The 72,089-nt window shown below is 44.4% G+C and overlaps 1 protein-coding gene across 4 annotated transcripts; it reads left to right on the forward strand.

Annotated features, from left to right (window-relative positions):
- Window positions 1-1,808: 1,808 nt before the first annotated feature.
- LOC147613322 (DNA polymerase delta subunit 1) lies at window positions 1,809-58,829 on the forward strand. 4 transcript variants are annotated; one of them, XM_086782615.1, is made up of 30 exons: window positions 1,809-2,374; window positions 3,944-4,054; window positions 4,144-4,250; window positions 4,425-4,584; window positions 5,587-5,782; window positions 6,077-6,212; window positions 6,398-6,535; window positions 6,647-6,724; window positions 6,830-6,921; window positions 26,594-26,660; window positions 26,765-26,836; window positions 26,969-27,055; window positions 40,355-40,474; window positions 40,554-40,652; window positions 41,880-41,987; window positions 42,125-42,220; window positions 42,375-42,440; window positions 42,555-42,611; window positions 48,278-48,365; window positions 48,443-48,522; window positions 48,608-48,721; window positions 49,074-49,188; window positions 50,774-50,946; window positions 51,149-51,220; window positions 51,424-51,498; window positions 51,742-51,831; window positions 57,379-57,539; window positions 57,753-57,826; window positions 57,927-58,014; window positions 58,100-58,829. In XM_086782615.1, the coding sequence occupies exons 1-30, from the start codon at window positions 2,113-2,115 to the stop codon at window positions 58,185-58,187; spliced, it is 3,270 nt and encodes a 1,089-aa protein (XP_086638741.1). In that variant the 5' UTR covers window positions 1,809-2,112; the 3' UTR covers window positions 58,188-58,829. The 4 variants fall into 4 exon arrangements, with proteins under 4 accessions (XP_086638741.1, XP_086638740.1, XP_086638742.1 ...); XM_086782616.1 differs by having other exon boundaries at window positions 2,041-2,374; window positions 3,944-4,007; window positions 4,116-4,250; XM_086782614.1 differs by having other exon boundaries at window positions 1,827-2,374; window positions 6,398-6,724.
- The last annotated feature ends 13,260 nt before the right edge of the window (window positions 58,830-72,089 follow it).

Below are 72,089 nucleotides of genomic sequence, written 5' to 3' on the forward strand. Positions count from 1 at the left end.
CTTCAGCCTGCACAGAAAGAAGCATGTTGTCCCATTTCTGCCTTTCCAATGATAGCATTGAGATCTTGAAGTGGTGTTATGAGGGGAATTATTAAAATCTCCACAGATGAATGCATTGGATCTCCATGGATATCTGCATAAAGAATCCCATAATGAAGCCCTCATGGCAGAGGTTTGGGAAGCATAGACTGATGCAAACTCAAGAATATCACCATTGACATTACATTGTATGACCATCCATCTGCCCCACTGCTGTCATTGAAGGCTAACTGAGGCTCCAGCTCATGTCTAACCAGTATGCATACACCTGAGTAGGTAGTGGTACCAGCATAATATATATCATAACCGCCAAAATAAACATGATGACCAACCATGGAGTGTTGATTATGCTCTTGCAAACAAACAATATCTGGCTGCATTTTATGTACATAATTCCATAAAAGCCTCCACTTTGAGACATTGCAGAGGCTCTGTACATTGTAGTAAAGCACTTAAGTGTTTGAGGCATGAAAGAGGTATATACAGCAAAGTATCAGATAAAAAAACAAGACATCAGAGAGACAAAGCCTCTGCCTGCATGGGCTGCATTCCATCATGACCCATGAAAGACATAGCATTATCCCCTTCTTCTGAATCACATATGGGGATGCCCTTCTTCAAAACCCCCACCCAATTTTGAAAGACAGGAGTTGAAGTAGAAGCCTGTCCTGGTAAGGGAGAAGAAGCATCCCATTGATGAGATTGAAGGGGGCGTTGCTTCAATACAACCACCTTCTTAGGTTGTTGAAAACCATCCTGATCAATCCCCGCAGATTCCTTCATCTTCTCTTTTCCTTTATCTTTTCCTTTTCTAGCAAGTGACTGCACCTGATTGATTGGTTTGGCATTCTTTGCTCCATTTCTATTTGCTGTCTTAGCTTGCAAATTCTCATTCTTTTCCTGTGTCTGGGGCGGCAAGGCATTGGGAGGGGGCTGATGCAGAACCATTGGGGTGGGCATTCAGAGGCTAGATGCCCAAACTTGTGGCAGGCAAAACAAGCTCCTGCAAACACACCCCACTTCAATTCAAAATACTTTTTTCCCAATTGCACTCCCTCAACTTCCACTGCAATAGAAGGAGGGGTAGGTGTATCAGTGTCCCAGAGAATGCAGAACATGTTACGGTTTTCCATGGGGCGTGGAGGACAAATGACCTGTCCCAAAGAAGCAGCCAGGCCAGGCAACTCTTCACGCATATAGTCCGGGAAGTTAACAACCTCAACCCATACAGGACAGTGATGTCGTATAAGACTTTGATAATCCTTGTTTGGGGACCAGGGCATAGCATGTACCATCTGCTTCCCGTAAAACAGGGGAGAGAATTCAAGAAGCCTCTGCTTGCACGAAGCATCTGATAAATGCACCTCATAAAAGCCTCTGGAAGCAAAATACACTCCCTCTACAAAGCATCCTCCAAGGATGGACTTAATCCACTGCGCGACATCACTGGCCGCCCGCTGGGATTCTTCCTGGAAAGAAAATTATAACTGCAGTTTGAGACAACTTCCTGAGAGGATTCACGAGGGACAGCAATTTCAATTTGTACGTGATCTCTGGAACCGGTTTGCCCCATTCCTGTCGTGGACTGCTGAAAGTCATCCTTAAGGGTGTCAAAGACGTACTGAGCTTCCATAGTAAGTTCATCATCTTGTGATGCAGGCTCTGATAGGCGGCTCTTAGCATCTGCAGGTCTTTCTTTTTGAGCATATGTACAAAAGTCCAAACCTGAAGCCATGATTGAAATACGACTCTCTCTCTCTCACACACACACAAACACAGAGTCACACACACACACTCTCACACACACACACGCACCCAAGAAGATGACAAAAACGAGGAGCAAGAGAGGGAGCAGGTGACAAACGGTAGGCACGCAAGAACTGCAAAGACAACAACTGGCGGGAGGAAGTAGGACACACAACGCGCACACATGCACATACATAGATGCATACACACACGCACGCTTTGTACATATGCATAGCAGCCGTAAATAAAGCCCTCATAGGGGAGTTTGGCGGGAAAAAGGGCAAAGGTTACTGGTTCCTGTGCTGAGTGTTAGTAGCAAGCCAAGCCATGGATTCGAAGCGCAAGAACGGGGTCCCGTCGAGCTCGCTACCGCCGTCCAAGCGCGTTCAGGGTAACCTGCAGCCCTCATCCCTGCCATCGGAACCGTTGGACGAAGAAGACTGCGATGTGGATGTGTTCATGGAGGAGCTCCTCCTGCGTGACGAAGAGCTTCGTGACTCCAGCATCGAAGGCCTCGCCTCCCGGCTCTCCAAGTGGAGGCGTCCATCCCTCCTCGAGGCTCAGCTCGACCCCAAAAAGCAGCACATCGGTAAGCCCCCCTCCCTCTCCCTCTCCCTCCCTCTCCCCTTCCCTCCGCTCCACTCCCCTAGCTCTTTCTGTCTTTACCCCACTTAAGAATGGCCGCCGTCATGCCTGTTTACTGAAAATTTTGCTCCCAGCCTCCATTCATTGTGGTTGCATATAGACTCCTCTTGTCCTAGATGCCCAGCTCCATCCAAGACAGTGTATCATTGCTTATAGGAGCACAGAGGCTCTGGGTATCTATAGCTTGGGGAGATTGAGGAGTGATCCTATCTATATTACTTGGGGTGCTATTGCATGGTTGACTTAGTCTTGCCCATAGCTCCTTTTTGAAGGGAGGGGAGCAGATCCTATAATACTTGTCCATAGGGGCATATCTCAAAGATGTTTGCTTCAGTATATCCCCCAGTTACGATACACACTCCACTGAGTATTAACACCACCTGGGAGATTATTGCTAGTATCATGGCGCAGCATATTTGGAAGACCAGATGCTCAGAGGCCTTCAAGGGTATTCATGTTTATGACACCCAGAGCACTGGCAAGTGTATTTGCAGTACATGGAGTGACATCGTTCACACTCTTTTGGCAACCTGGGCCTGCATATAGGGATCTTCTAGAGCCGTGCAAACAAAATGTAGCAGATTTACGAGAGTGGAACCATCGTATTTCCTTTTCTCCACTCTTACGAGGCTTTTATGGCAGCATAGTGCCATAAAAGGTCGTATTTTCTTCTTCTCCGCTCTTACAAGGCTTTTATGGCAGCATAGTGCCCCCAAAAAGGTTGAGATCCCCCTTTGTATGAAATTATTTTACTTAATAGAAGTCTGTTTTCTGAAAAAAATAAAATAAAAATTAGAATAGGTCCCCATTGTTTCAAACTCACAGAAACTGTCCTTTCTTCAGATATTAATTTTTTTGTCTACAATCCTCCCTCATCTTCATTGATCATGGTCATATACATCAGACAAGGTTCTCATTGTCTGAAAACTCTCAGGATGGCAAAAATGTCCCTGATGTCCATTGTTCTGCTGAAACTCACCAGAAATCTCTCTGAGTCATAGTACTCTTCATCGTGAATTGTCACTGATGCCTGGCATCCTATTGAGACTAGCCAAAATTATATATATTTTTCATCTGGCTTTTAAAATTAGAGGGCATTGGTTGTTCAGCCAAGCAACCAACTGTGACCTCAACATCCTCTTGTGATAACTCTCGGCAATCATTGTTCAATATGCTCTATAACCAGCTTATTTTCGATTGTGCATGAATGAAGGGTTTTATTTAAATTTTATAGTGAAGATGTATTTTTATTAATAATAAGAAAAGAGTACATATAAACTGTGGGATAGTCTTCTCAAACAATCAAGAGAAGAACTACCCACAGAAACTGCTCAATCCAAAATCCTTTTAGTGAGTAGTTTCATTGCATTTGACTCCGGTCTGTTTATACTCACCAGACTAGCAATGTTAGCTTTCACTAAACAAATAACTTTCTTAGGATCTTCTAAGCTTACGGAAAGGTGAAGGGTTTTATTTTTCTGTTCATGGGCCTTTTTTTCTTGCATTTTGCCAGTTTTTCAACAGCTTGACATTGATTACATAATTGGGGAGAGTAACAAGCAACTTACACCTCAGAGGTCTGGTCCAGTTGCAATATTGCGTATGTTTGGGGTTACTGCAGAAGGTAGGCATGGCCATCTCTGAATTTGATTGTTACTCAGATTGCTAATCTTGTTTTTTTGCAGCTTCATTTGCACATGCTACTGTGTGCAGGCCACAGCATTTGCTGTCACGTCTATGGTTTCCAGCCTTACTTTTACATCAGCTGTTTGGATGGTATGGGTCCAGATGACATACCGAAATTCAAACAGACTTTAGAGGTTTGACAACCCCTGCTTCCCCCCTTCCAATTGTCTCACTTGAACTTGTGAATTTCAGTCTATTCAGTGTGTCTTCTGCCGGTGTGCTTCCTAGGCAGTTGCTATCATCTGCTTGCATTTGTGAGGGCAAAATAGTCTTGCAGTTCATTTACAGGTGCCTTTGCTATGTTGCAGGCAAAAATGAGGGAGTCCAGTAGAAATGTCAAATCGTCAGTTTTTGTTATCAATGTAGAAGTTGTTCAAAAGAGGAGTATTATGCACTTTCAGCATAAAAAATCACGCCCTTTCTTCAAGATAACGGTGGCCCTTCCCACAATGGTATCGACGTGCAGAGGTTAGCACAGTTAGTAAAAAGCACATTTAGTTTGCAAAAGTTGTATTCTCAATGTCATGTTTGCATGGAAGCAGCACAGCAGTTCAATAACAATGGGTGAGTGCCCATTGCAGCAGCATCTGCTCTAATGATATGCTCACATAGTGTACTGTCTAAAAAATGAAACCGATGTAATCTTTCATAGAGGGTGTTTGAGAAAGGGTGTCGTAGTGATTTGGTGGAAGATTAGAGTGCCTCATAGCATATTGGAGGTATTAGTATTATAATTTTAGCATTAGAACTTTGGTAAGAGTTAGTTGAGAAGGTGACTGCATCTGGTTGGAGATCAGCAAGTCAATCGTTGACTGAAAGTTTGTGGTAGGGAGAGGCTGCAGCCTGCATATCATTGAGAATCAGACTGTCTTGCAACTAAGGACAATTACAACTCAAGAGGGGGAGAGTGTGACTCATTACTAGGCTGAATGGTCGTGAAGATGCTTGGAGGAGGAACACAGTCCAGACAGAGTGAGGACCTTGGAGGCAAAGAGAACTTTCAAAGTGAGGAAAGGTGTCAGAAAGGGGCACTGAGTTGAGGCAAAGGACCTTGGAGGCAATGAGAACTTTCAAAGTGAGGAAAGGTGCCAGAAATGGGCACTGAGTTGAGCCTTCATGTTGGAAGCTTGATGGCCAAGGATTCAGGTAACTAGAAAAATTTGGATCTAAGGTAGCACTTTGGGCAATGCCTTATCATGCCCATTATATGACTATCCTCTCACCCTTTTCACAAGCTTAGATTGTATAGCAATATCAAATTTAATTCAGAAGCTTTTGTACGTTAGGCTATACGGCCTTGCATTGCCACACTAATGGCTTGTAATCACATCTGTCACATTCTGTAGTGTACATCTAGACCCCACAAGTTCACTTTATTAATGTACTTGCTTTTCTGATGTTGAAGCTTTTTCTTTAAATTTTAGCACTTGACTGTGCTTCGTGAGTGTAAAGTTGTTATGTTTTGGCCAGGCATTTTGGAGAGGGGTATCCCGATTGAAGGCTTAGGTCAAAAGTGTTTTTTGACGTATGAAAGTAACGTTCTCTTTGCGTTACGGTTTATGATTGACTGTGATATTGTTGGTGGAAACTGGATTGAACTGAAGGCTGGAACCTACTATGAGACAGCAAGGAAAATGTCATACTGTCAGCTGGAAGTTGATGTTTTGTATCCTTTCAATGGTGCCTTTGCTGCACCATAGGTGTGCTGTGAAGTTGGCTACCTTAGAGTTCTACTCCAGGAATGTGCCATCAATGGAAGTTCTGTTCAGCTTTCTGGGAAATTTGAACTGGGTTGTGACTTTGAGCAATGCCAAAAGGTTCTTTGTTTGGGTTGTGTTGCAGGTTGTTAGTTTGCTGTTTCTTTGTAGAGGTTACTTTGCTTCTGCATCCACCATGTGCAAAAATTATGCGTGTTAAAGATTTAGAAAGCTTTGATGTCCTTGACGGCAGATGGCTATAGATACAGCAATCTGATCAGTCAAAGCCCTGTTGGCCAATACTCCAAAATGGCACCGTTTCGGATCTTGAGCTTTGACATTGAGTGTGCTGGCAGAAAGGGTCATTTTCCTGAGCCAGAACACGATCCAGTTATCCAGGTGCTTGCCATTCTTTGAATGTCAAAATCTTATTCTCTTTGGAAAGTGTCTGTTAGAAAACTGCATGTTGTTCTCTCTCGACCTTGTTCCTTGAGAATAAAGTTTGCAGAAGTCTCTTACTGAGTTTCTTAAGTTATCAAATGCTTACTCAATTCTGGAGGTATTTTCTCTTTGTTTCATTTCAGATAGCTAATCTAGTGACGATTCAAGGTGAAGATCGTCCCAAAGTTCGGAATGTTATGACATTGAAATCTTGCTCACCCATTGTAGGTGTGGATGTTATGTCATTTGACTCTGAAAGGGAGGTATTACTTGCATGGAGGGTACGGTCTTCAATGCTGAGGTTCATTGCCTTGTTTTGTTGTGGTCATGATCATCTCATGTCCTGTGATGTAGTGGGCCATGTTTTAAAGCTCGTATGTAAGTGTGTGCAGGACCTAGTTCGCGAGGTAGACCCGGATATCATCATCGGTTACAACATCTGCAAGTTTGATTTACCATACCTTATGGAGGTAGTCATTTTGCCTTGTATCACATTTGTTCATGCTGCTTTCCATCAATTTGTGGGACTTGCTGTTCGGTGAACATTGTTCAGCTTTTTTTATTTACCTTTTTAGAGAGCAGAGGCCTTAAAAATTGTGGAGTTTCCCATACTTGGTCGAATCAGAAACAGTCGCGTTCGTGTCAAGGACACTTCATTTTCATCAAGGTAGAATTGCTGCTTGTTTGAAACTATCTAGCTTGTGACAAACATCAGAAGTTGGAGCCTAGTCGATAAGGAACAAGATATTTATATGAGATGCACAGGGTATTTTTTTCCTTAAAAACTGTACTTTTTATATGTTACCAAAAGGTCTTTCAAAGACATTACAAGATATTGGCCAGTTAGCCTAAATGTTACCACTACATTAACACTCCTGACAGGGAGCATGAAGCATATCCCTGCCAGTGTTGCAATGCCTTTGAGTGCAAACCTAGATAGAGAGTTATTAGTAGATATCCTTTGAACCAAGTTATTGGCCCAGGCTTGGATGTTCACCCTTTTTTCAGAGCTGAGCTCCAACAGAAAATACTTGGGCTATGGTCCATTGTCGAGTCACCACCCAATGAGTATCTATTTCTGCTGCAATTTGGTCACTTATTTCTTTCATATAGTACTAGTCAACCTCAAAGCTCTGATTATTAGCATACAAGTCTTCTGCCATAGTTGGAATGAGAGAGTGGTACTGCTGAGCCGTTTCCCCAGACCTTCCCAAGGTATTTTTAATTATTCTTTCATAAATGGCTTTCGCCTCCAGCAGCTTGTTTGCAATTATCATGCATAATTGACGTCCTTTATGTTCCCAAGAAGCTGCATCCCATCCTACAGCAGGTCCTAGACTAGCTAGAAATCTTGAAGTAGAGTGGCTTCTTCTGACCTAAGGCATTTCCAGACCTGGAAAGCATGGCAATTTCCAACCATTAAAAAAAACCCGCATTTCTCGTGGCATTATTAAGCATTGCTTCTAATTTCGTGTGTTTCTAGCTCTCTAGGGACTGCAGATTCAAGGTTTAAATATCCAACAAACAATGCACAAGGAATTTCTACATTTTTTAAATTGAAGAACTGTCAAATCCCCATAGGATCTCCTCGTAGAACGCTCCTGGTACAAGACTCGAAACCTGCATACAAACCAAACAAACGTGAAGGGGTGCTAGTCTGACTGACCTCCCAACCTTGACAGTCGTGGGCAAGCCCACAAGTCTTGGTTGTCCCCACCGAGCCACTAGCTGAACTTGATGAATGTACCGACCAATCTCTACCTCGTGACGTCCCGTACCGCCACGAAGCTACCCTCGCGGGCCTCAAGATTGCTGCCGGCCTCGATTGCGTAAAGCAGTGCACGTCTGCATTAGATCCAGGTTCCTGACCATAGAGCTCTCACAAAGACACGCGAGACTCTATCCACTAATGACTAACCTTGGCCACCCTTTTATAGGCTCTTGGCCGGTCATCGGGCGTCCACACTTGGGTGCCCGCTCGTTAGTCTATCCCTAACTCAGTTCGCCAATCAGCCTGCCTCGCTCCAAGCTTCCCCAACCTCAAAGCTAGTCTTGTGTGCGTGTAGCACACGGTAGATACACACTGTGCACATGACATACTCCCCTTTCTCTAAGAGCTCACTCTTGAGCTCACTAAAAAGCCAGGGTAATCTCTCTGAAGAGTAGTCAATGTCTCCTATGTAGCGTCGTCCTCAACACGATCCTTCCACTTGATCTTGTATTCCGTGATAACCGTATTATACAATCGTCTTTCACGAAATCCAAGAATCTTTTCAGGTTCGTGTGGAACAAATGTCATGTCCTCGACATCTATGATTTCTTGAGGAGTAACTAACTGGTCTATTTCACCTAGTACTTCCTTAAGTCTACTGACATGAAATACAGGATGAACTTTCACATGAGGAGGCAAATCCAATTCATATGCTACTGAACCAATCCGTCGTGTAATACGAAATGGTCTACAATATCTAGGGAATAATTTCGGAGATTGACCTGTCCGTAAAGTCTAGGAATCTTTCGGAACTCGCAAATACACCATCGTTCCTTCAGAGAACTCTCTAGGTGAACGATGTCTGTTAGAATAAAACCTGTCTTGGTCTTGAGTACTTTTAATAGATTCCTTGGCAACTTGTAACATTTCTTGCATATCATGCAAAAAATTACGTGTTGCATCATGTCGAAGTCATGAGAATCCCACTGTAACAGGTGATCTACGTTAAAAACTATACATAAGCATGAAAGAACTGAAACTTGTACTCGTATGCTTAGTATTGTTACATGCAAATTCTAACATAGGAAGATAATCCTCCCATGAACTTTGCCTTTTGGATACATATGCTTGAAGCATATCCTCCAAAATTTGATTAACTATTTCAGTCTGGCCATCAGATTGAGGATGATCTGAGGAACTCAAATTCAAAGTTGTTTTCAACTTCTCAAAAATAAGTTTTCAAAAATCACTCGTAAACTTAGAGTCTCTATCACTGACTATGTCTTGCGGTAACCCGTACAGTCTAAACAATTGCTCGATAAACTGCCTTGCTAATTGCATAGCTGTAATGGTCTTCCGGGTCGATAAAAATCTAGCCATTTTTGTCAAGCGATCTACCACAATCCAAATAGAATCGTGGCCTTGATATGTTCTTGGCAATCCGGTAATAAAATCCATGGAAATACTTTCCCATTTATTACCTAGGATTTGCAAAGGATGCAACAACCCAGCTTGTCTAAAGCGTTCAGTTTTATTTGCATGACAAACTTGACACTTGAGAACATAATGTTCTACATACCCTTTCATCTTTGGCCAATAAAAAATGTGTTTCACTAACGATAATGTCTTGTGTACCCCAGGGTGTCCAGCAGAAGGAGCGTCGTGACACTTCTTAAGAATCGTGGACCTAATGTCTTGGATCTGTGGTACACAAATTTTGTCATTACGGAATAGTAAACCATTCTGAATCATCCACTGGCCTCCTGTAGCTTTAATGGTAGGTTGCTCAGTCATTGAGTCTTGGTCAATCAATGAGCTCCCGTTCTGGATCTTCTGCCAAAATGGACCAAAATAACTATCAGTCCTGCAAAGCTCTCTCAATGATTGAAATAAGTTAGTAGAAATCTTGGTGAACGACAAAGTATTCATCTCTCTAATTCGACTAAGTGCATCTGCGACACTATTCATGGATCCTTTTTTATAACGAATTTTAAAATCAAAATCTTGCATTAATTCAGCCCATCGAGCTTTTCTTTCTCTCAAATCATCGGCATCACACACATACTTGATTGACTGATGATCAGTCAATACCACAAACTTGGAGCCATATAAATAATGTCTCCAAACCTTGAGAGCGTGAATCACAACATAAAGCTCTTTCTCAAGGGTTGGCCAATGAAATTGAGTGTCGTCTAGCTTTTTACTTTCAAAAGCAACAGGTCTACCATCTTGAAATAGAGCAGCCTCGATGGCATAGTCACTAGCGTGAGTTTCAAGAACATAAGGCAGACTAGGATCGGATAATGCTAAGATAGGTGCTTCCTTGACTTTATCTTTTAAAAGTCTGAAGGCCATATCCAGATCGTTATTTCAAGTGATAGGTTGATTTGACTTACGTCCACGACCTTTCAACAAGTCGGTCATCGGTAGTGTGAGTTGAGGGTACTCGCACAGATTTTTGAAGAAAAACAACAAAACTGAGAAAAGAACGAAGTTGTTTCACTATTCGCGGTATGGGTCAGGCCAGAACCTTCGGAAAGTGGCTGGAGCATTGGTTAACCCGAAAGGTAATACGAGAAACTCGTAATGGCTATACGTAGTCCAAAAGGCGGTTCTTTTGACATGCCTTTTATGAATACGTATCTGGTGATAGCCAATACGTAAATCTATCTTCGTGAAATATTTCGCTCCCGCTAATCGGTCAATCAAGTCATCTGATCCACGGAGAGGATAACGGTTCTTAATTGTCATCTTGTTCAATCTCTTGTAATCTATACACATTCTCTAGGTGCTGTCCTTCTTTCTCTTAAGCAATACAGATGCATCCCAAGGTGATTTACTTGGATGGATCTGGCCCATCCTCAAATAATCTTCGAGTTGGTTGGCCAATTCATCTTTCTCAGCTTGGCTCATCCTGTAAGGTGGAATACTAACAGGGTGAGCACCAGGGATCAGGTCAATACGATGATCTACTGCTCTTTCGGGTGGTAAGCCCGATGGCAGTTCCTTAGGAAATACATCTTGAAACGAATCAAGTATCTTCTTTAATGCTTTCAAATACACTTAATTCATTGACATCCATAGAAGGTATAAGAAATGAAGAAAGTGGAATCAAGACACAATGGAAAGTAATATACAAAGAAGAATCCATTATATTACCAAAATCAACTGTATTTACAAGAGGTTCCTGAGAGGGATGTATACAATCACCTAAGATACTATACTGGGTGTTCCTATGTTCTAAAGAAAAAATATGACGAGACCAATCTATCTGGACTTGAAGAGTCTTAAACCACTCAATCCCTAATAACAAGTCTACATGTTCTAGGTGCATAATATAGCATTCCAGAGTATCTTTGTAGTCCTGCATCCGGATCGATAGCGTCTCCACCTTTCGATCCTATACTTGCTGACCCACAGGTAGGCGTATCTCATAGGTATGATCGCTGGGTGTTGTGTCAAGACTCAATTTCTGCACAATTTTGTAATTAACAAAGTTGTGTGAACTGCCAGGGTTTAGAAGAATGTGAATTCTATGGCCATTTACTTCTCCATAAACTTGGAGAAGATCATGCACGTCAAAAACTTTAGAGTTGAACAGACAATCAGAACATGAACTAGGGCGAGAAAGTACAGTAATTGATGTTCCTGTCAAAGACATAAGGTTGGTTATCTTTGGCTTGGGTCTTGCATTGGTCTTTTTTTGCTTCGGGTACTCGTGAGTTGTTACTCATATGTACTTTTTTTTCGCAGATGAAGCAACGGCCCTCCTCCTTGAGCTTCAAAGCCTTGAGGAGACGTTTTTTCTTCGTTGGTGTCGGAGTTGAATTCTTTGAAGGTTCGTCCGAAGACCTTCGTTCTGTCGTGCTAGCCATCGGTGCGGAGAACTTCCTTTTGTGCTTGTTCCCTTGCTCGATAACGAGTTTAGACTTGGAAGAGACCATTGTATTATCATAGATACGAGCAGAATGAATGGCGTTGTCCAAAGTTTTGCATTTATTGTTTTTAACTCGTAAACGGTATGAGTCGGGTAAAGTGGTTACGAAGAAACCAAAAGAGTTGTGGAATCCATCTTCGTAGCTTTCATCAGCAAGTCCCTAAATTTCTGAAGATAGACCTCATAGTGAGGTTCTGCGAGATCATGGTCAAAGTCGCAAACCGGGCAACAACATCATAGTCATCCTCTTTCTTGAGGAATTCTTTCTTGAAGACTTCTTCGAACTGTGTCCAAGTCGTTGGTTTAGGGTTGAGTTCTTTCCACTAAAGCAAAGCTTTGCCTGAGAGAAAACTTGCTGCTAATTGGATCTTTTTTCCATCGTCATATGGATGAAACTGAAAATGCACTTGCCACTTATGTAGCCAAGTGTCCACTATCTCCTTGGTACGCTGCTTTTGCTCGCCCCCAAACTATTCCGGAGTAATATTGGGACCTAAAGCAGATGCCAAAGTATCCATACCCGAAAGAGTAGCTAGAGTAGTGGTCAACAAAGAGATGGAGTTCTGTAAAGCTTGCATCTGCACGGCGATTTGTGCTTGACGTTCCGAGGAAGAAGCTTTGAGAGCAACTTTAAACTCTTGGAAATTTGATTTTGAAACAATCGTCGAAGAGATCGCCATCGGTGGCTTCCGTAGCCGGCAGGTCCTCACGTTCGAGAATGGGCTCCAACTTGGATTCTTGGGTCGACATTTTGAAGAGGGCAAGGTGAGAGAAAAGCTTGGCTTTGAACAAGGAAGAGTGCTAGAGAGTATGAGGAGTGTGGTAAGAAGCCTACTTGAGGCATATTTTATAGACCTTCTCAAAAAGCATGTTTTTTACGTGTTGCTTTTGTGTAGGAAAAAAAAAACCAAGCTTGAGGGCTTTTATAAAAGCCACACATAAGCTTGGAAAAAAAAAAAGAAAAAGAAAAAAGAAAAAAAAGACACTTAAAAAAAAACACATAGGCTACACACATAAAGTCATTATATATTTTTTAAAACACTTTGTCTTGTTTTTGTTTCTTTTAAAGAAAAACAAAACATAACGTATCAAAACGTAGCTTTTTTGTTTGCTTTGCTACAATTGTTTTTTTTTCTTTGTTTTGTGAAGTTCTTTAAAAAAATGAAAAGCAGCGTGTCTCAAAAAAAACATGGGCTACAAACGATGAAAGCAGCTGGTCGACACCTGTAAACAGCACACGAAGAGGAAGAAAGCTCCGCTCGATTGGTCGCCATCTGTCAGTTGAAGGGAAGATGGCCGCCGTCACCTACTATCAGCAAAAAATAACGCCCGGTTGATCGCCTTGCTGCGCAGGCACCACCTGGCTGTTCGCTTTGCTACACGATTGCTTCTCTCCCTCTCTCTCTCTCTTTCTCATGCTGTTCTTGTTGACTGGTTCACACAGCCGACAGCTCATGCTTTACTCCTTGTCAATAAAAAAGCTCTTCTCAAGCAACTAATTGACCCTTTACAAGACCAAAACCCCCAACATGGCCAACGATGCGTATATAACATGCTGAAATCTGAAAAAACAGCAGTGTGTATGGAAAAATAGCAGTCTACTCGAACTCATACCTTTTCTTTGACCGCTTTTTTCTCTACCTACCGACTTGCTCGTTCTCGAGGCTTGCTTTGATACCACTGTCAAATCCCCATAGGATCTCCTCTTAGAACGCTCTTGGTACAAGACTCGAAACCTGCATACAAACCAAACAAACGTGAAGGGGATGCAGGCTTGACTCACCTCCCAACCTTGACAGCCGTGGGCAAGCCCACAAGTCTTGGTTGTCCCCACCGAGCCATGAGCTGAGCTAAGTAGATGAACGTACCGACCAATCTTTGCCTCGTGACGTCCCATACCGCCACGAAGCTACTCTCACGGGCCTCGAGATTGCTGCCGCCCTCGGCTGCGTAAAGCAGGTGCACGTCTGCACTAGATCCAGGCTCTTGACCATAGAGCTCTCACAAAGATACGCGAGACTCTATCCACCCTTTTATAGGCTCTTGGCCGGTCATCGGGCGTCCACACTTGGGTGCCCACCCGTTAGTCTATCCCTAACTCAGCTCGCCAATCAGCCTGCCTAGCTCCAAGCTTCCCCAATCTCGAAGCTAGTCTTGTGTGCATGTAGCACATGGTAGATACACACTATGCACATGACAAGAACGAATTGGTTATGTTGAATCCATTATAATAACAACTAATAGTCCTAAGAATACTTCATGCTTTGGGTTGAAGGATTTCCCTTCTCCAAATAATTAATGCATCCATGTAACGTCTACTTTTTAAATTCCATGAAGTTACATTTCTAAAACATGTGAATGGTGGTTCCTAAGTGCAACTTCCAATATACACACTAGGTGTTCCGTTGTCCAAAATCTCACCCCAAAGTCCTTGGTAAACTAGAAACCATGGAAATGCTTTCATTTTAGCACACGGATTGGTCTTCCATACTTGTCGAAATCTTCTTGACTATGACTTTTGAATGAGAGTTGCCATGTGATATTGAGCGTGTTGTCAAGTTATTGGGCATGATCATTTTGCTTCCATGTGCCATGTGCACTTTTGAAAAATCCCACAATTCACTCTAGACTTGAATTCTTTTTTTGTGTAGAGAGTAAGTCCATTTGATGTCAAAGTTTCCATTGGAAATGAGTGCAAAGAACCAAATGCAAAACTTGCGCAGCTACCTACTTAAATTTAAGCTAATTTAAGGCAGTTCAAAGCAAATGATGAAACTCGTAATTTCAAAGTTAAAACCTGTTTGAGAAAGGCTTAAGCGAATTGCTCACCGACGTATATTTTAGGTTCTTTTGGCCAAATAAAAAGATTACCAATGTTTGTAGAGTGATTTTTTCTTGGGCCATGTGAACATCCCTTAATGTAAGACTTTTCACACTTATTAAAACCTTAAGGTTTCAACAATATCACTCAAGAAAATAATGATTTCATGTTCTTTCTATTATACTTGCCTCACTGTTGTGGAGTATTGAGCTCCTCTTCTACAAAGGAGGCTGTTGTGTTGGAGAGAAGCTATTGTTGAAGCTTGAAGGGAGTTTCTGTCGCCATCTACAGACGATGGGTTTGCTGTAGCTTATGGAAGATGTGCCTAAATGTTGCCATTTGTTGGCGTTGAAGGAGCTATGGTAAGAGAAAAGAAGTTGTTTTGAACTCCAAGGTAGCCAAGAATAGTCAGTGCTGGTTGCCACGATAGAACGTGCTGTTTTTGATGGAGCTGGTGTAGAGAAAGTTGGAAAGTGAGATGGCTTTGGAGCTGAAGGTGTTTGACTGTGGAGAAATTGACATGTGCTTCTTGTGGTTTGGTGGAGCTTGGGAATATGTAGAATCGTTGCTATTGCTATTTTTGTTGTACTACAACAAAGACCAAGAGAAGGTCATTGACCTCAAAATGTGCAAGAAAGGTGCCGCCATGAGAGTCGCACACATAAGTGATGATGAGTTATTTTAGGGTGGTTCAAAGCAATTGATGAAACTCATAATTGGGAAGTTAAGATAACTTGATTAAGAAAGGGTTAAACAAATTGATGAAACTCATAAATGGGAAGTTAAGATAACAACTTGATTAAGAAAGGGTTAAACAAAGTGCACACATAATTATTCTTATCGATCCAATAGCCAGAGTACATTGCCAATTTATAGGATCCAATGGAGCCTTCTAAATCCACACAAGATCCTTGCAATAATTTCCTCTAATGCTTGTCCTTAAAATCCAACAATGGAGTTTTGAGAACTGATGAGTTGGATCTCTTCCCCCTGTGCGCCTAGCACACATCCTCGCCATTGCCTTTGTTTGACCGCTCCCCCCTCCCCGCCTTTGCCCCCTTGTGCTTGTGTGTAGCTCCCCTTTTCCCTTCGCTTTCTCTCGCCTCACTTGCCATCGCCCACTTGCTCCCCCTCTGCATGCAACCCTAACCTCTGTTCTCCTTTTTGCCTCTCCTTGTGGCGCCCACTTGAGCTCTCCGCCTTTGCCCTGCCCTTTGCCTCCCCAATGGTGCCTCCCGCCAGTGCTCCCCCCTCTCTTCCTTCTCGCATTGCCATGCCCTCTTGCTTGCCTCCTCGCTTTCCCAAGCCAGCCTCCTCCTCTTGTCTCCCATTCTTTCTGCCCCCCTTTCTACTCAATTCTTGCTTCGACCGTAGCCCTCCCCTCTGCTTGCTCCTTTTTCGCCCCAACCCCTCGCGCAGCCGTGCCCCCTTCCTCCAATTCTTTTGCTTGCCCTCCCCCCCTTCTCCTTGGTTTGGTGCTTACAGCTTTCGGGGCTAGTTTATCGATGGCAAGTTTCAACATTCTCTAGTTTTATACCCCAAGACTCCATGACAGTTGCTTTGTCATCCTTGCCCGAGATCGTCATCCCTTGTCTCTTCTTTTTCGAAGATCTCCAGCTTCTTGCTTCGACTCTTGAAAGAAAGAGAAAACACAGGTTTTAGGCCCAAGTACAAATTGCAGAAGGTTGTAGACAGTTGATTATTGTTGAAAATGAGCACGAGGGAAGTACAAAGGTTAAACACAGGTTTTAGGCCCAAGTACAAACTGCAGAAGGTTGTAGACAAGTTGATTATTGTTGAAAATGAGCACGAGGGAAGCCTGTAGGTGCTCACAAGCATAAGCAACTATTGCAACAGCCAATGACCTCCAACAAATATAAAAAAATGAGATGGGAAATGATGAGAAGGGTGTGAACCCTTACATATGTCCCATATGAGCTAGTTGGCCAGCCGTATAGCAGGCCAATAGCAGCCATGAAGCATAAATGTGCTATAAATAGTCTACAAAGACTCATAAAATGTTAGAAAAATCCTAAATGATGTCTGCAATGTAGGGCCTCATAGAAATGACTAGTACAAGCATGCTAGGATACATGTAGACCATCTAGAGATGATATATTTTCCAACACCTCCTCTTCAGCGCTAGAGGGGCGGTCCAATACCAGCACGATGAAGTAACACCTCCAAAGTAGCTCTTGGAAGTGGTTGGGTGAAGAGATTAGCCACATTGTTTTTGGTAGAATAGTAGGCCAGTCGAAGAAGTCCAAGCTCGATCTAGTTGCATACAAAATGATAATGCACCTCAATATGCTTGGATCGTCCCCTAATCATAGGATTCTGAGCTAAAGCAATAGCACTTTGAGAATTTGAGAAGATGGTAATTGGGGAAGTGTCAATACAGTACAAATGCTCTAGAATTTGATGAATCCAAAGTGTCTCAGTGGGGGAGAGAAGGTAGGATTTGTACTCAGGCTCGGTGGAAGAAGCTACAATAGTCCTCTGCTTTTGAGACTTCTAAGAAACCAATCGTGTACCAAGCATGACACAATATCCAGATGTAGATCTCCGAGTATCAATGCAGCTTGCCCAATCAATATTTGTGAAACTAACCAAATCAGCACCATTGGAATAGTTGATGCCATAATTTGAAGTACCTCGAAGATAACGAAGAACTCTCAAAGCTGCCTACTGATGAGACTTTCGAGCGGCTGATGAGAATTGGTTGAGAACACTCATAGCATACGAGAAATTTGGACAGGTGTTGGCAAGGTAAAGGAATGAGCCAACAATCAGCTAGTACTCCTTGGAATCCACCAAGGGTGTATCATCCTCCTTGGTTAACTTGGCATTGGGATCCATGGGACAAGAGAGAGGTGTACAGTTTGACAACCCATAAAGTGAGCAGCTTCTTCACATACTTCTATTGAGAAATGAATATACAATCATCTTTCTGCCAAATCTCCAGGCTCTAGCCCAAGAAAATAATGAAGGCAAAGATCAGTCATCTCAAACGTCTCTGAAAGCTTGGACTGAACCTGGGTGACCAACTTAGTATCTGAGCCAGAAAGGATGAGGTCATAAACATACAAAACAATGACACAAATATCTCCATCAAAAAGAAGCACATAAAGATTGTTGTCTGCATATGTCCTCTCAAAGCCAAGAGATAACAAGAAGGCATCCATCTTCTGATACCAAGCACAGGGTGCCTGTTTGAGACCATAAAGAGTCTTATTCAGAAGATACACATGGGTGTCTTGTCCCTGAATCACAAAACCAGGAGGTTGCTCAACATAAACTTCCTTCTCTAAATCTCCATTCAAAAAAGCAGATTTGACATCCGTTTGGAACATGGGCCATCTAAAGTGTGCAGCCAGAGCCAAAACAATCTTGATGGTGGTATACTTGGTTGCAAGAGCAAATGTCTCATCAAAGTCTTTAATTGCCTTCCGAGCATATCCTCGAGCAACAAGGCGGGCTTTGTACTTGTCCAAAGTACCATTTGCATGAAACTTGACTTTCAAAATCCATTTCACACCAATCACACGATGATGTAGAGGTTGTGGCACCAAAGACCAAGTGTGATTTCTCTCAATAGAGGACATCTTTGATTCCATGGCTTGCCGCCATTGCGGCTCTGAAAGAGCCTCCTCTGGACTCTCAGGCTCATTGATCTCTTGGAGAGAACTCATGAGAGCATGATTCATTGTGTGATGAGATGTAGAAGGCCGAGATGAACGGTGAGGTCCAGGGATGGTGATAGAAATTTGGTTATGGAGTTGTGCATCAAGGAGACCAGAATCTCTAAAGAGTCGTTGAACGCATCGAGGTAGGCCAGCCTTCCTCTCAAAGCGTGAAGAAGAAGATCCAGTTGTAGTAGAGGACTCATTCGATGTTGCTGGGGGAGGTGATGAAGTAAGCACTGGTGAGGGTAATCCTGGAGTCAAAGCAAGACTTGTAGAGGGACTGGGAGCTACAGAAGGTGGTGCAACAAGAATTGGTGGCTGTAAAGTAGCAACTGGCACCGGAGTTGCAGGAGGAGGAGGAGGAGGAGTTGGACGTGGAAGAGGTATAAGATCACTAACATCGGGAATGGATCATCCAGAAAATCTGTAGATGCATCAAGTGGAGAGGAGTTGATGCCAAACAAGCTCTCATTAAATCAAGCATCACGGAAAATGATGATGTCATCAATCTTTGGATCCCAAAAGCGGTACCCTTTGGATCTCAAACTGTAGCGTATGAAGATCATCCCTTTTGACTTTGGTGGTGCGAGTGTGGTCCTCTTTTGATCTGGGACATGCACATGAGCAACACAACCAAAAACACGTAGGTGAGAAACAAAAGGCATGTGTCTTGTAAAAGCCTCCTCCGAAGTCATCCCCTAAACCGCTTTTGTGAGAGCGATTAATGAGATAAATTGAGGTAGCCACAGCTTCATCCCAGAAAGTAGGAGGGAGACTTGCATGATGCAACAAAGCATGAGCCATCTCTTTTATGGTCCGGTTCTTCGGTTCCACAACTCCATTTTGCTGAGAAGTGTAAGGAACTGTGGTTTGTCGGTGAATGTCCTTCGACGCAAGGAAGTCATCAAATGGTACAAACTCACCACCATTATCAGTCTATAGAAATGAAATTGTGCTCCTAGACTGATTTTCCACCATTGCGATCCAAGTCTTGAAACTAGCAAAAGCATTTGACTTGTGAGCCAGAAAACATACCCAGACTGTGCGAGTGAAATCATTGACAAGAAAATATTGAGTCCCTCCAAGAGACTCAACCTCCATGGGTGTAGCAAGATTTGCATGTATAAGCTCCAGTCTTCGGGTTGCTCGATGAGTGTACTCCTTTAGAAATGCATCTTGATGAAGCTTGCCCATCTTGCAAGATGAGCAAATGTGTGAAAGAGACTTGAGTTGAGGTAGTCCGCCAACAACCTGCTTAGAATGGAACTTCTGTAAGGTAGCAATGGGTACATGACCGAAGCGTGAATGTCGTTGAGAAGTATCTGCCTTGGAAACCAAAGCCATCAAGGAGGAGAAAAGCTGATGAATATGTGAGTCAGTATGAGGGATCTGGGAAGTAAAGTTGGTGACCTTGTAGAGATCCCCATCATGGACTCCATTGGCAATAACCGAGAGAGTCTTCTTGTTGATCACTTTAATGACCTCATCATCAAAGTACACACCAAGTCCCTTCTAAGAAGCTTTGTACATTGAAAACAGGTTTTTGGAAATTTGTGGTACATATAAAACTTCATGTAATGTGGGAGAGGAACCCAAAGAAACATTACCAACACTGGTGATAGGAAGCGAGGAGGTGTAGTAGCCGATGCGAATTGAAGAAGAGAGTGTTTGGTAGTCGTCCAGGATATGGGCTTGATTGGTGATGTGGGCAGAACCAACCCATTCCACAGCTTCAGGTGTGTCACTGACCTATCCTGCCACAGCAATCACATTCATTGCTTTTGTCCTTGGACTCCTTTGAATCCTATTTACCCTTGCCTTTGCCTTTGCCTTTGTTTTTGTTGTTGTTGTTGTAGTCTCCTTTTCCGCCTTTGCCTTTACCCTCATTAGAGGCAACAAAAGTAGATTCTGACTTGCCTTTTCCGCGAAGCATGCACTTGTCGTGGAGATAACTCACAACTCCCTCGAAAGGGGGAAGAGTATCATGGAAGTAAATATGATCTCTAAAAGAATTAAAGGAAGGATGCAATTTTCCAAGAAGCTTATGGATAGGATTGTTGATTGTGCTCTCGGACTCCTCAAGCTATAGCTTGATACGGGTGAACTCTCCAATCTTCTCAACCATGTTATGTGACTCATTGATTGTAATCTTCTCCAGATTTGACTCCAGTTTGGCAATCTTCACTGTCGAAACTCTCCCATACCTCCTTTGGATCTTCGTCCACACCTGATGAGCATTACTCTGAGTAGAGATAAACTGTGCTTGTATAGACGGAGTCATGCAGTGGATGATGATAAGACGGGCCCGAGCATCCAATATGCTTCTCAAAGCAAGGTCCACCAAGTGAGGTGTGGAGATGGACATCCACTCACTGGCTCCCTCTAGCAATAACTGTGAGTAAAAAGACCAAGTATGATAGTTGGTTGCTGTAGGCTTCATGGAGTCACTAACTTGGGGAGGATTGTAGGATAGTATATGGGTAGGGGTGAGAACATGAACTGGATGAGAGAGACTCAGAGAAGAAAGATTGGGAAGAGGAACCACCTGTGGAGCAGGGGATCCAGGCTGTGAAGGTGCTGGAGTATCAATTGGAGAAGGAACAACAGTAGAGAAATCTCCTGAAGCCATGTCCTCTGACAAGAAACCTTCCTTGAAGCAAGTGGGCTGTAAAAAACAGCAAATAGCCTCCTCTCAAGCTGTGCACAGCAAGAGGAAAGAAAGAAGAAAGGGAGGGAGGGTGGGAAAAAAGAAATAGAGAAAGCAAATCTCTTAGAAACCTTGTCTTAAGCACTTAGAAGAGAGCTTCAGCCTCCAACAACAAAAACGCAGCAGTACCAGGCTACAGATGCAAAAAATGCAGCACTCTTCAGGAAGCCTTTGCTCCAATCAGAAAAAACGCAGCACTTTCTTTCCTGTAGGTCAGCGTTTGGCTCTGATACCATGAAAGAAAGAGAAAACATAGGTTGTAGGCCCAAGTACAAATTGTAGAAGGTTGTAGACAGTTGATTATTGTTGAAAATGAGCACGAGGGAAGCCCGTAGGTATCTACAAGCAAAAGAGACTGTTGCAACAGCCAATGACCTCCAACAAATATGCAAGAATGAGATGGGAAATGATGAGAACGGTGTGAACCTTAAATATGTCCCATATGAGCTAGTTGGCCAGCTATATTAGGCTGACAATCACGAAGTATACATATGCCATAAATAGAATGGTAGAAAAATCCTAAATGATGTCTGCAATGCAAGGCCTCATAGAAATGACCAGTACAAGAATGTTAGGGTACATGTAGACCATTTGGAGATGATACATTTTTCAACAACAATTGCCTCTTTGGAGGCCTCCACCTAGGTATGTAAGATTGTGGGTAGCCTCCTAGCATGTGGATAGTTTAGGGGTCTTTTATAGGGAAACCTTCTCGGCGTGCCTAGAAAGATCACAAACATTCATCCTTTTGGGCGTGGCTACTACCAGCTTGAGTTTGATTTGCTTGCAGCTTTGGACAGGCATGGAGTTGAGCCCCGTCGCACTGCGTACGGCCAGGTCTTTGCGAGGTGGCAACACGGCCTCGACTCGGCGTCATCCTCTGGTCCGCTTCTCAGGCTTTCTTGTGACAGTCTGCTTTCCAGGCCTCAAGAAGGAATACCTTCCTCTCCTCTTGGTGATAGGTGGTGCTATCAGGAGGGTGATGAAATCCCCCCTATTGCCCCGTCAATTCTTGGGTGGATGGTTGGGATCCCATCCCTTTGCATCTCCATCGCCTCCCGAGACTTAGTGCCTCACATCATTTTACTTCCTAGTCTGCGGCGGGGAGACCCGATTCTGTAGACACAATGCACATCGCTTGAGTTTGCCCTCGTTGGCAGTCTAGGAGACTGCCTCCAATTGTCCCCTTGCGCCCCCCCCCCCCTTTCCCCCCTTCCTGGTTCAAACCCTTCTCAATGAGGTGGGCGGGACACAAACCGTCATGTACTAGAGCATTAGGCACAAGCTAAGGCCGATGTTGGAGAGTGGCAGAGACCGTTGGCCCGAGGCGGGATTGCCTGTAAATGTCGAGAGGCGAGCGACGTCAGTAGGCGTGCCAGGTTGGCAAGATCCAGGAGGATTCAATTTTTTCAAAAAACCGTTTTGAGCATTTATCTCAGCAGTCCCTTGACGGTGATGTACCCCCCTCCCCCCCCTCCTCCCCGTAGTTCCCTCACGAAAACACCCCCCCTCCCCCCTAAGTTCCATCATGGGAACCCACCCTCCAAGTTTACAGCAAGTGGAGATTGTTGCTCCTTAAGTGCCTGTAGTGGCCCCGCCTCGCAGCCATCTCCTCCCCCCTCCTCCCTCGATCCCACAGTATGCCTCGACTCTCCCCCCTCTTGCTTCCTCTGCTCTAGTTGTTCTAGATCCCCTCCCCCCTTGGCCTCTCTAGAGCACTCTTGGGGCCCTTCGATGATAATCGGCCAGCTCCGTTCGTGATCAAAGAGAAGGAACACCAGCCCTAACCTATCCAGACTCGATCGTGTCACGTGCATCCCGCACTTTGATGCCACGTAGACATATCTGTACAGAAGGTGCAGGACTTGGGGTGGAAAATTGGTCCCATGTGAGCCCAGTCCGGGACGAGTCAGCCAGGGTTCCACTCCAGTCGTTCGAGGTCAGGTGTGCATTGTCCTGCACATGAATCAGTGCCAGTCCATGCTGAGAGTCTCCCTCTAGAATGATGTCAGTGGTTCTGTGTATCTGGTATGACACTGGATGCCAAACCGTTGTTTAGACAGGTAGGATTTTCAGGTAGAAGGGGGCATCCATTAGTGCTACCCAAGAAAGGGGATTATACCCCATGGTTGGGCAGGGGGTAGGCCTTAGGCCACCCCAAGGGGCCCATGGCCCTTGCCCACTCCTGGCTGGGCAAGCTGTCGGCCAGTCCAAGAGAGGCAGCCAACTTGCCTTGGGCCAGCCCAAAGTGTTGGCTAGCTCATGGGGCAGCCTGGACTGCAGGCGGCCAGAGCCTAGCAGGCTGTCCAGCAGCCTGCGCAAGTGGCCAGACAGCCTCAATGTGAAACAGGTCGTGGAGGGAAATATAGCTAGCCGACCAGCAGCCTGCGCAAGTGGCCAGACAGCCCCAATGTGAAACAGGTCGTGGGGGTATAAATACCCAGGGCATATTTCAGGTCATTCATCTCATATTTCATCAAAGTGCTAAAGCTAACTCAAGGGCCAAGATAGCCAAGGAGAAGCTAACGCAAAGGGGTGAAGGATTGAAGGTCAAGGGCAGAGGATTCTCCTCAGTCAAGAAGGTTCAGGTTCAGTCTTTTATTTTCAGTTTTGCATCATTCTAATAAAAGCAAATACACCATTCGTGGTGGGGGCCCTACAGAGGGTATTCGGGACCCAATACTGTGTCCTCCTCTCCCTCTCTCTCTCTCTCTCTATTTTTCTGCACATCTACATTCAATTTTGCGCGTTAATTTCATCGCGACAAGTGTGCTGATTTCTGAGTATTGAAGTTACCGATCTCCCCCGAAGCTTCCGCATGTCACAGATCGGTTCTATGTCGACGAGTGGGCTTGTGGGCGTGGCGGCATGATTGGTTTTATTGGCTGTCACTACTTTTTTCGACCATGCTCAGATTATTCTTTTTTTGGATGACCCTTGGAGGCAAGACAGACAAATGACTACCCGTATTCCAGATAGCCTCATATAGGACCCAGAGGTTTGCAGCAAGATAGAGGGGATTTGGGAAAGGTTGGATTTTCACTTAGGCGCAGCATCAAGAGCCCTTGATGCAGGCCTTCGCGAGATTAGTAGTCTTTTACAAGAGGCAGTGCAGAGTAGATTGGTTGGCTTCCAAGAGTAGGAGAGTAGTATTCGCAAGGGTCTTGCCTCTCTGTAGTGACTTCAAGAGAGTGCATCATATAGCCCGTGGATTGTGACATAGTAGATTGGGGCTTTTTGGAGGGGACGATAGAGGTGATAGATTTCTCCTTTCACGCTCAGTCCGGCAAGGGTGCCCTCTAGCACCTTATCTTTTGTTGTTCGTCGTGACCGAGACCATGAGTAGTTTTCTCTTTGCCTAGGAGACCAGACTCCAGGGACTGTCTCCCCATCCGAGTACAAGAGGAGCTCCTTGATTCCGAGTTCGTTGATGACACAACAATATACCTGTGGGGGGCCGAGGGGAACCTCCAGAGATTCACTGATGCTATTGAGATTTTTTGTCGTGCATGTGGAGCATATATCAATTGGCACAAGTCACAGGGATTTTGGGTTGGCTTATCAACTGCCCTGACTTGGTGTCCAGTTGAGGCTTTTCAGTGGGTCCCGCGGGGAACCCCTGTTCACTATTTGGGATGCCTTGTTGGCATCGACATCTCTCCTGAGGAGCAGCTTCCCCCCTCCTTCTGAGCATTCGAAAGAAGCTCATATAATGGAGTTCCGCCAGGCTTTCCCTTGGAGACTGGCTTGCGTTCAAACAGTTCCCCTTGGAGGCTCAAGAGATCAGGGGTAGAGACCGGCTTAGCCTCGACATCAACTCTTCTATCCCTTTGGAGTGATTGGCATACCCTTGGGAGTTCATGGCACGGACGAGTACACTGCTTGACTCACTTTCTTTATTGGCAGATTGGAGAGGTCAGAGACCCCCTTAGAGGACCTCAGGGGATGCACCTTGTAGAGGGTGAGGGTGATTGGCTTTCATGCACATGAGTGGCACATCGACCCCCCACTGGCCAAGGTGGCCAGAGAGAGACTATGGTGGCTATGGATGTTCGAGGGCCGGCCTTTTTACGAGTTCTTTAGTCGGACCCAAGAGAGTGGACATGGCAGGATCCAGAGGACAGAGAGGAGTCGCTTGGTACCCCCTTCTTTCATAGTCACAAGGGAACGGGAACGTTTTGGGGAACGGATGACTGTTTGGAACGGGAACGAAAAGCTTGAATAAAAGGGAACGGAATCGGGAACGCCACATCATTGCATAAGTGTGTTTATAAATTTACTTTATATATCTGTAAATGCTTTGGAAAGAGGCATAGTAAAGAAAGAACCTCAAACCATCTCAGTAGTGGCCATGATAATGCATAGATGTGTTCTACATGATACATAGTTCACTTATATTTCTTACATGGTCTGCGGTGCCATTTTGGAACGGGAACGGGAACGGCTATCTCTAGTGAACGCGTTCCCCCGTTCCAAGAGCTTGGAACGACGTTCCCTTGTGACTATGCCTTCTTTGCCTACACTGCGCGGTTGGGCCGCAGGATTTAGATGTCAGAGGTGGAAGGCACTCCACAGCAGCAACACATCGGCAATCCCAAGGCCTCTTGCCACATTTTCTTGTAGACTTCTGGATGTAGATATGGGACAGCTTTCGGCTGCGGAAGATCACTCTTTTCTTGTGGGAGCTGGCACACAGGAGCTTAGCAGTTGGCACTTGGTTGGCCATTGTCGGCAGACCAGCATTATGTCTGAGGTGTGGCCATCCCTAGGAGTCTCAGAGTCACTGTCTATGGGATTGTCCAAAGGCCCAGCAGGTTTGGCAGAGGATTCTGCGCGTTTTCACTATGGATCGGGCTCCCGCCCATAGTCAGGTGGGGCATTGTTGCTTGGGCCACGGACGCTGCGATCAGCATGCTGTACGTGGAGGAAGGTGAGGGACTAGCCCTTCAGGTCTCTCACCTTCATATTTCCACTGTGGGAGTTCCAACTCCTCCCATAGGTCGTTGGATCCCAGGCTTTTGCCAGAGAGGAGATTTGCAGTAGTATAGCCGTGTGGCATATATGGAGACCTTGATGCAGCGAAGCCATAGAAGGCACCAGCGGAGTCTATTTGGAGCATGTGGCTCAATATCATTCATACCCTCCGTCGTTGGGGGCAGCTTCAGGGTGGATCAGACTGCATGAGGAAGTGTCGGGAGGCTACATCCTTAAAAAGAACCTTGTACAACCGTCACCCACCCGTTGAAGTAGAGATTCAAAGGTCTCCCATGCTTCCCAAATGCCAGATTTGACCCTGGTAATGAGATTCAAAACTTGCACACAGTAATGAGAATTTTGGTAAGCCTTTCCAAACCTTGTTAGTGCTATGCAACAATAGGATGGCCCATGCTTTATCTGGATTTTGCAGAGGGTATTTTTATAAGATGCACACTGGGTTGTGTGATGTGTTTTGCTAAGCAAGGTCATGTAGTTTACAGGCAATATGGCACAAGGGAGAGCAAAGACATAACAATAGAAGGACGGGTGCAGTTTGATCTTCTCCAGGTGATTTTAATGTTTTGGGGTATTTTTCATCTAAACATCCTTTGTTTTATCAGTGTACTGCTGGAACTGTGCATTTGATTTGGGTAAACATAATCTGTTTCTAGGCTGTGCAACGGGATTACAAACTCAGTTCCTACTCATTGAATTCAGTCTCAGCCCACTTCCTTGGCGAACAGGTAATTGTCTTTGCAGGATTCAAAGATGTTATCACTGTGTAGCTGATTGGAGATTTGCCATCACTGGGCATAGATATAGCAAACTGCTAATTTTTTACATCGTTCAAAATCCCATTGTCTTGTGTGGAACAGAAGGAGGATGTTCACCACTCAATAATCTCTGATCTTCAGAATGGGAATCCAGAAACTCGGAGAAGGTTGGCGGTTTATTGCTTGAAGGTAAGTGGAAGTGTCTGTTGTCTTTTTCTTAGTCTCTAACATAAGAGTGTAGGCACGGTGCAAGGTCTTGATTGAGAAGTTGAAATTTGGCATGATGATGGAACTACAGCTGCGTTACTTCGATTTTTTCTGGATATTTTGATCAAGAGAACCTTAGATCTGAGGGTTACGCAAAGACAGTTTCTGACATCACGGTCCAATTTTTCTGCAGTTTAAACAATCTGTTGAATCTGTGTAGATTGTCATTTGAATATGCCAATTTTTCTGCAGTTTAAACAATCTGTTGAATCTGTGTAGATTGTCATTTGAATATGCCAATACGTTGTGGCTTTCTCGTGCTAATGGTCAACTTGTCTTCTCATATCCCATCAATCCAGTGTGCATAGTTATTGCTGACCTGTTTCTAAATTCCAGAGGCCAGGTGGGAAATTCTAGCAGAGTTGTTTTGCTGCAGGAAAAATTCTGTATTGTTTTGCTCTGCGTCCTACACAGTGCACTGTGCCGTAAATCGTTATTGTTTTCAAGTACTTGGAATACCTTTTTCAAGGCTAAACTGGGTAATGGTTGGCGCCAACCTGGCCAGCACTTGCTAGCTAACCTTCTGCAGAGGTATCTGTGTGCAGTTGCTGCCGGCAGGCTTTTTTGGCAGCCTACAGTTGTGTGCCTTGTAATTCCAACATTCCTGTTTCAGTATCCAATCATTATCTTTTTGTTAGCAAGTCTGTCATCCTCCCACACAATTCATTTATTTTCTTTTGGCTGCCTGCATGCTCTTTGGCTACTGGCTGTAGATTTTGATTCAACATGTTGAGTTCTGGCATGATTTCATTCTCACAGCTTCAATGTGTGCATGCGTGATCTTGGACATGAAATGGTTTTAAAAGTTTAGACCCTTGCCCGACTTAGACATGCATACATTCTTCATCTCGAAGATTGTATCTTGTTTGGTTGTAATCTAGGGGGAAACCGGCATTCTGCATTTTCCTGTTATCTTCTGTGTGCAGGTGACAAGGGAAATCAGGGATACTGCCCATTGTGCTATTCTTTGCTCTCCGGAGATGTTCACACAGGCTAGTAGTGCTATGAGTACTAAGCCTTTATTAAGAGTTGTTCCTTTGGCATAATCTTTCAGCCTTATATCGCGCTATTGTTTAGCTTAAGGGACATGTCATGCAGCACAAGTTCATTGGATGAATCACCAGGATCTATTTCGTGGGCAATAGCTACATCAGGATTGCATTCTACTCGGGGGCAGTGGTGGCAAACAACCACCTGTCGCACAGCTTGATATTGATTTGGGAGGCACATGCGTTCTTTTCCAGATGAGATCACTACGTCTCGTCGCCTGATTCAGACCCTTTGGCTGGCATCACACCAGCTTCTCGGTCAATGTTTGCTCCCTTGGGTTCCCCGAGGAGTACTTGGCATTTCTTCCGGGTTAGCACTCGTCCTTGGCCCTAAATCCTTCCCAAATTGTGCCCTAAACACAGCTGAAAACCAAGGTTAGTCCTACACCAAATAATGAGGTGGTAGGCTAGCTCACCTCCCAACTGTGACCGACATTCCACCAATCTCCCTCGAGCCAAGGCTAGAGCTTCGTGCACAATCCCATAGGCTCGTGTCTAACTTTAGCGTTCCATACTATGAAGCATGCCTGAAAGCCTTCAACACGCCCACCTATGCGGACATGAAAATTTCACATTGTGAAGTTTTGGTCCAAGTTGCAACCAATTGATATCGTGTTAATTCTTTCTATCTTTAGTGGTGTATATGCCCTATCAACTACTTTTTTGTTGTAATAATTCTTTCTATTTGTTATGATCCTTAGTGCTAGGCTTCATTATGGCTTAGTGTGCCTTGTATCTCTAGAGCTCTGATAGAAACTCAATAAACAGACCTTTGTATGCATGTATGCTCTTATATGTGTGCGTGCATGGGGTGTGTGTGTGTGTGGGAGCATATATTGATACCAAGTTCTATACCCACTATTGGGCACTGATGACGTTAGTGGGAATGTCGTAGTATCTAGTCCATACTATGCATGATGGAGTTGATGGTTTATTGTCTTGTGGATGACTACCATGAGGTTATAAATTGCACTTTCTTATAAGGTGAATTTGGGCATGTTCTTGGATTCATCTAGGTGTATCTTTATGTTGTATTAGCGGACATGCGGTTTTCACATTGTGAAGTTTTCGTCCAAGTTGCAACTACTTTTTTGTTGTAATAATTCTTTCTATTTGTAATGATCCTTAGTGTGAGGCTTCATTATGGCTGAGTGTGTCTTTATATCCGGAGCTTTGATAGAAACTTAGTACACAGACCTTTGTATGAATGCATGCTCTTATATGTGTGTGTGCGTGGGGTGTGTGTGTGTGTGGGAGCATAGATTGATACCAAGTTCTACACCCACTATTGGGCATTGATGACGTTAGTGGGGGATGTTGTAGTATCTAGTCCATACTATGCATGATGGAGGTGATGGTTTATTGTCTTTTGGATGACTACCATGAGGTTATAAATTGAACTTTCTTATAAGGTGAATTTGGGCATGTTCTTGGATTCATCTAGGTATATCTTTATGCTATATTAGCGGACATGCGGTTTTCACATTGTGAAGGTTTCATCCAAGTTGCAGCCAGTTGATATTGTGTTAATTCTTTCTATCTTTAGTGGTGTATATGTCCTATCAACTACTTTTTTGTTGTAATAATTCTTTCTATTTGTTATGTCCACAATGGTCCATATTGCATCATTGCCATAGTGTGTACGAGGCAAATCCATGATAAAATTCACGGCTATGCCTTGGCCACGTTACCCTCCTCTTGCCATCAAGCCCTTAGTTGATCAGGCAGCTACAGGGTACTTGCTACAGCCCAATCACATATTAAAACAACGCTCTTCTCATCTCTTTAACACACGACTTAGATGCAATCCTTGAAGCCAACAAATTACCTTGTACAACTTTAGTAGAGCAATTCACTTTTGATAGAAAGAGAAAACAATGAGAGGAATAACTGGGACTCTGACACCTGTGATACCTAGACACACACACCTCTTTAGCCTTTGCATTAGGGTTGCTTTGATACCAACTGCAAAGTCCTTTCCAAAATTTGCCCTAAACACAACTGAAAACTAAGGTTAGTCCTAAATCAAATCATGAGGTGGTAGGGCTAGCTCACCTTCGGCATCCATTGATCTCTCCCAAGCCAAGGCTAGGGCTTCCTGCACAATCCCATACGCCCATGTCTAACTCCGATGTCCCATGCTACCAAAGCATGTCTGAAAGCCTTCGACATGCCAACCTACGGACTTGTCATGTGCGTGGTATGAGCATGTTTGCCCTCCTAGTCCAAGCCAGACCTTTAGATGAACAACTGAAGGTGCTATGCGTGGCTTGAATGGGCCTTCATAGCTGCGCCTTATAACAGGTTGCCGTCGGATGGCGTGTACCTAGCCACCCCGTGGTTGGCCTGTGCGCAAGTCTTGGCTGGCCACCTTAGGGCTGGTCAAACCACCTTTATGGCTGGCTGCCCTTCATGCACACAAACCTGCCTTATCCGATTGCCCCTTTTTTTGGGCGCATCACAACCCACATAGGCCTAGCACGCTTGCTTTCCTTGTCTATCATCACAAGGGTAAATTCAGGTTGTGCAAGGAGATGCCTTAGGCCGTCGTGGCTTCCCCGTACCAAGGGTGTCAAAAGGGTGATTTTTCTCCTTTTCTTCGACCTTTGCACATCCATGCAGGGTCCCATAGGTTTCCACAGTCCATGCCCAAGGATTATTTGACCTAGAACCGAAACCCTAACGAGGTATCATAGACCCGACATCATCGTATGCATTGCATGATTTCGATGGATTGTGGCTAGTGAGTCACCACCCAACCATAGGTCAAGTGCCTCGAACCACCCTTGAGCCCGAGGTGTGATTACCGTGAGCTTGCTTGGTACCAATGGCCCCAACCTAGCATCCCATACCACTAGGCCGAACCACCCACCTTGTTGCTCCATGGTCACGAGATCCTGCATGCTTCCTTGGTAGCCCTAGCCCACTGTGTGACTACTTGACCTCTTGTCTAATAAGTGACTCCAAGGTCACTTATATGGGAATAACCCGGCTATTATTGGCCCTTGCTTTATTTACAAATTTTATTGCTTTCTTTATAAGCTCTTAGCCGTTATTAACACTATGCTATTAATTATAAGCTCTTAGCCAATCTAGACCTCTTTTTGCTAGCGCCCTTAGCCCCCGTGTGAAATCTCCAGGTCCCCACTAATCCTAATCTTGGATTAGCACACGACCCTAGCCCTAACCCTAGGCTTGTTGGGATGTAACAAGTGGTAGCCTCAACCACCATCATGTCCAAAGCTTGGCCTCAGTGCCGCCAATGCTAGTGCTACCTCCCCCCCGGCCTACAACAGATGGCCCACACCCCAAAGCAATTGTCACTTAAGAGAACAATTTCGAGTTGTTAGCCGTGGAGATCCTCGTGGACCCACCCTAAGATTTGCCTCCCTAGGATCCCCCCTCGCCCTCGAGGTCCCCAAACCCACCCCCACATCGTGCAACGAGCCGGCCCCCATTCCTCCATCTCACCGCCTCTCTGAGGAGCTGGACCCGCCTCCTCACTCAGATCCGGAGACATCTTAGCCTCCCCCCCTAGAATGCTCCTTCCACGATTGGACAGCCTCCCCCCTTCCCCTCCTTCTTCCCCAGGCTTTCCCCCCCTCCCCCCCCCCCCCCCCCCTTTTAGCACAGAAGAGGGAAGCTCGATCTTTCTCTATGAGGGCTATGTTGCCACCCCCCACTAGAGATCCTTTTAGAGTTTCTTCAACCCCGTGGAGACTCGGATCTTGTGCTCCCCCGTCACCAGGTTTGCCTTAGTTTCACCAGGGCTCCCCCTTCTCTACATGGGGTTCCCGGTGGAGTGTGACTTCTTCCACTGGATTCCAGCAGAGGCACGAGAATTCTCAAGGATCATGCTTCCCTTCGGGTTTGCATTGTCACGTACCACCCCGGTCCCACTCTTGTCAATGTTACAGTAGTGGGTTTGTTCCCCCCCCCCCCCCCCCCAGGAAAAAGATCCTTCAATTAGTTAAAGAAAAACAGCCGCAAAGGGCTAAGTACAACCATGATGGGCTAAATACAACCTCACCTCATATAAGGGTGGGAGACAAATGATCAAAGGGAAAGAGATGCTTCTCCTCCGGCTGGCCGCTCTGTGAGGAGAAGGCTATCTCATATAGGGGGAGGAGGGGGAAACAACAATACAGGTGGTCTGTAATGCCAAATGGGGTCACCGCCTCTATCCGTGAGGAAAGGGCCTGGCCTCCAAAGTCTCAAGAAGGCTTCCTGCCGCTTCTGCATGCGGTCAGAACCTCCTTGTAGCTTCCCCCACTGATCGTGGAGGGTGTGAATGATGTCAAGCCATATGCTCCTGATGGTCTCAGCTGGCGGAGTGTAGGTGCCCTCGATGGCCTCCCTACATCTAGCACGCTAGATGTGCCAGGCGGCTCTGCTATTGCAAATCTCCCGTCGTTGGCGTGAGCCTGGTCGCCAGACACTTGCCGGTGGGGCTTGAGGACCCAAAGGACTGCCGGGGTAGTAGCCCAGATCTACCATTTTAGGGCACGCGTGCTCCACCTAGGAGGAGCTTACTTTCCACATCAGAGGCTAGGACACCTCACAGCTCCTGGAGTTTGGTCAGATGCCTCACAGTCTTGCCTTCTATTGCATACCTTGAGGGTTCTGAGATTAAACCTCTGCCATTGTGCCGCAACATTTGAGGAATCCTGCCTTTCCTTGGGTTTGGATCAAATGACACTTTTTTTTTTTTGGGGTGAGTGGTGCACCTACACCAGCTTGGAGGCCAGTAGTAGACAGTTTTCAGTGGATCCCTCCAGGCACCTGAGTACGCTACCTTGGGTGTCAGGTGGGGCTTGATATCACGGTGAAGCAGCAGATCGCCCCCGCTCTTGTCAGAATATGCAGCGGAGATGATGACCAAATCTGGGAACACAAGAGCAAAAGCAAAAACGCAGGTAGAAAAACAGCACAAGAGAGAGACAGATGTAGGCGTGTAACTCTGCTCTATATACACAAGAAGATCCCGAGATATGATACAAATGAGGTATGGGGGCTGGGGTCCTATATATACCTCCCATAGAGGGCAGTCGGCCAGCAGAAGGAATGCCCACGACTGATGAAAAGACCCACGACTGCATAAATGCAGTCGGCCAGCAAAACAGGTGCCCACGACTGATCAAATCCAGTCGGCCAGCAGCCCTGAAGCCCACGATTGATGTAGATCCAGTCGGCCAGCAATAGGGTGCTCCTGGCATCACCTGGCAGCCCTTCCAAGCCTTAGAAAAAATGGGAAAAATAGGGGAAAAATGCGGAGAGTGGGGAAAAATGGGAAAACACCTCATAAGGGCGGGCACACCCACAACAAAGGCCCTGGTGTATAAAACTGGGCAGGAGATGACTTCTAACACCCCCTCTCAGCTCATGGCTGTGTGACCAACCACTGGGAGCTGGGGTGCCGCCTGAGCAAATCCTGAGAGCGACTTCGTGAAGAGGTCCACCGTACTGTCCTCCGTCGAACAGAACTCCAGCAAGATGTCATCAGCAACAATCTGTTCACGAACAAAGTGTCTCTGGATGACCATGGGTTCCTCCAGTGGAAGCCCAAACCTGCAATGTAACCTCCTCCTGCTCCGTAAAACTGCTCCTGGGGCATAAGTAGATCTCCTCGTGTCCGGATCTCCTCCCCAAACCGAGTCACTCCAACGGTGGAGTCGGACTCCATCCAACAATCCCCCTCTTGTGTACAAGAGTCCATGATCCTTCGCATGCTGCAGAAACCACAGGAAACGCAATCCTGCCTCACAAAGAGACATCTGCAACCAAGAGCTCAACTGCCTCATCAGGAAGCTCCCGTCCAATCCGGTGTCCATCAACCAGATCCATGAACCATACAGCTTCTGAATCACAGAGACATCACACTGCTCACAAGGATCAACACCTGTTACGGTGCACAAACAAGTCCTGGAAACCTGATGAAACCTGTCAACCACCCCCTCTGAATCCGGAACCACAAAGCCTGGAGTAACCACCTCCTTCTGCAAGTAAGCACCTGTCACCTGCCTGGCTTTCCGAAAGGTCCCCGTGGAAAGAACATCCTCAACTACTGGAAGTTCTATGTCCCGAACACGACGAGACATCAGAGCATAAGTGACCTGTTCAGCTTCCTTTGACTCACGAACACAAGAACTACCAACCTCAGTACTGGAAAGTTCCTGCCAACTGCTGCTATCTACTTGCAAGCTATCCACCATCTGGTCTCGGAAAGCCCGCATCTGCAGCATATCCACACCTGAGTAGCTATTACCACACTGCCACTCATCACAATCTCGAGGACCTGGGAGAGAGAGTGCTGAAAGCCTGTAGACTCCATTCTCCACTCCACCTTCCCAAACCACTTGGCCTGTTGCTTTGTCCCGGAGAGCAACAAAATGCTCATCAAACTCCACCCGTACGCCAGTCTTGCAAACCTGATGCACTGACAACAGATGAAAACCAAGTGCCGGAACATACAACACCTGGGAGGAATGCTTCCCTCCTCTGCCATCGGGAACTATCTCCATCCTGCCCTCACTGTGAACTGGGATAGTGGACGTATCCCAGTAAGAATATGACCAGAAAGCCTGCAGAGATCCTGTAAACCAGAACGGGAAGGAGTCATGTGCCTGGAAGCACCACTATCGAGAATCCACTCCCGAGTATCCGTTGCGGAGAGTCCTCCAATCTCCTCCCTGCCTGAAGAAAATGAAGCATCGGTGTCCATCACCTCCAGGTGCACAAAAGCCGGAGTCTTCATGATTGCTGAGGAGTCTTCACCCTTCTCGGTCTTCCGCTTGGGACACTGCCTCCAGTAGTGGCCTTTCTCGCCACAATCATTACAGGTCCTCTCTGCCTTTAGCTTCTCGCGGTCAGCGTCGGACATCTTCTCAGAAGACTTCTCCGATGAAGCCTTCCCTTTGCTCGAGTTACGGCCTTTCGACCGTTGGCCAGTAAAGGCCTCCGAACCTCCACCCTGAGGAGGGTTCGTAAATCGTTCCTCCTGGTCCAGGACCATGGGCACAAGCTCCTCCCACGTGATGGTGCTGAGCCTGCCACTGGTAATTAACGACGAGTAAAATGCTGAGTACGAAGAGGGCAAATGTGACAGCAACATTATGGCCATGTCCTCTGACGATATCTCCTTCCCAGCTTGGAGAACTTCCTGCTGAAGAGCCTGCAGCTTGTTAATATGCTCCTGCATCGTCGATGACTTTGCAGGGCTCATAACCCGCATCTGTACTTCCAAGGAAATCCTCTTCATGGGCGATACCCTGTTGTAAAGTGAGGCCAAATGCTGCCATATACCTCTGGCCAGCGTCATGTGCTTTACATGATTGATTACCTGTGGTGTGCAGTTGAGGAAAATAAACGAACGGACCCTGGCGTTGACGCGATCCCACATCTGCGTCTGGGCCTCCCGGTCCTTTCGGGTTGACGGTAACTCCCCTTCCTCTACTTCCGGCCGTGGAACACCAACAACGACGAAATCGGCGAGATCGTAGGACTCCAGAACGGATTCCATCATCGCCTTCCATATGCCGTAGTTGCTCCCGTCCAACTGACGGTCCACCGGAAACGTGGGGAGTGTCGGGATCTTCACATGTCTCTCGGCCATCTCAAACAAATCTGCCATTGCGGGGATGTTCTCTGAAAAGGGTGGGTGGGCGGGAACAAAGAAGAACTGATACCTGCAAGTGGCTGTCCAGCAAATCAGCCCGCCTTCCTCTTGCTTCTCCTCTTCCCGATCAGCCCAAAACAGTCCACCAATCAGCCACAAAACAGTCCCCCTCTTGCTCACACAAATCCCAAGACCTATCTAGAGCCTAGGGCTCTGATACCATGTCAGAATATGCAGCGGAGATGATGACCAAATCTGGGAACACAAGAGCAAAAGCAAAAACGCAGGTAGAAAAACAGCACAAGAGAGAGACTGATGTAGGCGTGTAACTCTGCTCTATATACACAAGAAGATCCCGAGATATGATACAAATGAGGTATGGGGGCTGGGGTCCTATATATACCTCCCATAGAGGGCAGTCGGCCAGCAGAAGGAATGCCCACGACTGATGAAAAGACCCACGACTGCATAAATGCAGTCGGCCAGCAAAACAGGTGCCCACGACTGATCAAATCCAGTCGGCCAGCAGCCCTGAAGCCCACGATTGATGTAGATCCAGTCGGCCAGCAATAGGGTGCTCCTGGCATCACCTGGCAGCCCTCCCAAGCCTTAGAAAAAATGGGAAAAATAGGGGAAAAATGCGGAGAGTGGGGAAAAATGGGAAAACACCTCATAAGGGCGGGCACACCCACAACAAAGGCCCTGGTGTATAAAACTGGGCAGGAGATGACTTCTAACAGCTCCTGCTGAGCATTTGGGGGAAACTTCTCAATTTGAGCATAGCCCGCCTTTCCCTTGTTGGCTGGGCCGTAGTGGCCAATCAGGTCCTCCTCACCGTCCATGTGGTGCTTCCACCTCCTGGGCCTTCCATGGTTCTTGCAATAGCCAAGGGCAATGGCTGATCCGGAACTTTCTTTGGTCAGGAGGAAATGACAAGCCCGCAAGGGCAAGGTGGCCTGGTGCATACTAGTTCTGCCATGGGACCAGGGCGGTGTTGACCTCATAGACCTTGCAGTCCAGAGCAGAGCCCTTCTGGGCAAGCTGATAGTCCACAGTCTCCAGTCCGTGGAAGGATTTTCTGGAGCCACATTTCATCCGGTTCCCATCACGCGGTGGCCCTCCGACTCTAGATGTGGGATGGTTCTTCTCTGTGGCTCCCCTGAGAGAGCTCAGTACTTTCTTTGCTGACAGATTTGCCGCCAGCCTCTTCCACACCTCTGCCCAGCTCTGATTCAGGCTGCCCCGCCCACCGAGAGTGCCAGCACATCGCCTGGAACCCTCTTCCGTTTGGGGCCCGATCCCATTACTCTTGGGGTAGACTTTGCTCTGGTCCAGCCCAGACTTGGGGGACTTGGTGGCGCTTTCATCGCAATCCCGAGCAGACCCTGCTGGGTTTGCATGGTGCCTCCATCATGTGCCATGACATTGACTGAGCCATCTGATTGGCCACCCTGCGACCTGCGCCCCCCCCCCCCCTCCCTCCCCGATGACTCTTGGATGGCTTCTTTCAGGAGGACGGGTTGCTCTTGCTTCTCGCCTTGGTGGGAGGCTTCCCATTGATCACCATGGAGGCTGGCAGGTCCCAGGGCAGTCACATCTGCTTACAGCAGTTCTTCGATGGTACTGCCCCCACTCCCCTTCAGAGCGTTCGTATTGTGGGCCGACACGGGCGGAATGGACATATTGGCCTTCCACCTCTCGAGGTAATGGGCGTTGCATCGTGGCCCTTAAGGCTTTTTGGGAGAACATACCCCTGGTACATGTTTAGTGGGCCTCGATGAGTGGAGCTGGCATAACCCCACCGCCTCTCTGAGAACCCCCCAATCACATTCTTCGAGTGCTTGGCCCGACTGGGACGGCGGATTCTGCAGCATATCGACGGCACCCCCAAACTCTCCCATCACTGGTAGGCTCAGGGGATCCCAACCACTTTCCTCCAAAATTTTTGGCAGCGTCTCTGGTGCAGCTTTCGCCCCTGCAATGTCTCCTACTTCTTGTGGTTGCTGGCTCACCGGAGCCTTGCAGTGGACACATGGCTGGCAATCTCAAGCGGGCCAGCAGTAGGGTGTCGCAGATGTGACGGCCTTGGTGAGTCCTAACGACTTTGTCTTTGGGATTGCCCGAAGGCCCAGCAGGTTTGGTGGCACATTCTTTGCCTCTTTACCTCCGATCCCATCAATGCCGGACCATTAAAAACTGGGAGGCATCTCATTATCTTCTCGCAATATTTGATGTTTCAATAAGCTGTTACACAAAATAGATAGGCTAAGAAAATGCATATAAAGGTACATAACTCACTAATTGTATATGATGTCATCACTTATGCAAAAAGTTTTGATACGCTCGTATCAGACCATCCAAAAGATTGCAAGTTCAATATGGATAGGCAAGCGCGTAAAACAGACACGTGTTCCACGATATAGTGGAAGACGAGCAAGCCTACGTAGCTCTTTCTCCTCTTGGGAAGCGTATTCCACACGTTGTGTGATTTCTTTTACTCCTTCGTGTTCCGAACCACGATCTTTTGTTCCATCATGTAAGGCATTTATCATGTCATCCATGTCATGTTCTAGAATTTACTTCGAGTCCGCCTAAGTTTCTCGGGTTGTTGGATCAACTCATTTGTGTGGCTACTCTTGTTAGTCTCCATCGTTCAGGCCGGATATCCACTGGTTCGCCATTGTTGAAGCGTGCATTGCCACTAATTAGATGTTCCAATCGCTCCACCGGAAATATTTTTCATTTTTTGTATGATCATTGCAAATTCGTCGACATCGAGCCACTTGGTATTTGCAGAGCGAGTACATGGGCAAGGGGTTTTCTTTTCTAAATCAACCAAATTTGAGGGTGTGGTATCGTCCATGGTTTCCATATTGATTTGCAATGGGAATGAATGCTTATTTTTGGAGGGGGATCCTCCCTTAAGTATTTGTGGAGGGTGGAAGTCGGTGATATGGAATTTGAAATGTCGGGGGTACGCAAGATCTGGAAAGATTTTGAATTTGAATGAAAAGTAGCGATCGTCAAAATAAGCATTGAAAAGGTCGTGGAGATAATCGTGGAAAAGGTCGTCGAAAATACCGTCGAAACTGTGGTCGAAATCAGCGTGGGAATTTTTTTTTTCAACGCTTGTTTACATGTTATTTTTCTCGACGCTTTTTTCAACACTATTTTATGAGGATGATGGAGGCGGCATTTCAAAGGCGTCATTTTCTACAGCCCCCGTGCGACACTGGACCTGGGAGACTGGCAAACACCAGCGCTGGAAGCTCATTTGCGGCTTGGCTGCCTGACACATTTGCGAGCACACTATAGCAAGACCGTTGGAGGTGAGTCCACTTCACGTGTGGAGACCATTTGCGTGATCTGGGCCAGATCTCATTTATACCTTAACGGGATACTTAAAGCATTTGATTAGGGACTTAGTCCGCGTGCCATAGTCACTTGGGACGGAGGGGACGGACCCTTGGAACGGAGGGGGGCGCCATCTCGGGAACACTGTGGGACGGGGACGGACGGACGTCCCTAGTTGGGCATCCCTCACAAGGGACTGCGTTCCGGGTATGAATCCAGGAGGGGACGGTTGTGGGGAACGGCTGCATGGGAACGCCGCAGGTTACTGTGGGCAATGGTCACATTTTTGACCTTTTTTTTGGCCGTTTGGGAGGGACTTTTCATGGGCCTTTAGCTTTGGCCCATAGGCCTTGAGCCTTTGAGGCTTTGGGCCTTGGCCTCTCTTGCCTCTCCCTATAAGAAGACACACACACACACACACACTCCCTCTCACACTTCAAGCTTTAGCTTCGCACGCACACACACTCTCTCTCCCTCAAGCGGCAAGCCTCGAGGGCCAAGGTCTCAAGTTTCAAGCTCTCACACAAGCAAGCTGTAGCCTCTCAAGACACACACTCTCTCCCTCACACACACACTCTCTCTCAAGCTTCACACACACACACACACACACACACCCCCACCCCCACCCACCCTCACACTCAACTTCTCAAGTTCTACCTCAACTTTCAAGGCTCAAGCCTCACTCACTCTCTCTCTCTCTCTCTCTCTCTCTCTCTCTCAAGCTATCAAGTGACAAGGAGGCATCCATCATCCATGGCATCCTCCTCGTGGTAGTGGCTCTTCAAGTTCCAAGTACCCGTAGAAGGACGACGGGATGGACATGGTGGGATGAGGCCAATCACACCCCATCCCCTCATGGATGCCGTTCCGACCCCCGTCCCCGTTCCCTACATATGGCCGTCCCCCGTCCCTGTCCCCTGTTACCGTCCCCCGTCCCTTGTGACTATGCCGCCTGCAGAGACGGCGGGCTGCTTTCTACCACACTTGGAGCACTGGACCTTTCTTCTCCAGATAGGAGGTCATGGTCACATGGCATTGTAGGCCACGGGTTAGGCTCCCCCCCTTTATTTCTTCAGTATGGACAGAGTTGTAACCTTTTGGCTGACTTTCTTTTAACTAATAGAAGGATTAAAAAATGGTCAAAGGCAGGCATATGATGAAGCTTTCACTTGTTTCTTACTCACTTATTTTTTGATTATGCAGGATGCGTATTTGCCACAGCGCTTGCTAGATAAGCTCATGTTTATATATAATTACATCGAAATGGCTCGAGTAACTGGTGTTCCAATATCTTTTCTCCTTGCACGCGGGCAAAGCATAAAGGTATTTATAGAAACTGCTATTGTCTTTTTCAGTATTGTGCACAGGAGAATACCTGTAGCTCATAATTTTGTTAATGCAGGTGCTATCCCAGATACTTCGGAAATCTAAGCAGAAAAACCTTCTTGTACCCAATGTAAAAGGGCAGGCATCGGGTCAGGATACGTTTGAAGGTGCTACAGTAAGTAAATTGTTTTGGGAACTTGCTTCAGTTTCAGCATCCTACTTTATGCATGACATGCCTGTAGCATAAATCTAGCAAAAAATATGTGTTGTTTTGCCCATGTATTTTATGCATGATATTGCTGTAGCATGAATCGAATCTGGCAGAGTTAGCTTTTTGCGAATGAGATGGTTAAGCAGTGGTTGCACATTGCATCAATGCTTATTTCCCTGTTCGGAGATGCAAGCAGCATCAGTAGGACATTGTGCAAGAGTGCTAGTCAAAGAAGTTGGTTTCTCCAGGAAACAGTCTTTATAGAGCACTCGGGGCCATCTGGTGTATCATATTGATAAGTGGAGAAGGGTGTTAAAAGTTCTTTATGAAGGGAGATTGCCAGGATCACTGCTTGAAACAGACACTACTAGGTGTTGCCACTTGGAGCTTTTGCACAATGTAACTTCTATCCAGCATCCCATCTCTGTCCTGCTTATATGATGACACAAGCAAAGCATGGCAAAACATACCAAGAAGCTGTAGGGTGAGCTGTCTCTCCAGTCAAACCAAAGCCTGCATCAAGGAAGCATTTCAAAGCCAGAAACCTCAAACCCAATCTTGGGACTGGGACCCTTGTCAGCTCATGAATAGTGGGGAATCCCCCATTTCCAACAAGAGTTCAACACTGAAGGTGTCATAAATGACTTTAACAGGACTCTATTCTCCATTGTGTGTATGTTGACTTGAGGAGGGCATTCTAATGTCTGGTGTGAGGCGTGCATCGTGCAAGCTAAAAGAGAGTAAGGCTTTCCATGTGTATTTACAAGAAGAAGGACCAAGCTTACTGCTGTGATATTGCAGCTGTCAGAAAGAGTGTAGTGATTTTAGGCCAACTGTGTATTTCATTTGAAATTATTAGAGCAAAGAACTGAAGCATCCTCAGGTGTACTAGAAACTAAGTTTTAATCCTTGCACCCTGTATTAGACTCCCTTTTCGATTTATCCTTTGCATATCAATCATGGAAAGCCTTTAAATTTTGTTTCCAGATTCATTCTTGTACTGTATGAAATGACATGAATCCCAGCCCTATGTGGCCAATTCTAGGCTCAAAACCATTTTGCAAATGTATTACACATTGTCAAAACAAAGTATGTATGCTGTATTGAAACCTTATTGTGCTGTTTGGGTTGGACCTAAGTGAGTTGCCAACAAGCATGTTGATGATTGCTAGACATCTTTTCAATGGATAGGTATTGGAGGCTAAGTCAGGGTTTTACGAGAAACCAATCGCAACTCTTGATTTTGCGTCATTGTATCCTTCCATAATGATGGCGTACAACCTTTGCTATTGTACGCTGGTAAGGACGTTTATTTCCTACTTGCCAGAAAGCCATTTATTTGAAGTTACAACAAGAACTCATCAAGTAACTGCCGCATTTCCTTGAAAATAGTGCATCATGTCTTATTGGCTCTGATTTGTAGAAATGCTAACCAGGTTCGTGCAGAGGATTTGAGCAAACTAAACCTTGCTCCAGAGCATATCTCAAAGACTCCATCAGGCGAGATATTTGTGAAGCCTGTTCTTGAGAAGGTTGGTTTGGAGAAGGCAAATGCTACAATTATGGAGAAGTGTCACAGCAATGTAGCATAGGAGTATATCCTTGTCCAGCAAACTTTCCACATGTCCTAGTTATCAGCATAGATTGAGTACTTCCCTCTTGGTGACCAGCTTGTGCTATTTGCAGGGGATACTTCCTGAGATACTTGAAGAGCTTTTGGCTGCTCGCAAACGGGCAAAGGCAGATCTGAAGGTTTGTTATTTGAGATACTTATTCAAATTGCTGGTCTGTTATCTGCTCAGTCTGTGGATGAATTGGGAAAAAAACTGCTATCTCGCCCTGATTAAGGAGTTTTCATGCAAGCAGGAAGCTACGGATCCTTTGGAAAAGGCTGTGTTGGATGGCCGTCAGTTGGCTTTGAAGGTTCTATCCTCTTGTTGTAAAGTGCTTGGAAATTTATTTTTTGGCAGTCCATAGCTCAAAATTTTTCTAACAACTTTTGGTGCTGCCTTGAAAAAATGCTACAACTGTTTTCTTAAAGAATTCGGCTTTGTATATTGAGGCCTAAGATCCACCATCAGCAAGTGCCACTTTCATTAGATAAGGACCTCTCAATCAGCATCATTGTGGAGATTCTAATAACTCCTCTTCTCCTCAAGACAATACTTGGGGTCATTCACATATGCTTGCTTTAACCCCCCCCCCCCCCCCCCCCCCCCCCCCCCCCCGCGGGCGGGAAAAAGATCCTTCAATTAGTTAAAGAAAAAACAGCCACAAAGGGGGGAAAACAACCACAAAGGGCTAAGTACAACCACGACAGGCTAGATACAAACTCGCCTCATATAAGGGCGGGAAACAAGTGATCAAGGGGCAAGAGATTCTTCTTCTCCGGCTGAGGAGAAGGCTATCTCATACGGGACGGCGGGGGGGGGGGGGGGGGGGGAGGTGGTCTGTAATGACAAATGGGGTCACCACCTCTATCTGTGAGGAAAGGGCGAGGCCTCCAAAGTCTCAAGAAGGCTTCTAGCCGCTTCTGCATGCGGTCAGAACTTCCCTGTAGCTTCCCCCACTGACCGCGGAGGGTGTGAATGATATCAAGCCATATGCTCTTGATGGTCTCAGTTGACGGAATGTGGGTACCCTCGGTGGCCTCGTTGCATCTAGCACGCCAGATGTGCCAGGCTGCTATGCTATAGAAAATCTCCCATCTTTGGCATGAGTTTGGTCGCCAGTCACATGTAGGTGGGGTTGTGATTGGTATTGCTGCAATATGATGGTGGAAGACTTGAAGGCCCATCCTCCTCATAACTCTTGACCACTCCAGCCTCTCGGTGGCCCAAGTGACAGTACCCCAAGTGATGATCCGGGTTGATGCCCTGTCCATAGCAAAGATGCGGAGAATCTGCTGCCAAATTTGATGAGCCTTCGGGCAATCCCAAAGGCAATGTCGTCGAGACTCGGGGTGGCGCACCATGGGCAAGATGTTGACCGACGTCCAACTGCCAGCCAAGTACCGACGGCCAAACTCCTGTGTGCCATCAACCAAAGAAAGAGAGTGATCTTTCTCGGTTGAAAGTTGTCCCAAAGCCTCTTCGAGAAATCTAAAAGGACGCGTTGTGATAGGCTAGTGTGCTGCTGCTGTCGGTGTGCCATCTATCTTAGGCATCTGGATCCTGTGGCCAAGCCGCGTTGTATATGCAAAGAAAGGGGCATCCAGAGTCTCCTCCCGATCCATGGGATCATGCCAAGTCCACTTTCTTGGGTCCCACGGCAGCCGCGTGAGAGGTTGGCACTCCCAAATAGCCGCCATAGTCTCTCCTTGGCTACCTTGGCCGGTGTTGGATCTATGTGCCATTCCCGTGCTTGAAAACCAATCACCCTCACCCTTTGCAAGGTGCAATCTCTGGAATCCTCGAAGGGGAGCTCTGATCTCTCTAGTCTACCATGGGATCCAATAGAAAAAGTGAGGAGACCACTGTCCTCATCTGCTCCATGGACCGCCACGAGGATATCGTGTTTGGTAAACATGCCTAGCCACACTGGGGGGGGGGGGGGGTTGGTTTTGGGATAGGAGTCAGCCACTCGAGAAATAGCTGCGCTCCGAGAGACCTAGGTGGTCCCATGCTCAAGGCGCCCTAGGATATATGCGGTCGGCAGGCCCCAGCGTGTGGCCACTAGGTAAACGGATCAAGGGGTTCCAGACCAAAGGTTGCCGAAGCTGCTCCTTTGAGGCGATTGGAAAAATCTGTCTGAGGGTTGGCCGGAGATGATCCCAAGCACCGAGTAGATTGGTTGGCAAATCTATCCTCAAAGGCTGGGCTAAAACCACCCACGGGCTTGCATCTCTGTGAAAATCCATCTAGTACAATGCAGCCACGGGTCCCCAAGGCTCGGAGTGCGGGCTGAAATCCGGGCCAAGAGGAAATCCTTCCAAGGCTCACCACCGTGTAGGAGTCCTCTGACAATCAACCTGCCCAGCAGGGCACGGCTCTGTATAGCGGGATCGATGATGCCAAGCCCCCCTCTGCTATGTGGCTGAATGATCACTCTCCATGCCACCTTGGCCCTAGTTGGTCTCCCATCACTTCCGGCCCACAAGAAGTTCCGGGTCAAACGCTGTACTTGGCCAATACATGCCTGAGAAAAGGCCCAGCACGAAGTGATGTACCACATGGTGGCAAGCAGTACCTGGTTCGCCACCACCACTCTGCCTGCTAAGGATAGCCTCATTGAGCTCCAATATAAAAGCTTTTTCCAAATACTCAAAAGAAGCGGAGTGAGCTGTTGCTCTGGATAGATATCAATGCCAACTTGGCAACTGAGGTAGCGGACTGGAGTGCCCCTCGGGATCCACTGGAAAGCCTCAACTGGTCGCCAAGTCGGGTGCTGACCTTACTCAAAAACCACATGACTTGTGTCACTTGATCTGCGCTCGTGATACGCGGTAGAAAATCTCGATCGCCTCCGAGAATCTTTGGAGATTCCCAACATCTCTTGCAAGGTAGGCTGTTGTGTCGTTTGCAAACTCTAAGTCGAGTAGCTCCTCTTGCGTGCGGAGGGGAAGGTGCAATCCCTGAAGTCCGGTCTCTTGGGTGGAGAGACCGGTCTCATGGCCTCGGCGACAAATAGGAAGAGGTACGGTGCCAGCGGACAGCCTTGTCAAACCGCACATATACTTGCTTTTGAGAAAGTGGCTTGGAGAAATGTTGTGGTTGATGTTGGATTGAGAGATTTACGGACAAGTTCTTCTCCTAATAAGAGAGGTTTTACTTTTCACCATAATGCGCATTCCGTTTATGGTGCAAGATTGGACGTTGGTACGTCTTATTGATCAATTTATGAATCACTGGCATTAAGGTAATAGAGTGCCAATCAAAAAGTTTTTGACACAAATCCTTTTTTTGGCACCGGTCTTTTCAATCCCTCTTGCCAAGCAAAAGGCACGACGCTCAAATTCCAAGCCTCATTGATAAGCAAAAGTGACTCTTCAAGCATAGAGCAAAATTGCAGAAAGAACTACACAATCAATCCATCCCATCCTAGAGTCTTCCATTTACCAAGCGCCTATTTTGTCTTGTTCAAATCCATAGCTGAAAACATGGACTCCAAATCAACCATTTAATCCATGTCTACAATGTTGGAAACATGAGACAGAAGCTCCTGCCGAACCCTACGAATATCAAGAGTCATCTGGGACGGTGTTACGAAAACATGCTGAAAATGCATAACACATTCATGCTCTAGCTGGTGTATGTCCTGTGTCCAATTGCCATCCTCCTTTATCACTCTAGATATGCATTGTTTTTGTCTCGAAACATACAAGCTTGTGAAAAAAGCTTTGGATGAGCGGTCCTTATCCAAAAGGGGTTGTTGACATGATCTAACTTGCCAATGCATACTTTACATAGATAATATGATCCTGCTCTTGCTAGGATAGCATGCGAGTATGATTGGTCTCCTTAGAACCTGTAGCATATTCTTCAAGTGATATATGCATTGTTTTTCTTCTCCCAATATAATCGTTTGCATACGGACAGCAAAATGATACCATGCAATGTCTATGTTCTCATACATTTCAGCCTGTAACACATCAATGACATCAATAGTCATATCCTGAAACAGTGCATGCGAGAGAGAGAGAGAGGTACTGTTCACCAGTAGAAGCCGTTTAGTGGGTAAGAAAGCCTCATCAAGAGGCATATCAAAGTACAAACCCAACCAAACTGACGCATGATCAAAAAGGTTCAAAAAGTAATCAATCCACATACGACACGAAAAAGTGTCAACATGATAATAATAATTGCCTCAAAAAGATCTTGAATAGGAGTATCCATCCAGCTTAATATGGTTTTGTGCTTTGTAGACAAATAATAGATAACATTGCTAAGGTCTGTGGTGGCATAGAGTATGCAAAATATACCAAGTAGGATGTGATCTTATTGCAGGTTGATATTGCCAAGGCTTTTGATACAGTTCAATAGGATTACATTGCAGAAGTCATGACGAAGTTGGGCTTTGGTCCAAAAATGCAAAACATAATTTATTGGCTGTATCGAGATAGCATTGCGAGATGGATTTTAGGAAAAGGCTTATCCTCTGGATGGGTTTTGGGTAGATCTGTGCGACAAGGCTGCCCTCTCAATACCTTGCTCTATGTTATTGCTACTCATCCCTTCTTGACATATATGGATAAGCTTGTTGAGGTTGACAAATTACATGGGCTTCGTCTCCTTGATGGTTGGCATTTGGTTGCTCAAGCTTCTTTCCTCAGAATATGCAATCGGATCTGCAATGTCTCGTGAACGCCTTGCATATGTTTGGAATGGCAGCACATCTTTTTATCAATTTTAAAAAATCAACATAGTTGCCCCTTAACAAAGCTCAATGGCACAATATTCTATGGAATGGGCAAATCATATCGCCTAGATAACATGTGAAACGTCCGGGATATCTTGTGAGATGGAATCTTTCACTTCGTGATGCTACAGATTGGGTCCTCCAAAAACTTATGATTAAATTTGAATATAGGAAACTCTCTACTTGGCCACTTCATGTTAGATTGAGAATAGTTCAATCGATTTACATTCAGTTTTTTATCCCTCTTCTAGCATGGTCTAAAAACCAAATCTCTTGTTTTATGACAAAAAGCATTGAGATCATTTGGCAAAATTCTCATTATAAGAAGGCCTCACGTCTCCTTAAATATGAGTTCATATGCTTTAACTGCGATGGGTGAACCCCTGGTTACACAGTTAATTTCTCTTGCAGCTCTCAATGTTGACAGGGCTGCCACGTTGTGCCCTTAAAGGGCCTTAAAGGGGCAAATGGTCTATCCCTGGAATGTATCGACACCCTTGGAAGTACGCAATGGCTGTCCTTGTCTGTCATCTGCGAGAGGCACACTTGGGAAGGCGCACAGGTTTGCAGGATTTTATCATTTAGGAGGAATTATTTATTGGTACCTTCTAGAATGGGGCTGCTGTGGGTGGGGATGTACAGTCCGAGTGCCCAATCTGCTTAACTGCTGCCTGCAGCTTGGTGGGCAGACACGGTTGGGTGCTCAGGCTGTGTGTAACCAGGCCAAGAATGACTGCGAAGGCTCATTTACATTTTTCTAAGTCAAAATAGCCCATGCTATACGGAGGGAAGATATTCTTCTTGTTTTTCAAGGGATAAGGTTTGATGTAGACCACCTAGTCAGAGTTTTTTTTGGAGGGAAAAAAGAATCTAAAATATCCTTTTCAAAGAACTGGTAAAGTGCATGTCAGATCTTGTTGTCAAAACTTTGTCTGTGAAAGCTTATACCAATCAGGGTGATGGGCTTGTTTTGCCTGTGCTTCACTAGATCGATGTTCCTCTTAGGGGTGTGGGTCAGCGCCATCACTCAATCAATTTCTTGACGGCAACCTTTACATCCGCACAGGGATCATGAATTTAGATCAAGAATACTTCTTGACAGTTCTGTTCTGCTTTGTGATCTTATAAAAATAGTGGAAAGAATTTTGTTTCCTTTGCTGCTGTTTGTTGGAATTTAGCATGTACTTGTGAACCTATCTTTTGATCTAAATGCATGCTGGCTTACTCTGTAGGTCAGTGCAAACTCTGTGTATGGGTTTACGGGGGCAACTATTGGACAGCTCCCTTGCCTTGAAATATCTAGCAGTGTTACCAGCTATGGTGAGCTTTTACATCCAAGGTTTTCATCAATTTTCTGTGATTCACAAAATGTAAGTTTTATGCGGTGTGAATGTCAGGGAGGCAGATGATTGAACACACAAAGAAGCTAGTCGAAGAGCGTTTCAACTTGAGAAATGGATATGAGTTTGATGCTGAGGTAACTTGTTTCTTAGTTTCCTTTTATACTTGGCATGAAAGAATTCTCCATGCAACTGCTTCAGAGTTTCTTCATACCAGTGCAGGTGGTATACGGAGATACAGATTCTGTGATGGTACAGTTTGGTGTTCCTGCTGTAGAAGAAGCTATGAAGCTTGGAAAGGAAGCTGCAGAATACATAAGTGGAACTTTCACAAAGGTATCATCGAGCCAAACTATCAGGACTCAGGCCAGTGGATGGCATTTCTTTGTTTTCTATAATGTACCATTGTATGTTTGCAGTGCTTAAGTTTCCTGCTTTTGTTGATGGAATGGTTCCAATAGCCCAAGAAACCTACCCATGTGATTCATTGTGTTCATATGCATGAATGTGTATGAAATAATCTTGTGTAGAGGTCTGGCATGCTTGGGGCCTGATGTCTTTGGTAGAGCATGTCCGAGCTCACGCTAGGAAATATCAGCTGTGAGGCTTTAGTGTTGAGTGTGCACTTAGTGTTTTTTAGATTATCATGGCCAAGTTCTAATCAGCTATATTTTATGTTTTTGTGCAGCCGATAAAGCTGGAATTTGAGAAAGTTTACTTTCCGTATTTGCTTATCAGCAAGAAGAGATATGCTGGTCTACTTTGGACAAAACCAGAGGTTTATGACAAAATGGATACCAAAGGTAGATTCCATACTTCTTTCTTATTTTTCTTTTCAAGTGGGTGTGAGGGATTTGAATACACTCCCTTTCGGTAGGGAGTGAAATGAGCTAACAACTTGGGCAAGAGACCGCAACCTAGTTTTTTTCTTACTCATGAAATGATGTGCTAGACAAACAAAACTTATCCTCCAAAGTTCAAAGATCTCGTAGGCAATTATTTGTCATTAAAGTGAAGGCACCTAGGACACTGGCAGTAGCAAGTGTTCATAATACCAAGTATTTTGGCTATTTATGACCGGATAGTTATCTATAGCAGCAATAGCCACTATAGAAGTGAGACTTGGGTTATGATTGTTCACAGAGAGTTATCCACTCTGTGGTTTGTGATGGACCAGGATTACCGTCGGGAACATGTTTGGATTCGATGGATCACGGATGGTCACGCCGAAGGCCTTAGTTGGCAGGTGTTGGTAGCATAGTTGCAAACATTCTCGTTTGCAAGGGTATGCAAACGTTCGCAAAGAATGCAGCAAACTCGCGATTGCAGAGGCTTGCATTCTTCACTTCTACCCACCGTCTTTCCAATGTTAAAAAAATTGGCGTCTGTCCAATATTTGGGTTCTTGTAAGGGCAACGTGTAAAAAAATTGAGATTTCAAGATGATGTCTGGACCCTCATTTGTATTTTCAGCTTGTAACTTTAAATCTTAGTTTGTGTTCTCTTTTCTTCTCCCATAATTAATAATTTGGGCATAAGTTTCATGATTTTATGCATACATAATAAGGTCACGAATGCAACCTCGCCAAGGTTTGAAGCATTCTTTAGCATACTCGTATGCAAATGCGTGAATGCAAAGAATGCTTGCAACTATGGTTGGTAGTATATCAGTGCTGATTGGCATGGTTGGTGGGATTGGGGCCTTAGCCTTTGGCTCGGGGGAGGTTTGTGGAAGTGAACCTACGGTTGGGTGGTGAGCTAGCCTGTATCCCTCTTAGGGGGTTTGTACTAATCGCGTGTGTTTTGCGTTTAGGAGATCTGTGGGGTTGTAACACTTGTAACTCTCTGTGAACAATAATAACCCAAGTCTCACTTATACAGTGGCTACTGTCGCTATAAATAACTGTCCGGTCATAAATAGCTAGTATACTTGGTATTATTAACCATGAGTCTTAGCCGCCTCTATGAGCTTGCTTCCTCTAATCCTAGGGCTCCCCTAACCTTGTTGGATTAGACTACTAATCTTGAAGATTAGGATTAGGTACGTAACGTTAGCCCTCTAGATTCTTTGATTATGCACTTGTCTATTGGGGAACACTATGAATATAGGACATGTAAACAAGGGGCCATCTTGATGTAAACATAATTATCAAGTAAACCCAACGAGAAAGCACTTCTCATGTTTAACTTTCTCATTTTCAACTTTCTTGTTTCATTTTGAATTACTATGTTGAAAGGTGATCTGAGAGCAAGCAGGACGACTGTTGTATCCCAATCATTTGTAACCAGGATGGGATGCTATGAAGAGTCTACTTTGTGATTTAAGAAATGGCCTCCAAGCCTTGGGTTGATGATCCAGTCATCAATAGTTGAGTGTGATCTTTTGCAGGAATTGAAACAGTACGAAGAGATAATTGCTTGTTGGTGAAAAATGTGGTCACAGAGTGTTTACACAAGATACTCATTGAGCAAAATATTCCAAGCGCCGTACAGTTTGTCAAGAACACTATAGCAGATTTGTTGATGAATCGTATGGACCTCTCTCTTCTTGTCATTACAAAGGTGATTTTTCCTGGCTCGATGTCATTTGAGCAGGAATGTCCGCTTTTATCTTTAGTACTTTGGGATTACTTGCAATCAATGAGCTTAGGTCAAATGTATTTTCATCTATTTGGTTGCTGTGTGTGTGAGTAGTAATGGGGTGATAAATGCCAGGAATGCTTCTGTGTAGAATGCCTTATGTGAATGTGGTTTTGTAAAACAGGGCTTAACAAAGACGGGAGATGATTATGCAGTCAAGGCTGCACATGTGGAGCTTGCTGAACGCATGCGCAAGGTTCTTAAGAATCTGTTTGATAGGTTTTTGTTTAGCAGCTGTGTCCCCTCTTAAAGCCAACTTTCAAATGCTTTTTCATTTTGTGAACCCTTGATTATTATGTTACATTTTAGATTTAGGTGCTTTTTTAGTAGCTTGCTTTGATGTGTAAGGAGAGTTTCCCTAGCTGCATGATCTCTCTAACCGTTTCAGTTGATTTTTAGAGAGATGCAGCGACTGCTCCCTCAGTAGGTGATCGCGTGCCATATGTTATTATCAAAGCTGCCAAAGGTGCCAAGGTACTTCAATTCTGTTTATTTAGGTGTGTTTTTATCCATAATTGCAGAAAGCTCAAGTAATGGACCATTTATTGATCACTGAAGTGGTGTATATGAAGCATGCTGTGGACTTTAAATGTTTACTTTGCTTATGACCTGATCAAGTAGGCTTGTTCTAGACAGTATTTTCACGTGTGCTCATACTTGTGGTCTTAGCCTTGAGTATTTTTTCTTGCCTTAGTCTGTTTGGTTTGATTCCTACAGGCTTACGAGAAGTCTGAAGATCCAATTTATGTCCTCGAAAACAACATCCCAATTGACCCACAGTACTACTTGGAGAATCAATTAAGCAAGGTACGCAATACAGTATTGGTAGCTTGACACGGGAGTCTTTGTTATGTAAATAATCATCAAATGCTGTGAGCAAATATACAGCAATACTCTAGGTTTTGAGTTCCTTGGACCATAGCTGGCCTTAAGTTCTTTTCTGCTATTGTCCAACCAGGTTCAACTCCTTCACCTTGAAGTGCCTAGTGTTGTGGTGGTACTTTTTTGCCCCAAAGAGTTGATCCTTTTTCACCGAACAGAGAAATTTTTTCTTCTTTATCTCCCCACCTTGACCTAAGTTCAACACAAAAGATGCAGGAAACATTCTCTAGTCTCTTTGTCCCACCGTTTTAGAGACTTCTCAGCCTTTGCGAGAACCCATGAGTAGAGCTGACCATACCCACTCATTCTACTATCACTACAAATCAATCATGGCTAGACCTGGTTTACAATCTCAACCTCACTTGTCTTTTCAATTTCAAATCCCCCCAAATTCTCAAATCAAAAGCCCATGTCCTCACTCAAATTCGTTTACGTGGAAGCTCAAGAATCTTTGCTCTACATTTTGTTTTTCAGAAATAGACTTCTATTAAGTAAGATAGAATCATACAAAGGGGAGACCCCAGGATACTTAGCACCTTCCAGAGTTTGGCCGGTCGTCGGGCAACCTTTCCTTTTTTCATTCTGTCCACAGATCAGTGAGCCCCATCCTCTCCCGCCTTGTGACTGCTTTTATGTGGATGAATGTGGTTGTGACAGGGGTGACCTGGAGCATCACTCGTACAGGTAGGCCACTCGCGTTTTTTGTTTCTTCCATGGCAGCATCATCAGCACCTTGGAGGTTGGCCCTTGGGGCCAAACTGTTGCCCTCCCCCGGCGATGCCCCCCACCCCTTCCCCCCCCAAAACCTCCCAACCAAGAGGCTCCAAGAGTTGTGGGGGTGCAAGGGATGGAAATGGTAGAGAGATTTTATTGCAATCCATCGATGGCACCCCCGTCGCCCAGCCACACTAGCAGCCTAGGGTGTGCCTTCGTCCTTCATTGAGGACTTTTGTTAACAGCTATCGGCAACGGCTATCGAGCAGCTTCCGGCTATAAATGGTGACACTTTTTCTCTGGCTATTGGCCCACGGGACTCCGGGAGCCTCGTAGTTGGCACTTGGTTGGTGATCATTGGGCAGGCTAGCTACAGCCGATGTGGCAACCTCGAGGATGGGAGCTCATCAGTAGCTTAGCAGCTTGCCACATCTGACATGCTCATTTTAGCAAAGACCATTGGATGGAGTGACTACCCTACCTATGGAGACCATCCGAGTCTTATGGGTGGATCTCATTCATACCCTGAGGGGGTGTTTCGGGCACTTGACCAGCGAGTTGGAGTGCATGCAGCAGAGGTGAGAGGCATTCCCTTGTGCTTGGACCCTCGAATCCTTCCTTTCCAAGAAGAACAAAGGAGTTTTTTGGCATTATAGGCCCCCAATGTGGCTTTTCCCCCCTTCCCCTCTGATGAACCTCCCTCGGAGAGTGGCTAGCCATGTAGGGAGCTCTCAATTGCATGCATTTTGTACATATTGACTGCATTTTGGTAGTGTTTGTACTCTACCACTCTAGTAAGATTTTTCTTTAACTAATGAAAGGATCTTGTCTTGGAAAAGAAAGACAAAGGGTGGATGTCGTATAAAAGGTTTGTGGTAGGCTCCAGAAGAGCAAACTCGATCTTGTGATTCAAGAGCATGATATAGATATTGTAATTCCATTGATTGATGTGGAATGTTTGATTGAACACAATGCTAATCAATAACTTGAATATATTGAGATTTAATGGACACCGAGCAAAATACAAGATGTAATTTGTTGAATTTACAAGAGATGCACAACGAGCTAGAACGGCTGGTCTCTCTCTCAAATAATATATATTGATCTTGGGAGAATCAAGTATATAGTGTCATGGGTGTTTCTGACCAGATTTCCTACAAATGCATATGAATACAGTATTGCAAACAGTATGGTTGTTGGTAAAGATCTTCAACTCACAATACCCTCTCAAGTGTCCATGTTCCTTGCCATTTGCTCTCTATTGTTCTACCCACACATGGTAGAAACAATCTTCAAGAGAGCATGTAGGACAAGAGAACACTACATAGGGTATGTGAACATGGAGTCCTTCTCTTGCCTCTTACTACTTGCTTCCATAATTGAGCATCAAAGCTTACCAATTGTAAGTAGAGTTGAAGTAAGGAACATCTCCAAAAGAAGTATCCACAAGATCACTGGTTGCATAGCACCCAGAAGTAGAAACCATCTGCGGATCACTAGCATCACCATACAAAGCAACTGCCACACATAGAAAGTAGAAGCATCATCAAGAGCACGGATGAAGTGTCGAAGAACCGAATCCTGACAATTCAAGAGGAGAAAGCCATGGATCTGTCCGTCGGTCTTCCTCTACCAACACTCATTCTCCGCGGAGGCAAGGTCCGGTAAGCACTGATTCTTGTACGAGAGAAACTCCATCAAACCATACTCCCGGAGAATAGAAGTAACTTGCAACTTCCATGATTGAAAGTTACCACCATCCAACTTGTCTACCTCATCCAGGAAACAGCAAGAAAGTGTTATGGGAGCCAAATCTGAAACTGTCATCGTTGATCCAACCAAAAGGACCAAACCTCATAAGCTCAAAACTGTCCAAATCAGAAAACGCTGATGTAGGTCCCTTCCCTCCACCAAAACGCAGCCCTAAGAGGTTGGACAACACCCGAAAATCCTCTTGTAGTAAAAAACACAGAAGCTTCTATCGATTGTACCTGCAACCTTGAGGCCACCAGAAGAGGGAAGCAAAAAAATACAGATTTGATATAGAGAGAAAAGACAGCCACACAGGGCTTGGGAATATGTTGTAAGAAGGTGCAAAACAGAAAGGCAACAACTAGACAGCCCTCACTATAACTCGGGCTCTCCTAAAAAAAAAGCACACAATCTTAGAAGAAGTTTCTACCACAGGTACCAAGGTTGTCACCAAAGCTAGAGTCACAACAAGAATTTGGAAAAAAACGCAGAGGTGAAGGGGTTGTAGATAAGGCAAAATTTGGGGCAGCAGAGAGAACTCTAAACCTAGAGCTTTGATACCATGAAAGAGTTCACAGAGCAGAAGCAAGATAAGCACTAGAGTGTGCTAATCTGAGAAGTGCAAGAGAGAGAGAGAGAGAGAGAGAGAGAGAGAGAGAGAGAGAGAGAGATGAAGCAACTATGCTGAATATACTGCAATGAAGCAATCCCGAGCAAGAGACAGAAAAGGTCTCATAAGTGAGGATACAAAAGATGACCAAACTATGAAAAGTGAGGGAGGCAAGCCCACCTATAAATAGGTAATGAAGGGTTGACCGATTGGACAAATCAAAGCTGGCCAATTAAAAATACCAAGAAAATAGAGAAAAAAATTTGGGGATGAATATGCTAACAAATACAAGATGTAATTTGTTGAATTGACAAGAGATGCACAATAAGTTGGAATGACCGGCTCCTCTCTCAAATAGTGTATGTTGATCTTGGGAGAGTCAAGTACATAGTGTCATGGGCATTTTTGACCATATTTCCATACCAATGTATATGAATACAATATTGTAAATAATATGTTGTCGGTGAAGGTTTTCAACTCACGCTACCCTCTCAAGTGCCCATGTTCCCTACCATCTGCTCTCTATTGTTCCATCCACACATGGTAGAAACAATCTTCAAGAGAGCATGTAGGACAAGAGAACACTACACAGGGTATGTGAATATGGAGTCCAGCTTTTCCCTCCTACTACTTGCTTCCATAATTGAGCTTCAAAGCTTACCAATTGTAAGTATAGTTGATGTCAGTGGAAGTCTTTGTATGGAAGCATCTGGAGTGTTGAAATCTTCAATTTGTCGCAATCCTTCACAACAAAAGTCTCCAAGTGGTCACAAAGAACCTTGGGAAAGCTTCCCCTATGGTTTAACTTGAGAAAGGAAGGCTGAAATCAGGGTTTTCAGCCACCATAAGACCAGAAATTACAGCAAATAAAAGGGTTGTTTTGTTGAATTTTAGTCATTGGGAGTCTCTAGGAGAGTGAATACTTGGAAACACTCTTGGAAGCTTGGAAAACACTTAGATATGGTGTAGGGAAGGAGAAAAGTGCAGAAAACACAGCCATAAAGCCTCTTGAAGGGGCGCCAACTTCTGGAGAGAGGAGAGAAGAGAGATGATGAGATGTCCACCTTGGGTGTCAGGTAGAGAGGGAAAGTAAGTTGGGGTCCAATCTGGGATTGACACATGGTCACAAATAACATGCGAGAGTCTTTTTGGAGTGGATAACTGAACCAGCAGTTCTTTTCATTCACCCAACATGGAAAAGGAATCTTAAGAAACTTAGCTATGTTCAGGGCTCAGAACAAAGTTGGCTCACTCTGGATGTGAAGCCAGCCGTGGATGTTCTATTCACAGTTGCATAGTTGGAGGGACCTTCACATGCCATGCCACTTGGGCCACACTCTAGGGGAGACTTTTGTATTGCAATTTGTTCCGCAATTTCACTCATGCTCCTCATTTGAATTCAGATGCCTTCTGTGCTTTCCAAACCTTTTTTTTTTGGGGGGGGGGGGGGGATCTTGTTGATTATTCAGCGGAGGCCATAACCCTTCTGGGAACAACTCATTTTGAAGCAGTATGAACCTATTATACATCGTTAATTGCATGATACACACATTGGATTCATGCAGGCAGGCATACTTAAACATTATCTTCTCTATTAGAGAGGCAGAAGAATGGGATGTTTAAAGGAGTGAATACAGGAGTCTCTTTACAGCACACAATCGAGTCCTGATTCAAGCTGAGGGGGGATTGAACACCTAAATTTATAGTTGAGTTTGCTGGCATGGCCGCTTGCTTCGCTGCGTTATCTCCTTGTGGCAACTGCTAGTGCTATAAGTTAATTTGTCAGGTCTACAGATTTAGCTCATCACTGGGCGTCTCACCAACTTAGCAAAATTAACATTGTCAAGCAGACTTCAAAGAGAGATTTGGGCTGTCAAATAGGGGTGGATAGAATGCTTTCACAGCAGTTTGCATGTGTCCTTGAGAGCATTCACCATTCTGCCTCGTTCTCTCCTCTCTACTACCAAAGTCTTAAAAATGATGCACTAAAGACTATCTCCAAGTGAGCTGCTGGCACATGATCATGACAATTCACAAAGCACGAGACCCTATGGAATCTCTATGGATCTGGATCCATAGAAGTATTGGACCATCATAATTGATTAATTGTTTCCCAAGGTTTATGGAGCGGCGCTAGGTTCTCACCTAAATTGGGCTGAGAGATGGGAAGTTAGATTTAGTCCATCATCTGTATATAACTGTCTATAATAAGTGTATACATGCTCTGTATAACTGTCTATAGTAAGTGTATACAAGCTCTATTAATGAGTTGGCTTAGGAGGGTTACTTTACAACAATTCAGTAAATGAACTGGAAATTTGCTTTTGAAGGTTCAACACTGAAAAGGACTTGGTTTGCATCTTCTTATTAACTTTCTAAATGCATGCTCATAACAGCCTCTGCTGCGTATATTCGAGCCAATTCTAAAAAACGCAAGCAGGGAACTACTTCATGGAAGTCATACTCGAGCAGTCTCGATATCAACACCATCAAATAGTGGCATCATGAAGTTTGCAAAGAAACAGCTCAGCTGTATAGGGTGCAAAACCCCAATCAGGTCTGTCAATGTTTGTTGCAGTGGTTTAAGCGCATGTTATCTGTAGCCTTTTCAAGTATAGGACTGTGCGAACCATGGACTCCTATATGAGCTGAAAATAACTGGCAGTTCTAAAACTAGGGGTTATGTTTGTTGCTTGGTTGGAGAAATGTTATCGTTTTTTATGGTGATAACGTCGTCACTTATTATGGTGTTTATTTTGCATGAAAGCAGCGGAGAGGATCAAACTTTATGTAAACACTGCAAAGGCAGGGAGGCAGAACTATATCAAAAGACAGTAACAAACGGTACTTTTTCCACAGTTTTGATGAGTTTGTTATACCTTTTCCAATCTATTTGTTAATCTCTATCATGAGTTATACTTCTTTTCATGTTTGAGTTTTACAGTCAGAGAACTAGAGCACCTCTTTAATAGGCTGTGGACTCAGTGCCAGCGTTGCCAAGGGTCACTACACCAAGATGTTCTATGCACAAGGTAAAGTTTAATTCTTGAAATTTAGTGATTCAATTGACTTGTCCTTGAAATCTATGTTTAACTAACGTGGTGCACTGCATTGCAGCCGAGATTGTCCCATATTTTATCGGCGTAAGAAAGCACAGAAAGACTTGTCTGAGGCTGAGTCACAACTTGAGCGTTGGGACTTCTGAGATGCCTGGCTGTAAGTACATTGTAAGGCAAAATTTGTCTGCAGACCACAGGGAAATTGTCAAGTATCAGAGGTGTATTGACATCCCTGGGGCTCATAAGCCTTACACCAAAAGAAGACTGCAAAACTCTATGGCTGCTCTATGTCCATGTATCTCCCCTTCTTATCTGCCTGTCCTGTCTCCCTTGATATTTGGAGGAGTATCACAATAATTTGTGATATCTGCATCATTGTAGCCTTAAAGGAAGGGGCTTGATATAACTCTCCCAGTGCAGTGATATTAGAGGTCTTCACAAGCTAGAGATGCCGCCTGCAATCACAAGTCTTCAAAGTTTTTGTGGATATTGAAGAGGTTTATGCAGGCTAGGCAAGCCACCTAGAATCACGAGTCTCCAATTTTTTTTGCCGGAATGAGAATATGGTTGCATTACTTGGCGGAGTTCAGCATAATGCACTTGTATAGAAGTGAACAAGAGATTCAAGCTTTGAATAGCAGTGTTGCTGCGCAAAGATGTATATATAGAGGCTTATCTTGACTCACAAATGCCTTCCTTCAACTACACACTGTCAGAACCTGCCTTGGACTGGTGTAACACAATGAAGAACATCTTTGCTAATTTTCAAGCGTGCCCCTCTATAGCAAGCCATGGTGTGAAATAATAGTGTTGAAATTAAGTGTCCTTAGGTCACAAGTTTACAACCAGTCTCTGAATAAGTACCAGAGTCTTGTACACTGCTGAGGATGGTAGTTTTTGTCCTTGCAAAGAGTCAGGCTACTATGATGTTATTGACCGTTAAACAGTCAACAAAGTATGGGTTGGAAATGGCTTATGGGCAGCGGTCTGGAGTGCCTGATAACGGAAGAGTGACACCGACATCTTCAGGCCCACCATTGCTGCTCCAAGTAAAACCCTCAGCCTATAGGTGGGCATCTATTTGACCAACCGCCTCAAATTGTAGGGATAGCCTTACAAATTTGTAATTCGTAGCACCTTAATAGTGGTGTAAGAAATTGATGAATCTCCTTTCCTAATTGTGCTGCAAGAATATCCAGTCCCTAGTTCTTGCCTCTAATACAGTATTAAGGGCTTTTTGGTGTGCAAGTTGTCTGATTCTCATTGAGATTAACCCAGTCGAGCTGTTATGAACTTTTCCAAAGAAAAGCTAACCCCAGGCGAGCTTTTATAAAGAGCATGAGCTAATAATGTGGCCGGTGTGAGCGTGCTGCTCATGGATGTGATTGTGAATATCTCCAAAATTAAAGAACTTGAATGCCACCAGGTTGAGCATTCTGTGGTGTCTCCAAGACTTGGCCTTATTAGAGATGTCCAAGGAAAGCACTAGTGGGTTTTGGTCTTGTGTACCTTTGCCAGGGTTGTAATCACATTTTGTCAAGGCAATGTGGTTACAAAGCCAACTAAGAACTTCATCGAGATGGCCAAGCCCTTTGGATTTGGTGTGGTCTCTAAATTGTGGGTTGATATGGCTTCTCAATTCCTTGTGAATCATGGAAAACCTCTGCATAGCTTATGAATAACACAAACCTAGCTTATAATCAACAAAGTTACCCTTTAAATGAAACTTCACCATCTTTCCAATATGACTGCCTCTTCAGCACAAGAGTCATGTGAAAAGATACATGTGGGGATTCTAGCGTAGGTTTGCCCATGGAGAGAGGTTTAAAGATTGGTATTATTCTATGAACGACTTCACATTTAGTATCTCTTAAATAACTCCAATAGTATATGTTTACAAGTACTCTCTCTAGTATGTGTTATCAAGTAGAGTCATAAGCCTTTGCATGGATACTCGAGGAATAAGATCCCATCTCAATAATATCCTAATTGAATCTCACGCTTGGTTAATGGTTCTTAATAACCTTACCACCAAGCCAAAGAGTAAACATTTCCCCACCAAACTTTGAAAAGACTTAATCGTTGCTGGTCAACATGGTTCAACATGGTTCTTCTTTGACAAAATCCACACTTTGTAACGAGTGTCTTCACTTATATTGTAATTCTTGTCATTTAACAGTTTCAGCTCTTAAGCTAATCCCAAGCCTTGTACTTCAAGGTCATAACATGAGGAACCCAACTAGAAATGCCAAACACTTATAGAAGACTTCTAATTCATGGGCATTTGAAGCGGTGACTTATGTATAAAATCCACCTTTTGATCTTTGTAACTCACAATCCCCCCTACTTTTATGCAACAACGATTAGTGTCTATAATCTCTTGCAACTCTAATGTAGCATGTGGATGTGATTAAAATTAGGGTGGCATATTTTGCACTAATCGATTTGTCTTCTCCTCCTCTTCTCTCATTGTATAAGGCTTGGCTCACGTGAGGATTGTGACGAAACACCGTCTAGTGGAGGAAGATCCACATTGGTGTCACCCCTAATGAGTGTAAGAGAAGCACGATATCGAGCAACCCTCCACAAACGAGGGTGAAGCTCTTGAGCTTGGGGATTCGAAAAGTTTCCCACGCGGTCTCTGCTCCAACAAGGATAAGAATTTATGGTGGGGATGTGCATCATCGCTTTCCATTGATGTTCATTCCAATTCCAACGCATTGAGAAGTGGCACACCATGAAAAATGTGAGGATTTTATTAATTAGAGTAGGTTTTTGCTTAGTTTTAGGCTAATTAGGTCCTTTCTTCATTGCGCGTTCAGAGTAGGCTTAGGATAATCATACACTTATTTGAGGCACTAATATGGTTGTTAATTCTATGAAAATTACATCAATCTATAGTCCCAAGCTAGGCTTAATCAATAGTTAATAAGGGAATAAATAAATAATTATGCATGAAAGTGAGGGAAAAAAGTCGTTTAATTGGGCTCCATTTGCATGATGTTTAATGTCGAGAGAACATTGGGCTAATTAGATGAAGCACTAATTTTGGTATCAATTTGAGCAAAAATTGGGTTCATGTGGAGGGAGAAATGGAGTTCTTATGGGAAAAATGATTAGAGCTATTAATGGAGGGAGAAATGGAGTTCTTATGGAAAAAGTGATTAGAATTGTTAATTTTAATTAGCAAGATAATTAACTCACTTATACCTCCATTAACCCAAGGTAGCCTTTAAGGCTCTTACACACCTATGACACATTCTTACACAAAATCCTTGGAGAGGAGTATTAGGGAGCAAAAGGACAAGTCCACCAAAGTAGACGTGCATATTTGACGGGCATTTGAAAAGTTGAAAGAAGAGAAGGTTGATTTTTCACACAAAAAAAGGGATTGCATGAAAAAGGAATAAAAAGAGGGCATTTTAAATTTGAAGTTTCTTGGGACTACTCTTAAATAAGAGGGAGAAGCAAGTTTGTTGGAATTAGGGTTGCAGGAAAGCACACAAAGCTTGGAGAAGAAGCAGCAAGAATGCACACAACACAAAGTGTATTAGATTGTATCAATGTACAAAAGATAAGTTAGCCTTAGAATGATGGGCGTATATACAAGCCGGGGGAAAAAACCTCCTAAAGAGAGAAAAAGTGCCCCGGCGGTCCTAAGTGTGTTCACACACATCACTGCCTATGTATATGACAACAAGTCCCCCCTGGGAGTGAACGAGAGCTGGCACTCATGTATAGGGGAGTGCCATGCCCCGGCGGTCCTAAGTGTGTTCACACACATCACTGCCTATGTATATGGCAACAAATCTCCCCTGGGAGTGATGGTGTGAACGAGAGCTGGCACTCATGTATAGGGGAGTGCCATGCCCGAAGTAGATCAATCCACAAAGGGGAGCAAGCCCAAAGCTTTGCAGAAAGCTTCGAACTTCTCACGAGAAAGCGCCTTTGTGAAAAGATCGACGAGGTTGTCCTGTGTTAGCACATAGGCCAAGCTGATCTCTCCTGCTGAGAGTCTCTCCCTGACATAGTGATAATGCACCTCAATGTGCTGTGCGAGCATGAAAAACTGGGTTTCTCGCAACTGCCAATGCGCTCTGACTGTCAGTGTAGATAGAGGTGACAAACTCCTGTCCAACACCCAAATCAGCCATAAGCCGTTTGAGCCACACACACTCAACCGTAGCTGTGAAAGCTGCCCTGTACTCAGCTTCGCAACTCGAAGTGGCCACAGCAGGTTGCTTCTTGCTCAACCAAGATATGCATGAGCTATCGAGCATGAAACAAAAACCACTTATGGACACTCTTGTGTCATAGCAACCAGCCCAATCTGAGTCCGAAAAAGCATGCAAATCTGGCGGCAACGATCCCCCCTTGGGATAAAACAACCCAAGATGTATGGTGCCACTCACGTAGTGAAAGATGCGTTTAACTGCCTTCCAATGCTGAGACCCTGGGCTATGCATAAACCTGCTCACATGTGAGACTGCAAACTGAATATCCGGCCTGGTAATGCATACATAAATGAGGCAACCAACAGCTGTCTGATAGAGTGTGACATCAAAGTGATCTCCAGCATCATGAAGACTCAACTTCAAACCTGTCTCCATTGGAGTAGCAATAGGCTTGCAGTCTTCAAGGCCAAATCTCCGCAACAATGTCTCAATGTACTTTGTCTGACACAAAGCAATACCTCCATCACACTGCTTGAATTGTATCTCCAAATAATAATGCAAATACCCCAAATCTGACATCTCAAAAGAGGCATTCAAATTAGCCTTAAAATCAGCAATATGACTCTCATTTGTTCCTGTGAGCAGCATGTCATCGACATAGAGAGCAATGATTAGATGTACACCATCCACACGTTTAACATACAAAGTGCTTTCTGTTGGACTATTTTGAAACCCATGTGCAGTCAAATATGCATGTATCTTTTCATACCAAGCTCGTGGAGCTTGCTTTAAACCATATAAAGCCTTTTTCAACCTGCACACTTTGTTTTCTTGCCCTCTTTGAACAAAACCACGAGGCTGCGATACATACACCTCCTCATGCAAATCTCCATTTAAGAACGCAGTCTTTATGTCCAGCTGATGTACATTCCAACCATTATGAGCTGCCAATGCACAAATGCTACGAATGGTAGTCATATGACAAGTGGGAGCAAAGGTCTCATCAAAATCAATGCCCTTTTCTTGAGCATAACCCTTTGCAACAAGTCTAGCCTTATAGCGATCAACACTGCCATCTAGCTTTCGTTTCAACTTAAAAACCCACTTACATCCAATAGCCTTTTTACCAATAGGCAAATCACACAAAGACCATGTACCATTCTTCATTATAGCATCATATTCACTTTGCATTGCAGCCAATCAATTTTTTGATTTTTGTGCCTCATCAAATGAAAGAGGTTCTTCCTCTTCACATACTAGACACAGCCAAAGCATAACAATCTGATGCATAAGAGGCATGCTGAGAACCTGAACGAGTACGACTAGGCATAGGTGCATCAATTTTACTATCACGCAAGGTTTGCACCAGCCATTTAGGCATACCTCTAGCCTGCTCATTTTCAGCCCTATCCTCATAAATTACATCCTGTAAATCTGCATCAGAAATAGGCTGATCTATGATGTCGTTTGAAATCTGCATAGGCTGAATATTTGCCTCATTAGGACTTACATTTGAATTCCCACCTGTAAATAGAGGCAACAATGTATCAAATACATCCCGTGAGCTCACACCTGTCTCTTTGGTACATGATAACAAGGGCTGCACAGCATCTTCCACAAAAACATCTCGACTAATCAAGATACGCTTTGACTGCGGATGATACAATTTGTAACCTTTGCTCTCAGCACTGTAACCAACAAAAATGCATTTGACAGTCTTATCATCCAATTTTCTGCGTTGTTGCATAGGCACTAAAGCATAGGCCAAGCAACCAAAGACACGCAAGTGACCAATAGAAGGCTTCCTGCCATGCCAAGCTTCATATGGAGTAATAGACTGCAAGGCCTTAGTGGGACACCTGTTGAGTACATATGCAGCACACATGACAGCCTCAAGCCAAAATGCATGTGGCAAAGCTTGGCTCTTGACCATACATCGTGCCATCTCCATAAGTGACCTGTTTTTCCTCTCAGCAACACCATTTTGCTGAGGGGTATACGGCACTGTACATTGGTGTTTTATCCCATGACTAGCCAGAAATGCATCAAACTCTTTAGACAAGTACTCCCCCCCTCGATCAGAACGGAGGGTGTCCACATTACAATTGGATACATTTTCAACCATAAGCAAAAACTGTTTGAAGCACAAAAACACTTCGGACTTTGCTTTTAGTGGATATACCCATGCATGCCTTGAGTAATCATCAATGAAAGTCACGAAGTACAAGTGTTTACCAAATGACGGAGTTTGCATAGGCCCACATACATCACTATGTACAAGTTGCAATTTGCGAGTGGCCCGCACAGAACCATCCTTTGGAAACGCAAAACGCTGCATTTTGCCCAAAATACAGCCTTCACAAACATGTTTCAATGGTGCCTCAAGAGGGGGCAATGAAGCAACCATATCAAATTTCTGTAAACGCAGCAAATTAGCAAAGTTTAGATGACCAAAACGAGCATGCCATAGTTTTGCATCTGAAACTGCCTTTTCATCAGAAAATACATTTGCTAAATCTTCCACACACTTGTCATAAGAATTGAGCCTATACAGCCCACGAAACAAGGTGCCAGATACAATAATCGTATCACCAAAAGTCAAATCATGAACAGTACATCTGTCATCCACAAATTTGACTACAAGTCCAAGTCTAGCAAGTGCAGAGACAGACAATAGATTCTTCTTTATCCCTGGCACATACAAAGCATCTGAAAGCGTGAAAGCGCTGCCATTTGTAGCAGCAAGCATAATTTTACCAATGCCCTTCACTGGGTAAGAAGCATTATTGACACATGTGACAGTATTCCTGTTAGGGACAGCCTCAAGACAAGTGAACATATCACGATGCGAGGTAATGTGCTTTGTAGCACCACTGTCAAAATACCATACATGAGAGTCAACAGAAACTGTCAAACATGCATCATGTACAGATGGGTCATACTGGCAATACACGCTAAACGCCCATTCTGTATCCTGCACAACATTTGCAGAATCTGCATTTATAGAAGCATCCGCTATTGTGGCTGCATTTGACTCTTTCTTCTTTGCCTCTTTAGCCTTTAGCTTAGGGCAATTCTTAATGACATGATCATTTGCCTTACAATAGTTGCACCTGGTCTTTTTCTTGCCTTTATCAAGAGCCTTCTCAGACTTATTGTTGCTACCTGTGGAAGGAGAAGAAGTTGCAGACCTACTAATAGGAGAAGAAACAGTGGAAGGGGCTGCCTTACCACTTCTTCTCTGCTGCTGGGCAGCAATAAATGCTTGATCAACTGCACGCTGCCTGGCCCTGTTTTGCCTGGACTGCGCTTCTTGCAAGAGCTTGTTGACTAAAGTATCATACTTGACAGCATCAGGTCTGTCCTCAGCAAGAAGTCTCCACGTGGAAGCAAAAGTCTGATATGTCTCAGGTAAAGCATCAAGAACAATCTGCACAAGAGAATGATCAGGAATAATCTCACCTGTAGAAATCAACTGCTCTTTGAGATCTTTAATCTCAGCAAGAAAAACATTCATGTCATCATCTTCCTACATAATCTTCAATTCTAGCTCTTTACGCAAGTAAGAGATTTTTGCCTCGTTACGACCTACATACAAACCAGCTAGAATATCCCAAGCCTGTTTTGCTGTTTTAGCTGAACGAATATGTGGGGTGATGTTACGTTTGACAGACAGTGCAATTAAGGCATGAGCCTGCGCATCTTTACCATCCCAACAACGAGCTTGTTCAGCAGTGGGTAAAACAGCAGCAACAGTAGAGCTGCTAGAACCTGCAACATCCTCAATAGATCTTACATCCAAAGAACCTGGACGTACATCTATACCCTGCACAATGTTCCACACTCCTTTTGCAACCAAAACATGCTGCATCATGTATGCCCAAAGTGGGTAGTTGCTGTCTCCATCCAGTTTGTCTTCAGCAGACAACATGCGAAATACATCATTGCTGTTTGTTTATCAGCCATGGCCACTGACTGAAACTGATGCAAAAGCTACCTGTAATGAAGCAAAGACTGAACAGAAAACAACTCGTGCTATGTAGCACGGTCCACAATAGAGTACGTATGCCTGTTTTGCAAAAAACTGCACTGTCGAAATTTCTGCAGAAAATGACGAAAACACCTGTGCAGAACTTGCAATGCAAAAACGGAGCCCGAAACGACCTCAGATGCGATTTTTGAGAACGCGAGTCGTGAAAGCTCGCCTCAATCGAAGAACGTGAGTCGGAGGGTGCCGGCGGCGTAGCCCTGGGAGCCGATGCTTGCTCTGATACCAATTGTTGGAATTAGGGTTGCAGGAAAGCACACAAAGCTTGGAGAAGAAGCAGCAAGAATGCACACAACACAAAGTGTATTAGATTGTGTCAATGTACAAAAGATAAGTTAGCCCTAGAATGATGGGCGTATATACAAGCCGGGGGAAAAAACCTCCTAAAGAGGGAAAAAGTGCCCCGGCGGTCCTAAGTGTGTTCACACACATCACTGCCTATGTATATGGCAACAAAGTTGGGAAAATTGATCCGAAATTGTGTATAGTTCTTGCATGAGCAAATCTAGATTATTTTCTTTTGAGGATTTTAACAGTAGGCAACTACTCCATCATATAATTTTTCCTTAGTGATTCTTAGTCTTTATAGTTTTTGTTCCATCCACTTTACACATGGTCGTCTAAACCAATGCCACATGGCAATAAACTTTATTGGGCTTTGTATCATTCCTAAATCTATTTTATAAGTGAAAGCCTATAGCCAAACATGTTTACCTTTTAGTGAAACCAAACAAATTACTTATCGATTGTCACGCTTTCTATCCAGCAAAGGCTCCAATTAGAATCAATGAATTCCATATCACTTATACATATTTATTTGAGACAATAACTTGTCCACACTTAGCTTGGTAATCATTGTTACATTCATGATTAGTTTTTTAGTTAGCTAAATGAGGACAATAAGAAGATCGTTCAATTTTACTAGATAAAGGAACGGTAATTTCAATCAAAAGGCAATATTATTCATTTCTTTCGGTAGATTCTCGTTATTACATAGAGCTTTCATTTTTTTTTTGGATGTAAAAACGTTCTTGAAAGAAATGTCGTATACTGTTTTAAACCAATTCGACACATGTTCTTTGTGAATCATGGAAAATATCTGCATAGCTTATGAATAACCTAAACCTAGCTTATAATTCACAAGGTTACCTTCAAATGAAGCTTCACAATCTTTCTAATATGATTTCGCCTCTTTAGCACAAGAGTCTGGTCAAAAGATACATCATGATGTAGGGGTTCTAGCCGAGGTTTGCCCATGGAGAGAAGTTTACAGATTGGTATTTTATCTTATGAATGACTTCACATTTAGTATCTCTTGAATAATTCCAAGAGTATGTCTACAAGTACTATATCTCTAGTATGTATTATCCAGTAGAGTCATGGATAATTAAGGAATTAGATACCATCTTTAGTATGTGTTATCAAGTAGAGTCATAAGCCTTTGCACGAATAACCAAGGAATTAGATCCCATCTCAATAATATCTTAATTAGATCTCACGCTTGTCTAATGGGTGTCACACTTAACGAGTGTAAGAGAAACACGACATCGAGCAGGCGAGGGTGAAGCTCTTGAGCTTCGCTATTCGGTAAGTTCCCCACATGACCCCGTTGCTCCAACAAGGGAGGATGAAGCTCTTGAGCTTGGGATTCGAAAAGTTTCCCACACGATCTTTGCTTCAACAAGGATAAGAATTTATGGTGCCGCTACTGGGGTGTGCGTTATCGCTTTCCATTGATGTGTTCCTCATTCCCATTTCAATGCATTGAGAAGTGGCACACCATGAAAAACGTAAGGATTTGGAAGAAGTTGTTAGTGTTGTTTTTGGTGTTTATGCTTTGATTTTGTGTTGTTTTTGGTGTTTATGCTTAATTTTGTGTTGTGGTGTTTATGCTTTGATTTTGTGTTTAGATTTGATTTAGAATAGCAAAAAGTTGAAAAATTGAATGGATTTGTGTTTAGAGCAATTGATTTAGAGTAGCAAAAAGTTGAAAAATTTGAATGGATTTGTGTTTAGAGCAATTGATTTAGAGTAGCAAAAAGTTGAAAAAATTGAATGGATTTGATGCATGAGAAGGCAACAAGAAGAGTGTTTTGATAGATTTTTGAGTTCATTTACTTGATTTTGCTTCAGCCTTTTGGTTTTTACTTGTTAGGTTATATTTAACCTCTTAATCTTATTAATTAGGGTAGGTTTTTGCTTAGTTTTAAGCTAATTAGGCCCTTTCTTCATTGCGTGTTAACAATAGGTTTAAGCTAATCATATACACTTATTTGAGGCACTAATATGTGGTTGTAAATTCTATGAAAATTACATCAATCTATAGCCCCAAGCTAGGCTTAATCAATAGTTAATAAGGGAATAAACAAATAATTATGCATGAAAGTGAAAGCAAAAAGTGGTTTTATTGGGCTTCGTTTGCATGATCCTTAATGTTGGGGAGCACATTGGGCTAATTAAAAAACACACACACACACACAAAAAAAAATCATAGGTGAAGCACTTTATGTGGAGGGAGAAATGGAGTTCTAATGGGAAGAAACGATTAGAACAGTTAATTTTAATTAGCAAGATAATCAACTCACTTAAACTACCATTAACCCACTTGCAGGGAAGCCTTTAAGTGAGTTAATTAACCCACTTGAAGGGAAGCCTTTAAGTGAGTTAATTACACATGACACATTCTTACACCTCGGCCAAGTTCGTCAGCCACCGGCATGGGGACAGCGCTAGAGAGGAAGACGTGTTGTGGTTGGAGCGCAAATGGGGCGCAGCAAGGTGGTCGAGAATGGGGGCGCAGAGGAACCGCCCGGCTTGTCTAAACATCCACCTGCTTGGCCCGTTTGCACCTCCACAACCCTCTTCATCATTGGAAAAGCTGACGATACACGATAGAGTTACCATACATAGTGGTCATCATCCTTTGTCGCGAGAGTTGAACTTTAGCTATAGTGGGGGTTGCCAAGGAAAACACTTCTATACATCTACATCTGCTACCTAAATGATTGGTTGACTTCCCAAGTCCCATTGTCCAACTCTTGTGGTTAAGGAACTCCAAGTTGAACTTGAACCTAAACCAAAGGAGCACCACATTGAACTTGTGAGGATTCCACTTGAAGAAGAGCTTGAATTTGAACGAGAAGAGTATCGGCCAGGGTTTGCAAGAATCCTACCTCCTCTTTTAGATTTGATAAGGACTCTAAAGAGGAATTCATCGAGAAAGACTCAAAGTAGGTGTGCGGATATGATAGAGCCTTTCATGGTAGCATAACATCTCTCCTCCCAAAGAAGGATGAGATTGAGATCTCTTACACCGTCTAGCAGCCCAAGTCATGCTTCTAGAGCAAAGGGGAATGCGAGCCTAGGGACATTGTTTGTACCTCATCTTTCCTGTCATCTAAATTAGAATTTCCATAGGCACATTGTTATGCGTAAGCGTAAGCCAACAATGGAAGAATCTATATGTTATATACCTAGCACTAACCCTTGGGTTGTTAGAGGAGCCCTGGGATGAGGAAAAAAGCAGGTGGACTCAAGTGGCTAAGGTTCATATTTAATAGATTCAAGGTTATTGGCTATTTATGTCTGGAATGTTATTTATAGCAGCAAAAAGCTCTATAAGTGAGTCTTGGGTCATTGATTATAATCAAAGGAGTCGACACTAGTAGGAGGCCACAAAGACCAAAGATACATCAGTCTTATGATCAAAGGAGAACATACTGTTAGGTGCTCAAAAATTTTCTTGAAGCTCAAAATTTCCATGAGAGAAACACGTAATTGTGGTTCTTGAGACCACCATCGCAACCTTGTCCCCTAATAAGCCATCAAGAAGTCAAAGAGAAACCTAAACAAGGCCTAAAAATCTTACCAGCCAAGAACTTTTGTCTCCCACCAATAGAAACTATTGTTGCCTAATAATTTTTTAGAAGCTCAAGGCTTCTTTATGATAGTAACTCAATCATTTGGGCTCCTAAGTACACGGCTTCTCTATGATAGTAACTTAGCCATTTGGGCTCCCAAGCACAAGGCCCCAAAGACATCATTCTATCACCATGAACTTTGCATAAATCTACTTCATCAACTCAAATACATACAACGGGGGGTTAAATAATTGTGTTTAAAAATGTAAATTTAAAAATTAGTGGTATTTTAAATGTATATTTGCACGCACATGCTATTTAAGTTTTCTAGAGTGACCCCCTCCCTCGGAGAGGTATTAGGGAAAAAAATAGTTAAGTCTGCACTTTACTGCTAAGAAAACTTCATCATCCCTTATGTAAGTGGAACTACACGAACCTACATCCAAAAAAAGATGTAGCAGCACAAGAACTTACATCCAAAAAAAAGATGTAGCACCACAAGAACCTACCTTTCTTTGGCAAGAGAGCAATGCTGCTACTAACTCCCCTATAACCTTGCCTCCAAGTGTGTTGCCAATATGTGTATTAAAGATGACATCAATGCAAGTTACTTTTCAAAGAGCTCCTTCACTTACCTTAGCACCATATGGAGAACATCAGAGGTAGTCTTGGCTCGCGGCGGCTAGTGCATCTACTGTGATCGCTAGGTGTTGGCTGCAAACCAGCCCATTTCCTAGGGCATTGCCTAGACTATCCCATTGTGTAACAAACTATTATGATACAAGTCATCACTGTACCACACATTCTTAACAGTGGTCACAGTGAGGAGAGAGATGATGCGCATCTCAGTCAAAAACAAGGGACTACGGAATAGGCTATAAGGTGGGAGAAGGGATGTGTAGGAACAACGTTTGAAAGATAGAAGCCAGAGACCAATGCGCATAGGAGGAGTAGCCCCGCGCACAAGTCGATCATGTGCTTATATAGGCTTGCAGTGGAGTAGGCGACATCTACTATCTCTAGAGATTCCCTAACCGTAGTGTAGATGGGGTGTCAGTGCAGCGTCTACTATATCTGGAAGATGCCATTAGAAAGGCAATGCACGACGGCTAGTGTCAATGCAGCGGTGGTGCAACATCGATTGGTTCGGCTAAGTTGGCCTATTGTGGGAACCCTTGGTGGCTACAAGTCACCCACCACTAGAGTGCTCAATGTCCTCGGTGAGGAAAGAAGAAGAGAAGTTGCTGCAATAAGGAATGCAGGTCAGCACATAAGCTGGTTGACTCGAAAGGAAGCAGTTGGATGCTATCGAAATCAGAAGCACCTATCAGATAGAATTGTGAGCCATCCTTCATCCTCCTTAAGTAAACCCAGCCAAGAAAGTAACATGACCATTTTCTACTTTAGTTGAGGTAGCAGAGTCAGATGAGGCAGTGGAGATAGGGGAGTCATATTAGTTAAAGAAGTTAGAGGAAGCAAAGAAGTTGGAGGAAGAAGAGAAGTTGGAGGAATTAAAAGAGGCAGAGGGGAGGAATCAGAAGAGGCAGAGGGGAGGAATCAAAGAAGAGGAGTCAAGCAAGAGGGGAGGAATCAGAGAAGAGGTTTAAGCGAGAGGGGAGGAATCAGAAGAGGCATAGGGGAGGAATCAGAGAAGAGGATTTAGGTGAGAGGAATCATAATTGAGGAGTTAGAAAAGAGGAAGTAGAACTAAGGAGTTAGAAGGAAGGAAGTAGAGAGAAGAGTCATGTGAGAGGATACATGCAAGAGGAAGCAGAGAGAGGAGGAAGACAAGAGGAGTCAGAATGGAGGAATCAGAAGGGAGGAGTTAGGATAGAGGAATCAAGGGTACAAGTTAGAGGGAAGGAGTCAAGAGAGACAAATCAGACAAAAGGAATCAGAGGGGAAGAATCAGAAAGAAGAAGTAGAAGGGAGGAGTCAAAAGGAAGGAAGCAAAGAGAGGAAGCA

Source organism: Cibotium barometz, chromosome 44, assembly GCF_041138505.1.
Source record: "Cibotium barometz isolate CiBa-2024 chromosome 44, ASM4113850v1, whole genome shotgun sequence".
In the NCBI taxonomy this organism is placed as follows: Eukaryota; Viridiplantae; Streptophyta; class Polypodiopsida; order Cyatheales; family Cibotiaceae; genus Cibotium; species Cibotium barometz.

Excerpts from the sequence above, each read along its gene's own strand:
- LOC147613322 (XM_086782614.1), top strand. The coding sequence starts at position 2,113 with ATGGATTCGAAGCGCAAGAACGGGGTCCCGTCGAGCTCGCTACCGCCG. Across the intron at positions 26,661-26,764 it reads TGCAGTTTGATCTTCTCCAG|GCTGTGCAACGGGATTACAA; the intron begins GTGATTTTAATG and ends ATCTGTTTCTAG. Across the intron at positions 58,015-58,099 it reads CAAGATGTTCTATGCACAAG|CCGAGATTGTCCCATATTTT; the intron begins GTAAAGTTTAAT and ends ACTGCATTGCAG.